The 72089-nt window shown below is 38.3% G+C and overlaps 3 protein-coding genes across 7 annotated transcripts; 1 reads left to right on the top strand and 2 right to left on the bottom strand.

Annotated features, from left to right (window-relative positions):
• Positions 1–12720: 12720 nt before the first annotated feature.
• On the bottom strand, positions 12721–16044 carry LOC103710134 (growth-regulating factor 3). The gene is made up of 5 exons (XM_039129861.3): positions 15554–16044; positions 15219–15401; positions 14022–14316; positions 13008–13462; positions 12721–12903 (listed from the first exon to the last, which is right to left on the bottom strand). The coding sequence occupies exons 1-5, from the start codon at positions 15750–15752 to the stop codon at positions 12881–12883; spliced, it is 1155 nt and encodes a 384-aa protein (XP_038985789.3). The 5' UTR covers positions 15753–16044; the 3' UTR covers positions 12721–12880.
• A 6363-nt stretch (positions 16045–22407) lies between these two features.
• LOC103710132 (Galactose oxidase/kelch repeat superfamily protein) lies at positions 22408–50421 on the bottom strand. 4 transcript variants are annotated; one of them, XR_015971847.2, is made up of 17 exons: positions 50136–50421; positions 49939–50036; positions 46528–46666; positions 46413–46441; positions 45636–45732; positions 45488–45543; positions 45259–45366; positions 44480–44536; positions 38209–38300; positions 36523–36607; positions 35198–35350; positions 34500–34600; positions 34145–34324; positions 33942–34045; positions 24031–24090; positions 23842–23926; positions 22408–22646 (listed from the first exon to the last, which is right to left on the bottom strand). XR_015971847.2 is itself a non-coding variant. In XM_008795752.5 (16 exons), the coding sequence occupies exons 1-16, from the start codon at positions 50192–50194 to the stop codon at positions 22587–22589; spliced, it is 1500 nt and encodes a 499-aa protein (XP_008793974.4). In that variant the 5' UTR covers positions 50195–50421; the 3' UTR covers positions 22408–22586. The 4 variants fall into 4 exon arrangements, 2 of the variants coding, with proteins under 2 accessions (XP_008793974.4, XP_038985788.3); XR_015971848.2 differs by having other exon boundaries at positions 23842–23923; XM_008795752.5 differs by lacking the exon at positions 24031–24090 and having other exon boundaries at positions 23842–23923.
• Positions 50422–53823: 3402 nt separating this feature from the next.
• LOC103710131 (uncharacterized) lies at positions 53824–69096 on the top strand. Of its 2 annotated transcripts, none has more exons than XM_008795750.5 (5): positions 53824–54123; positions 54854–55064; positions 55156–55604; positions 55709–56021; positions 67487–69096. In XM_008795750.5, the coding sequence occupies exons 2-5, from the start codon at positions 54957–54959 to the stop codon at positions 68765–68767; spliced, it is 2151 nt and encodes a 716-aa protein (XP_008793972.2). In that variant the 5' UTR covers positions 53824–54123; positions 54854–54956; the 3' UTR covers positions 68768–69096. The 2 variants fall into 2 exon arrangements, with proteins under 2 accessions (XP_008793972.2, XP_088564365.1); XM_088708239.2 differs by having other exon boundaries at positions 53855–54135.
• Positions 69097–72089: the final 2993 nt, after the last annotated feature.

Raw genomic sequence — 72089 nt, 5'->3', positions numbered from 1 at the left:
TGAGTCTGCCCTTCCGGAAGCCACGCTTCAGGGCTGAAAGAGCTAATTCCTGACTCAGGTTCCGGACCTCCAGCGTACCCCTGTTGAAGCGGGTAAGATAATCCCGCAGGCTTTCTCCCTCGTTTTGCCGGACATCGAAGAGGGAGTCGGAGACCAGTCGCCGCCGGCTACTGACGGCGAAATGAGTGACGAAGAGGCGAGTGAACTGGTCGAAGGACCGGATTGAGTCAGCCTCCAGCCCGGCGAACCACGCCCTCGCCGGGCCACGGAGGGTTGCCGGGAAAGCCTTGCAGAGAAGGGGATCTGATGCTCCGTGGAGGAGCATAAGGGTCCTGAAACTCTCGACGTGATCCCGCGGGTCCGCCGCCCCGTCATAGGGCTCGATCGCCGGCATTTTGAACCCCGGCGGATTCGAGGTCCGCAGGATCCTCGAGGCAAGCGCCGGCTGGGAGGAGATCTCTAAGTCGGCGAAGGGATCTTTGGAATGGCCCTTCAGGACCTGGAGTTGTCGGTGGAGATCGTCCACCCGCCGGTCCAGGGAGCGCGACCGGTGGGTGGGAGGCAAGGGGCGGCGAGAGGGGGACCGACTGGAGCGCGGGTTCCTCGAGGACTGGGGGGTCTGGGAACGCGCCCGGGCCCGCCTCTCGGACCCCGCGCAGCTCCGGCGGGAAGGTCCCGGCAGAATGGAGCGTGCTCGAGAATCCTCCTCGCGCCGGCGCTCCTCCCCATGGGAGAGGAAGGAGCGCGGGTTGAGGAGGACAGGCGAATGCTCAGGCAGCGGCGGCTCCTGAATCCGCTGCGGCGCCCGGGACATCGCACCCTGCAGATGCTGCACTGCCTCCGCGAGGGTGCGAACCTGCTGGGTTAGCTGGTCGAACTGGGCGGCTTCGACCGTCTGAACGGGCGGTGGGGAGGTGGAGTGTTGCTGAGAGTGTGTTGGAGATGCAGCGGCCCTCCGGCCAGAGGCGCGAGAGGCCCCGCGACCGGAAGCATTGGAAGCTCCACGACCACCTCGCCGTGCCATTACGATCGCTCTGAGATCCGGCCCTCCTTCTAGCACCAACTGTTGCTGGGGGTCCAAACCGAGAACGATTGGCACAGCGGTATGAACGGGGTTCCCTTGGAATTACTTCGGTTGCGCTCCACCTTCCGCCGGAAAACCTGCAAGCAAGCCTCGCACCACCACCGGGGTAGTGGGGGCCCTCCGACGATCAAGTTAGGGGAGATCGAAGGAGAAGAAGAGGTAGCAGGTAAGATAATACTCTGGAAAATCTTGCTTACCCTCCCCTTCCCCCCCAGCCGCATATATATCAGGCTGGGGGGTTTTTCTGGGGATTGGTCATCGTGTGGCACGATGGGGTTGCCACTGACATGGTCGTTACAGGGCGTCGTGGGGCAGCGCTGGGTACGGCCATGGCAGGGCGTAGTGGAGCTCCGCTTTGTACGGCTGTTACAGGGGATCGTGGGGCAGCGCCGGATACGGCCGTTGCAGGGAGTAGTGGAGCAGGGGGCCGCGGCGTGCCTCAGGGGAACAGTCTGTTGTTGTCAAGAGATTGCCGACTTGGGGTCGGATTGCTGGATCAAGGGGCACCCGACTCGGGGTCGGGCTGCGGAGCCGAAGATATCCGACCCGAGGTCGGATTGCTGGATCAAGGGGCAGCCGACCCGGGGTCGAGCTGCGGAGCCGAAGATATCCGACCCGAGGTCGGATTGCTGGACCAAGGGGCAGCCGACTTGGGGTCGGGCTGCGGAGCCGAAGATATCCGACCCGAGGTCGGATTGCTGGATCAAGGGGCAGCCGTAGTCTTCTTGGGCGCGCGTGCCGGTCACGTGGGGCATGGTGGCTAAGTTCCCCCGTAACACCTTTAAATCTATAAATAGTGTCTCAACCTCTAGACCTCTAGAACTACTACACATGGACCTATTCGGACCAACTAGAACCACAAGCCTAGGTGGAAATAAATATGGTCTAGTTTTTGTAGATGATTATTCTAGATACACTTGGGTCATGTTCTTAGCTCATAAGGATCAAGCTTTTTCAGTTTTCAAGAAATTTCATAAAGAAGTAACCAATGCTAGAGATACTTCAGTAATAGCTATTAGAAGTGACCATGGTACCGAATTCGAAAATCATTTATTTGATGAGTTTTGTAGTAAAAAGGGGATAACACACAATTTTTCTGCACCTAGGACACCACAACAAAATAGAGTTGTGGAGAGGAAAAATAGAACTCTAGAGAAAATGGCTAGAACCATGTTATGTGAAAGTAACCTCCCTAAGTACTTTTGGGGAGAAGCCATTAATACTTCTTGTCATATATTAAATAGAGTTTTATTGAGACCTATTATAAAGAAAACACCTTATGAACTTTGGAAAAACAGAAAACCAAAGGTAAACTATTTTCATATCTTTGGATGTAGGTGTTTTGTTCATAATAATGGAAAAGATAATCTAGGAAAATTTGATTCTAAATCTGATGAGGGCATATTCTTGGGGTACTCTACAACTAGTAAAGCATATAGAGTCTTTAATAAAAAAACCCTAGTTATAGAAGAATCCATACATGTTGTCTTCGATGATTCTAGTGATATCTCTTCTAGTAAGAGAGTTAATTTTGATGATGATACGGAAATTCTTGAAGAAAAGATTGACGAGATGACATTACAAGATAATAATCAAAAATTAATTGGAGATGCATCATCAAGCCAAGAGATTATAGTAGATCATGGGCTAACTAAGGCGTGGAGGTTTGCTCACGGGCATCCTAAGGAATTAATTCTAGATGATCCATCTCAACCCGTTAGGACAAGAGCATCCCTTAGGAACTTAAACACTCATCTAGCTTTCGTTTCACATTTTGAGCCCAAACACATAGAAGAAGCTGAAAAAGATGTAAATTGGATAAATGCAATGCAAGAAGAATTAAACCAATTTACTAGAAACAAGGTATGGAATCTAGTCGAAAGACCTTCAGAATATCCAATTATAGGTACCAAATGGATTTATAAAAATAAACTTGATGAAAATGAAATTGTTATAAGGAATAAGGCTAGACTAGTAGCAAAGGGCTATAATCAAGAAGAAGGTATAGATTTTGATGAAACCTTTGCTCCTGTAGCTAGACTTGAGGCTATTAGATTATTATTAGCATATGCATGCTCTAAGGACTTCAAACTATTTCAAATGGATGTAAAAAGTGCATTTTTAAATGGGTATATTAATGAGGAGGTATATGTAGAACAACCTCCTGGTTTTGAAAATCATCAATACCCTAATCATGTATATAAATTGAACAAAGCACTTTATGGTTTGAAACAAGCACCTAGAGCATGGTATGAGAAGCTTAGCAAATTCCTATTAGAACATGAGTTCTCTAGGGGTAATGTAGATACAACACTATTTCTGAAAAAGCAAAACAAAGATATGTTATTAGTGCAGATTTACGTTGATGATATTATTTTCGGTGCTACTAACAATCGCCTCTGCGAAGAATTTGCTGATTTGATGCAGAGTGAATTTGAGATGAGCATGATGGGAGAGCTGAACTACTTCCTCCGGCTTCAAATCAAACAGTCTGAAGGAGGCATCTTCATCAATCAAGCCAAATATATCAAGGAGATGCTTAAAAAGTTTGATATGGAGGGGAACAAGTCAATCAGCACCCCCATGAGCTCATCATGCAAATTAGACCAAGATGAATCAGGTAAATATGTAGATCAGAAACTATATAGAGGTATGATAGGATCTTTATTGTATCTTACTGCAAGTAGACCTGATATCATGTTTAGTGTTTGCACGTGTGCTAGATATCAGTCTAATCCTAAGGAATCACATCTAATTGCAGTTAAGAGAATCTTTAAATACCTAATAGGAACTAAGAATATAGGTTTATGGTATTCTAAAGAATCTAGCCTAAAATTAATAGGATACACAGATTCAGACTTTGCTGGATGTAAACTTGATAGAAAAAGTACCAGCGGGTCTTGTCAATTTCTAGGAGAAAACTTAATCTCATGGTTTAGCAAGAAACAAAACTCGGTTGCATTATCTACTGTTGAAGCTGAATATGTTGCAGCCGGGAGTTGTTGTGCTCAAATCTTATGGATCAAACAACAATTAGAAGATTATGGCATTAAACAAGATAAAATACCCATTAATTGTGATAATACAAGTGCCATTAATCTAACTAAGAATCCAATTCAGCATTCAAGAACTAAACATATTGAGATAAGACATCACTTCATAAGAGATCATGTACTGAATGGTGATGTGACACTACAATTTGTTTGTACTGATGATCAATTAGCTGACATTTTTACAAAACCCCTGAGTGAAGAGAGATTTAGTGTGCTTAGGAGGGGATTAGGAGGATTGATCCATGCTAGTGGTGTTTTCCACTAGTTCATTGATTTTGATGATTAGATTGTGGTTAATTTAGAGTTTCTTTACAATGATCATCAAATCAGATCATAATTTAGTGATTTTCCCTCATTCGGCACGAACATAGCATAATTTTTAGGTGCGTGCCAGAGTTCGAGACGACTCGAGCAAGTTTCAGAGTCGGCTCGTAAGGGGGAGTCGACTCGCGCATTTGCGGGAGTCGACTCGAGATCGATGGCAGCAGAGGGGGAGTCGACTCGCATACAGACGGGAGTCGACTCGAGGTTAACAGGCACATAAGGAGAGTCGACTCGAGGTCGAGTCGACTCGCGACTCAGAGGAGTCGACTCGCAGTCGGGATCCGACTTTTTAACCCTAACTCCATCGTTTAGAAAACACTTATTTTCACCGCCGCCACTGTTCAAAACCCTAGAGCCGACTCCTAGATCGTCTCCGGCCGTCCCTAAGCTTTTTCCCGTCGACCTTTCACCATCCATTAGCGTTTTACTCCATTCTAAGTCGACCATGCCTCGTAAAACCGTTGTCCCAAGCCGGAAGAGGCCCCAACCCGCAACCGGCACCGAGCGACATTCCAAGGCTCGGAACGATCCCGCGAGGCCACAACCTCCGGCTCGTTCCCCACCGAGGGCGGTTCCCTCGAGGCCGTGCGCCGGGAAGGCGGTCTCCACCGGGAGATACGTCGATTTCGACTATCTCTCCCGGGAGGGCTTTACGATAGGAGAGAGACTTAGGGCCCAGGGCTTAGAGTATTTCCTCACCTTAGATCTCCCCACATATCCTGGACTAGTTAGGGAGTTCTACGGTACCGTCCATAGGGGCGATGGGGGTATAGAGGGTACGGTAGCCGGTGTCCCATTATTCATTTCGGAGGATATCATTGCTCAGGTCCTCCATCTTCCCCAAGTTGGGGTGGCACCCGCACACCCTGAGGATAGGACTGAGGCCCTTACGGCCATTCTAGGGCATCCACCCCAGTCCCCCTTGGATGAGGTATCCGCTAGCTCACTTCCAGTTGAGGTGCGGATCCTCCTGAGCATCCTGTCTAGGTCCTTCTTCCCGAAGACTGGGCGCTTCGACTTTGTTTCTGAGAGGGACCTCGCCCTTATGTTCTATATTCTCCAGGACACCCCAGTCAACTTCCCAAAACTTATTTATAGATATCTATATGAGCCACTAGATAGACCTAGGCTCACCCTCCCCTACGGCATGATGTTCACCCTTATCTTTAGGGAGGCCGAGATCCCTATTCCTGAGGGGGAACCCTCTCGCGCATTGCGATGGACAGATCGCATGCGTCCGGGGACCCTACACAGGATGGGGTTTCGGAAGGTAGAGGGGACCTGGGTTAGGAAGTCTTCCACCTCCACACATACCACCAGACATTCCCCTAGTCCTGAGCCAGACTCAGATTATCCTGACTTTCCCTCCACTTCTGCTCCTACCACCTCAGCCGGACCCTCCTCCTCAGCTCCTCAGCCCATGGAGGTCCGGATCGCTCCTGAGCAGCTCCGGGAGTTGCGCCAGGAGATAGTTAGAGACCTGCGGGATGATCTACTTCGGGAGCTCCGGGGTTCAGTGCCTGCTCCCTCTCCTGCACCATCTTCAGCGTTGGTCCCTTCCTTGACAGCCGTGACTGAGATGACGGCCCATGTGCGGGAAGAGATCGACAATGTACGGTTCCTGGTCCAAGCCCAGTTCCATAGCATGAGCGAAGTCTCGAGCACCACTCGGAAGATGCGCGATAACGTCCGACAGGATATGGGCACCACTACCCAGGGGGCCGAGCGCTTGGCGAATGTGCTCATCGACAAGCTGGACACACTTCAGAAGTCGGTGACCGAGCTCGATACGACACATAGCAGGGCCACCTCGGCCATTATCCGACAGCTCGAGCACGTCACCAATGCAGTCACACTACTTGCAGAGCGCATGCCCCGGGGACCCGCATCCTCCTCGAGGAAGCCTTAGATCATTTTGTGTTATTTTGAATGTACTTTTTTGCTTTACTTATTGTATTCTAAAATGTATTTACATACACATCAATACAATGAGTAGACATATTCTCTTCAATTGTGTGCAATTTGATCTCTAAGTGATTGTTTGTTCTGCTTACCTCCTTTTTGATATGATGACAAAAAAGGGGAGAAATATTTAGTAGATATGTAAATGGAATCAACATAAAAGAACTCAAAATGAGAATCAAAAATTAAAACATAATTTATTCTTAGTGGATTTGGTACCTCGAGGCTCATTATCTCTCTGTTGGGGCTCCTAATGGAGTAATCTCCAGAATCTATTCAAAGGATATTCGGAGATTAGCTGAATCCTACTCAAGAACAAATTGACAGATTTTTCCTCTAAAAACCAAAAATTTTAGTTCAAAAACTGCAATGCATTAAAAGAAAATTCAGAGAATGAAAACAAAGTTGAATGCATATGTTGAGGGGGAGAATCTGAATTCTTAAGAAAGCTAAATCATTAAATATATATAAGCCAAACAATTGATTGCATGATATGAAGGCTTATATAATTCCAAATGAAAGGGAGAGCTTTAATTCCAAAATTTATTGTTTCACACCTTTCAAGCTTGGATAAATTAAATAACCAGACACTTGAAATCATTTATGGATTTTATTTTCTTGTTTATTGAGCAATTCACTTTACATATACTCAATGTTTTGTCATCATCAAAAAGGAGGAGATTGTGGAGTGATTGATCATAACCCTATTTGATTTTGATGAGCTCAAAGCATCTGAGCATATCTCTTGTTTACTAATAAATTCAATTGAGTGTTTCAGTGAAAATCTTGTCTAAAGTGTTTCTAGACTTGGTTCATAATATTTTGGATAAGTTAAGAAGTCAGTTTGAACCAAAGTCTGAGACTCGAGTCGACTCCGGAGTATTACGAGTCGACTCCAAGCGTATCAGAATCACTGGCACGGGCTCGAGTCGACTCCGGATCATTACGAGTCGACTCCGACTGAGAACAGACAGACGAGCAGAAAGCATCAACTCAAAATCTGTCAGCGAGTCGACTCCTGAAGTGCGCGAGTCGACTCCGATGTTTACCGAGTCGACTCCGGAGTAGTATGAGTCGACTCCAAGGAGTTACAGACAGAAAAGTCAGAGAGCGAATTTCGACCCTGAGATTCGAGTCGACTCCTGTGGAACGCGAGTCGACTCCGATGGTTGGTAGGTCGACTCCAAAGAAAGCGAGAGTCGACTCTCAGTGGTTCACAAGGCAAAAGTCAGAGAGCAGTTTTCGGACTCTGAGATTCGAGTCGACTCCCGCAATGCGCGAGTCGACTCCGAGACAGCACGATCCCAAAAAGACAGAAGACCGAATTATTGTCTCTGAGAGCCGAGTCGACTCCCAGACAGCTCGAGTCGACCCCAAGGCAGCGCTACACCAAAAAGGCAGAAGGCCATGTTTCGGAAACTGAGAGCCGAGTCGACTCCAGAACAGTCCGAGTCGACTCCAAGACTGGACGAGCCAAAACACAGAAGATCGGGAGTTCGGGCTCTGAGCGCCGAGTCGACTCCCAGGATTGTCGAGTCGACTCGAGTGGGCCAGGTTGAAAATTGGCTCCGTGGACTTCATGGGATGAGCCGACTCCGAAAATGCCAAGTCAGCTCCAGAAGTTGGCGAGTCGACTTCGGGTCAAGTCGAGTCGACTCCCAGTCGAAGAGGCCACTTTAATTCAAATCCGGAACAGTTGCCGAGTCGACTCCAGAAAAGCATGAGTCGACTCCCGCTACAGCCAAGTCGACTCCTGATCGCGCGAGTCGACTCCGACCCCCAACGGACATATTGTCAGGTTGTGCAGAGTGTGCAGAACGGGCAGAAAAAAGGTGTCTAACGGCTAGTTTCCGTGGGGGATGGCTTAAATAGCCACAGAGGACTGTAGCAAGGTAGAGAAGCACCATTCCATTCAAAGAAATCAAGCATTCATTCTCTGCATACTTGTCTTCAACGAAAAGAAGGAAGAGCGCCATTAACTCCATCCAACTTCCTCTTCCCAGCATTTTAAAGAAGCCTCCTCCTGCATTCAAGTCGACCAGACATTCCAGAGGAGACTCAAAGTTCAAGAAGCCCTACTCTACTCCAACTCAAAAGTGTTTGAGGGCTCTTAACTTCTCTCTAGTTTATATTGTAGCAAATCTGCTTTTTAAGAAGGTCAGTTTTTCTGTTTGTTTCTTATTCTTTCCATATTGTCTTTGCTTGGTTCAATCGGGGGATTGAATCAAGGGTGTAGAGGTTGGTTGGTGAGCCGAGTGTAAAACCAATGTGTAAGGGTTCGATTGTGATCCCGGAAAAACAATCGGGGTGGTTCTAGTCGGTGAGCCAGAGAAAACCGACCGAGTTCGTTGTGAGCTCGTAAAACAACAAGTTTGGTTGTGAGCTTGTAAAACAACCGGCTGTAATCCGAGGAGTTATAGTGAATTTCCAAGTGAGACTTGGGGAGTGGACGTAGGAGCAAGGGTTAGCTCCGAACCACTATAAAAGCCTTGTGTTTGTGATTGTGTGTCTCTTTCTTTTACTCTCATTTCATTCACAGCACATAGCAATTAATTAATCATCTTGGTAAAGCATTAATTAGTCATCCACAACGTTTTAATTGCAAAATTATTTTAAAACCCAATTCACCCCCCCTCTTGGGTTGTCTATCTGGGCAACATGTTGGGAAGTATTTCTTTAAAAATTCTCTTGTCATTTCTTGCCAGGTAGCTATGGTCCTAGGCCTTAAGGAGTGTAACCATGACTTAGCTTTTTCCTTTAAAGAAAAAGGAAATAACTTAAGCTTAACTACCTCTTCAGTGACATCATTGAAATGAAGTGTTGAACACACTTCATCAAATTCTTTCAGGTGCAAATAGGAACTTTCAGAATTAAGTCCGTGAAACTTTGGGAGTAATTGGATTATTCCTGATTTCATGTCAAAAGCTCCCGCAGCCGTAGGAATAACCATACAGGATGGGATACTGGTCCTAGTGGGTTGTAGATAATCACGAAGCGTTCTAATAGGTAAGTCATCTTGAAATTCATTATCTCCCTGATTACTACCATTATCTTCCATTTGATTATTTGAATTTTGAACAATTAAATTTTTATCTCTTGATTCAACTCGAAATAATCTATTCGTTTTATCTCTCTCCCACAACAGCATATACTGAAATATATATATATATATTATTTTATTTTATTTATTTATTTATTATTATTTTGGGTTGGTACAAGTACCACCTAAAGAGATCTAAACAAACACTCTAAAAAATTTAATTAAAATTAAACATGCATTAAAACATCACCCAATAAGTTCTAATGTTTTTCTAAAAATTCTAGACAGCTCCTAACTGGTTTGAAGAGGACACCTAAGCCTCCAATCCGGTCTAATAACCTTAGTCGACCAGGTAAGCTCCGAGGTAAGTGGAGGGGTCACGATGCATGTAGCAAAGGTCCCACTTAAAACCCACTTTCCTCAAACAGAAAATGTCTTCCTTCAATCACTTAGAGGGACAAAGCTTGCCTAGACATCGACCGGGCCATAGAGCAAAATTGGTACAACTTTCAGTGGTCTTCGTCCTATTGAGCTCGAATATCCTTAGGGGCCAACATCTAGTTGATTTTAATTAGGCTTAGGATGTTGATGCACTGGGATGATTTTTGGGCTAAGGACGAGTGATGAAATTCCGACCTTATCTTTTTAATGGGTTCAGCCCTTAGATTTTTTATGTAAATGCTTTATACTATATGCAACAATCAAGAAGATTTTTAACATTTTATATCATGACATTAAATTGCATTTGAATAGTTGATCAAACAAACTAGCTAAATTTTTATTATTTATTTATTTTTTTATTTTATTTTATTTTATTATTATTATTATTTTAACAAGAGTAAAATTTTAATCTAGGAATTACTTAAATAGGACTAGTATGAACAAAACAGGAAAATTAATTTAAACACTCACGGCCGGAGTTCGTTCACTTCGGGAATCCAAAATGGTGATCTTGATCTTCCTCGTTACTGATCCCGCTTTGTGTCGCCCTTGAATCTGAAAAGACTTGAAATATCAGTCGTGTTAAAAATAAAGAAAAATTGAAGAACTAGATATTAAAGATTGAAATTTGCAGCCTTGTTCTCGTTCGCACGTTGCAAATCTCCGGCAACGGCGCCAAAAACTTGCTACGTTTTTAATCTTGCTCTTTTTAAAAGAAAAATTAAATGTAGAATACCCCAAGTATAGGGTGTAGCAAAGTAATATTCTCGGTGAGTCCGAGATTGAATCCACAGAAATTTGACAGTGAACAAAAACTAAAAGCTAAATAATATTTGGATTGACAAAAATATAACTAAGGCATTAGGATTCAGCCTAGCACTTAATCATGCATTTCTTAAAATCACCTATTATCTCAGTTAGATCTGAGTAAAGACCTAACCGGAAAGTGGAGCGGTGAAAATACCAATTAATCGTTAATAAAATAGATTTAGTTTCATGGGCAGCATTACAGTAATTTTATTTTAAACTACAGGGATTTCTAAGCATATGTTATACCTGGGGAAAATAATAAATCAAAAGAAATATATAAGTTTGAAATAATTTCTATAGATTTACTGCACCATAAATTAAATCAAAAGGATTAAAATCCCATTGATGATTAAAAGAAATATATGAAGAAAATGCTAGATTTTTTCCTAGCCTTAGCTAAAAAAGATTTAGCTATCCATATGAGATGCAAGCATTTTTATAAAAGGGATTAGCATAGAATAAATAAAATAAAGCATAAATTCCTTTTTTTTCTTTTTCCTTTCTTCTCTTAAGAAAACAGAGGGCTCTGTTTTCTTTCTTTTTTTTCTTCTCTCTTCCGATGGTTCCCTGGCTTCCTCTCCTTCCTGAATGGCCTCCCTCCTCCTTTTCCTCCACCGGATGGGAAGATCGGAAGAGGAGATGCAAATGGTTGGTCTCCGTCCTTCCCTTCTCCCCTCCCTCGCCCGGTTAGCTTCCTTCCTCTTCCGTCGGTGCTGGCCTCCTCCTCTTCCGTCGGTGCTGGCCTCCTCCTCTTCCCGAATGGCCTCCCTGGATGCCTCCTCTCCCTTGCTCGCTCGGCTCCATCTTATAGCATGTTGAAGAAGCTGGAACGCTGCTAGGACGAACCGAACAGATGGGGAGCGTTGAACGTGGAGGCTACACGGGCTGATGGCTTGAATGCGGACGGTTTGGGACTCTTCGGCTGCTGGGATGCTTCCACTGTTGCTTGGAATGATCCGGTTGGGAGACAAGAAGCCATGCGGAAGGTTTGATGTCACAACGCTTGAGATGCCATGGACGGACGTTGGGATGCGGCTGGGAAGAAACAGGGGACACGGAAGGATGCTAATGAGATGCCACGATGCTTGGGAGATCCATGGTCGGTTGGGAAGATGAGATTGGAGGGAGTTGGATCGGCTGAATGGGAAGAAAATGTGAACCGTTGGGATGTTGAGAAGACTTCTCGGCTGGGATTTATCGCTGGGAACGTTGCTGGGATGGTTCCGCTAGGGTGTTGCTTCACGAATGAAAGAAAGAGCCAGTTGGGAGTTTGGGAGACAGGAAGCCATGCGGCTGTTTGGAAGTTGAGAAGACTTATGGAACAAGTTGAGATTTAATTTCTGGAAATGAAATGGAGGACTCGGCTTGGGGATGATCCGGTTATTGGGATGCTTTTGCTACTGGGACGGTTCTGCTGGACCACATGGATGGCCGTTGGGGTGTTGAACGTTGCAAATGAGCTTGGGAACGGACGTGGTCACGAACGTTGCTGATAGAAGCCACGTGCGGAGATGGGGAGCGTGGAACGCAGAGGCGACTCGGGCTGATGGGCGTTGGGCTCAAACTCAGCATTTTTGAGTCTCTTGAATTACTTGCACTCAAACATAAATAAAATATTAATTAATTAATTTCATTAATAAAGATTAGCTATAATATTAATTAAAATGGTATGAAGATTGTACTTTTGTGCTCTCATCATCCATCTTGGTATTGACTTTCTTCAATTAATTGTATGCTCTTATTCATCATCTTTGGAGGTGTTAAAGTCTGAATGTGTGGCTTGCTTTTTCTTCACATTTTGGTTGGCAGCTTTGGGATAAAGTGACTTGGGTTGCACTATCATTCCTTACACTATTAGCTTTAGCTCTACAGATTTTTTTTTTTTTTTTTGAAGAGAAAGACAGAAGCAGATTTGATCCATCTCTTCAGCATGAGACCACCACCTCCCCAAAATTATCAGTTGTCAGCAATCTTTCCCTAGAAGCCAACCAGAGAAAAATCAAACATTCTCCTGAATACCAATCTTCCATACAACTAAATGACAACCAACCAGCGTGCCTCCAAAGTGTAAAAGCATAAACTAAACAAACAAACGTTCCATACAGTGGACATACACTACCCGCAGACTTCCAGTCCAATAGCCCAAGACCCACTCGACAACAAATCTCATTTCCATGCAAAGCACCACCCTGAAAACAAGAAAGACCTCGTCTTAGCAGCAAACCAAGAACTACACAGCCATGGTTTGGAAACTGAGGTATAAGATTTATAGCCACTCAAGTGCTAATGCTACTTGTCTCTGATATGGATCCGTTAGGCTTTTGCAAGACGCTAGTTGGTGAAGGAGTTGAGGTTGATGAACGTAGCGCTTCGGCCAGTGGACCACCCATTGACGCCTCCCCATGGTTCCCCCATGATGACCAATTCGGCGGAGGTGGCTGCACCCGCCCATATCCATTGTCTCTGTTGCTGCCCGGTCCTGGTTTGTCATCATTTCCGGTGGACAGTTTCAGGGAGAAATCTGATGATAAATTTCCAGGATTGGAGATTGAGAGGTGAGTTGTAGAAGCTGCAGGTCTAGCATTGTTCGATGTGTCGGTAATGAGCTCTTGCTGTGATCTCGGCCAGTCATCAAAAAACCTACGAAGAACATGGCCATCCGGTTTGTCGTCATGAAACTCCGGGGAGAAGCAGCTGCCACAGTAGCTCTCTAGGAGGCTCCCATCAACTGTTTTAGCATCTGGCGGCCTACAAAACAATATGAGAAGCAAACAAAATACTGTTGGCTGCAAAAGAGCTAAGAGAATAGCTTACAGGACAATAAAATAGGATCCACTAGAGACGAAGAATACAGCAGCCTAAAATCCTTATTTGCAGGCAAAGTCATGAACATGTTCTGTTGAGTCAGTCACCAATTATATCGTTCACGCCTGAAAACTACAACCAAGGAAGAAGAATTGATGAAGGCCGCATTCAATTATTCAAAATCAAATGCTGCCCTTCTGACCTCACCTTGAATTAGTATCAAGCTGAGAAGAATAAACTACAGGTAGGATGGTACAAAAGTTGGCTTGCACATCTTAAGACGGTACAAATGGAAACAAGTAAAATCAATAGCAGAAACCTAGTTAACCCTGAAACATGATTGAAACTTGCAACATATTAAAGTCCTCAAACCACTGATAAAGAAATCAGAAGAACCACTACCAAAGAAAGTATAAGAAATCAACAGATGATAAATTTTCCCACTTATATAAAGAATACAGGAAGAAATTTCACCAGTGCCAGTGGTAGATGAAAATGGTACCTCTGGATAAGAGGGAGGATGTCAAGTGCAGTGGATGAATCAGATAAACTGAAATGGGTCTCTGTGGTCTTTGCTGAGGGCAAAGGGAGGGTGGTTTTTAAACCATTAATGGCAGTGGCTGTGGGGATTTCCACATGCTTTCTTGAACGGTTACGGCCTCGGTGCACATGGCGCTCGCAGTACTTTTGGCCCGTCACCACCTCTCTCGAGCACCTCCATTTCTTCCCATCTGTTCTCCTGCACCTCCCAGGCTCGGGGTCGACAACGTACCTTCCCCAGTACCCAGTCTGCAGCACTGTGGAGACCATATAGGCATCATATACAAGTCAAATTGATCTCATGAGTTTATTTTGAGATCTACAAAGCAAATTCCATTTTCAAATGGTATATAAATCTTGCATTGAGAAGACAAAGTAGAAAGGGAAGGAAGAAAATGTACCAAATAGAGCAGTATCTCTTGTTGCCAAACAAATAAGATCAATAATTAGCTCTGTAGAAGTGCTATGATAAGCTATTCACAACTCTGATTTTATGAACATATAACCCGCAATATACAAGCTCCTTAAGATATGGGAAGTTTCTTCCTAGGTTCTTATGATTTTTGGCTGGTGAATATTTCTCACGATTGCTTCTTTTTTCAAGAGAACTACAGATGTCCAAAAATCTCAAACAAGACCGGTCATTCTTTTGGAGTCAGATTTTTTATGTCACTTGCTTTAATAATGGTATCTGAGATCTGAAGCCAAGAGATCAGATTATGTAAACCCAACCCAGTTTATCCAGAGAAGAGAAAGGAATCAGGTAAGCAGAAACTTACATTAATCAGATGTCTGGGAAAAGAACATGAGGTGCGACCAACGTTGAACTAAGAAGAGGACACACTAAAGGGGAGACCAAGAAAGTTAGACTAACATAAGTGGCGAAAGAAGAACAGTTCATCTTAATGTCTGAGAAGAAAGTAGAAAATATGGAAAATAAAGGATACAAAGGGAGATTAATAATACCAGAAACAAGGGGACAGTAGAAGAAGAATTATCAGAAAGAGAAATTGCTTACAAAAGTAAACAACAGCAAAGTAATAAGAGTCATACAAAAAATTACTACAAGTACAGATCAACCAAGATCATACGATCGGTTTAAAAGAAATCATACAATTACAAACCCATCAGACATCAGGAGCAAGGAACAAGTACTCACTGGGTTGCTGGAAATGCTGGTAGTGATGGTGGTGGTGGTAATAGGGGGTTGCATCGAGGAGACTCCTCTTAATAGGTAGAATGAGCTCCATAGGAACAGAGGCCCCAGATATCATATATTTATATATCAGTGCCTGCAGCTCCAGCTCCTGCCACTGTGCCAGACTGAAGTATCCCCCAGCCTCTGCCCACCCACAAAAAAACACACATAAGAAAATGAAATCAGAAATGAGTTTAGAGAACCACCTCATACTGACTCAAGAGTAGAAACAACTGAAAGGAGGACAGGCAAAAACTCCACTTCTGGTGGAATCCTTTAGAAAGAAAGCGACTTACTAGGGACAGCAGTGGGTGCTGAGATTGGAGATGAAAACAGGGGAGACGTGTGGGTGGTGGTCTTGCGTTCAGCTGCAAACAGATGTAGAGCTGAGGCAGGTGGCTGCTGCTGATCCCCGAGCTGGAGCTTTGGGATTTTGGCAGAGTGCTCATCCTGCCGGTCTGACTGCTGTTGAGTTCTCCATTGATGGGATTCCATGAAGGCGCACTAGGGAGCTGAAAGGATGTGGCTCTGTTTCTATATTGGTTTGGTGGTCAGGCTTTATATAGTTCTCAGATGTTTGATGGGATGGGGACTCTTGGAGATTTTAGACGAGATTGCTGCAAGTATGGAGAAGAGAAGGATCTGTCCCTTCTGAAGGGGGCCTATGAAAGATCTGTTTCCTCTTTCTTGGATTGCAAAGCTGCCAATCTCTCTCTCTCTCTTTCTCTAAAACATACACTTGTGCAGTGGGAAAAGAGCATGGACGCTTAAGAAAGGGACACCCAGGCAGACAAATACACATGGAGTGAGAAAGGGAGTTACTCCTACCACCTGCTGCTTTTGCTGGGAAGTGACAACTGTTAATTATACTAATGAGAGAGAGAATAATCGGACGTGGGGGGGGGGGGGGGGGGGGGGGCGGTCTTTTCCCAGAGGGAGAGTGAGAGAGAAGTGGTCGGCCTCGTTGCCAGAGCCTTTTTTTCAGAGAAAAATCCAAGAGTCCAGCTAGTGGCAAAGGGCAATTGTGGCAAAGCCTCCATGGTAGCCATTTAGTTCCGACTTAAATTATCTACTAATGGTTCAAATTTTTATCATGTAGTTTTGTAATGGCTCTGCCTTTTTAATGACAAAAACTTCCCCTTTGGTCTGCAGCGACATACTTGTTATAAGTTCAAAAAAAAAAAAAAGAACCAATATGTTGTAGATAGATGAGAGGTATCAATTGCTTAAGCTCAAATTGTTGATAGTCTATGATGTATCTTGAATATCCTGGAAAATCATACTTTTTGAGCACTAAAAAACATGCTGAAAAATACTAATGTAAAAAGAATACTAGAGTAAGTTCGAAATGAAATTGGATCTATATCTTTTTTTTAATTGAAAAACAGAAAAAGAGGAGTAGTTGTCATAATTCTTTTATACTATAGCATAAATAATTTCAAGTGGCATGTATATCTCTATCTAGGTTTGAATGTTCTTACATGTAAGCTCATCTTCTCATGTTTGGCAGATAAAATGTGTCATGTAGATTGCCAAATCTTTTTCTTAATACCAAGTATTTTATATAAGAGGGAGCAGCTTGCTATAAGATATGCTAATGCTGTCTAATTTTATTACCAATCTAGCAGTAATCTCTGACCAAGAACTTTTATTCTATTTATAAAATTATCATATACCATTTTTTTTTCATGCAGGCCGATCTTCATTTAGTCTATGTTAGCTTAGTTGCCCCTTTCTCCGCTCCAGGGCTTGTTCATATATTTTATGATATTAATTGTACCTTAACCTTTATTAATTAAGTTTTGGATGGTCAACAAAAAGGCTGCTGACTCTCATAATGACTTGGATCTGGCATTTAGATATTTGGATTGAGATGTGCTGCAGCCAAAAGCCTCTCTTGGATAAACTTGCTTGCTGATACTCGCATTAATTTAAGATAACAAAACAAACCATAACAAGCAGTAAACTTTCTGCTATTCCCGCAAGAAGACACGTCAGATTAGTATTATATTTTGTGGCAGTCGGCAACAGAAAAGTTCTTTTTTTTTTTTTTTTGGTAAAAGAACAGAAAAGTTCTTCGTAAATGGAATCTTAAGCCTTCTCAGTAGCCGAGCCGAGCGGAACCGCGGCGCGGGCTCAAAAAAGCATAGAAAACGTGGATTCCACGGACCGCGTCGTACGCCCGCTTCCTCATTCAATTATAGGTGAGCTTCGCTGACTGGGGTGCCCACGTCTTGGCTGGTTATTTACTCCCACGCCCACCGAATTTTTTTCCTTGCGCACAGATCATTTCTTCTCTTGCTATCATGCGTCCCACTTTCCTTCCTCTATACTTTTGCTTGTCTCTACTTACCTATTGTATTCTATTTTTAATATAATATTCTTAAAATTATGTATCTACACCTGCTTTTGTGATGATTTATGGAAATACCGTCCATTTCTAAGAATTGGGATCTTAATAGTACATATTTTGTGCTATATAAAAGTTGTACAACTTCGAATTGCCACTTTATCATCAAACTATGGAGACGAAGGACTATCAAACTAAGATTGATGAATCACGTCGTGTTATATACCATACACAGTGTATTGTCTTTGGATATTTGACAGCTGTCCATGAGCTGATGGCCATCCAAAGCTGTACATCTCTATATGGTATAAAACATACACCATGGAAGATCTCAAAAAAAAAAAAAAAAAAAAAAAACACCAATCAAACAGCTAAAAGAGAATTCTTAATGAAATTTTGTTTTCATTTGAAATCAACAACTCAAGTGAATACTCCCTTTCTTGGCAGCGCTATCTCCTATTTTGTTTATTCTTTGCTCTGTCTAATTAAACTACATCTTGCTAAGGAAGTATCAGTTAAGGTCAATGCTGCTCAACTGGCCAACTTGAAGTCGATACCAATCTCCAATGAAAGTGTCAGCGAATGTTGATTAAACGGTTGACTCTAAAAGTTTAGGTTAGTGTCAATAATGTATATTACTCCCTCAAATGCGTCCTAGATTATATAAGTGGAGAGATTTGGAGGATGCGGGTTTATCCTCGGGTGGCCTTGTTTTTATAGAAAGTGGCATGGGGATGTCTACCAACCAGGAGCATGTTGACGGAAAGGGGTATCAGGATCACTCTGAGTTGTGGTTGGTGTCAGAATGAGGAGAAATTCATCAGTCATATTTTGCTTGTATGCCTGTGGGCAGCATAGATCTGGAGTAGGGTAGCTTTTCCATGGCCCCAGGCCATCCGATCTATAGACGACCTCCTACGCTAGCTAAGGGAGGCTTGGCAGAGCCCAAGGATGATAGAGAGGGGGTCACATGTGCCTACCTGACATATCATGTATGGTTGGACAATAACGCTCGGGAGTCATCGAGGAGCATTGTGGAGAGAGCCTTTCTTCAAGCTGCTGAGATTACCAGAGCCACTGCGATGGCTTCATCTGAGATGGCTAGAAATATCTGAGACCCCCGCTCTACTGATTTAGCGCCCACATACGTCCTTGTTTCTTGAGAGCCCCCACCCCTCGATCATCTTAAGGTGAACATTGATGGTAGTGCTACCAGTGATGGACACGGATTAGATGTGGGTTTTGTGATCAGGAGTTATGACTCACATATTATTGTTGCGGGCGGGTGAAGCACCGATAGGCTAACAGCTATAGGGGCAAAGTTTAGGGAGGCATGAAAAGGCATCTCCTACGCGAGATGGAGACTGAGGATGGAGCGCATCATCTCCGAGGGATACTTGGCCACGGTGATTGACTAGATACGAGAGGAGACACGGAGAGGGATGGGAGTCCTCTACTTTGCAACATTCGTCGAATAATGGGAGCCTGCAGCGCCTTTCAAGTAATGCATGTGTATCAGAAGGTGAACAGAATGTCAATTGGGTCGTCTCCTATGCTGCACAACATTCAGGAGAGATCTTCTGGACACACCAGAGGGTCCCTTCTTCACAGTTGTGCCAGATTATCACTCTTGATTCTGGTGGCTACACCTATACAAGAATAAGATGAACGCCGTTGTACCCAAAAAAATATCTTATATTAAAAATAGTCTAAATTAACATACTATTTTTGTTCCTCGCAAAAATATTGTTTTTAGAAAAATATTTTTTTTGTAACAGCCGGTCCAATGAGGACCTGGGCCTGATCCGTTTGACCGGGCCGGAAGAGAGAGAGTTCGAAGACCCGAGGAGACGTCCACGACCGTCCGCTCCCTCCATTTAATGCGCTTCCACTTCCCACTTCGGCTCCCCCAAAATCTCTTTTTAAATAATCCTTCGCCGCAAGCTCCTTGACCCCTAATTCATTGTTTCCGGCCGGATTGTCACCAGTTTTGGGTTGGGAAGAAGGCCCTGTTCCGGTTTTCAGTTTCCCCTATTCTTTTTTAGATTTGATAACCGACCTTATTCTCTTCTCTCTGGCCACCATCGTCACTGCCGTGTGTTGATGGAGCTCCGAGCTGGTACCTTGAGACGGAATGCCGGATCTCCTGCTGCCGGCAAGCAATGGAGACGCGATTCAATGGTAAAGAGCTGCTATTCCCCATTTTGGTGATTTTTCATTGCCGGACACCCATCGTCGTCAGTGGTTCCCTTGCACGACCACTGCCGAACCACCGGTTGTGCCGCCGCGCCTCACCAAACCATCGTCCTCTCCCTTCTACCTTTTCCTTTGCTTTAGAAACGGGGCACAGGTATTTTTCCCCTGTTTTGCCCAGAGAAAAGAAGAAGCCGAAGAAAAGAAATAAAAAAAAGAGAAAAAAAGAGAAATTTAGTTTCTCTCGCTTCGCTTCCTCTCTCTTTCGACCTCTACTGAGGCTAGTCTGTCACATGAATATTCTTGGGCCGGATCGACTGGAATATTGAGCCCTCCTACTTGGCCGACCCTAGATGGGTGGGACTAAGAATTTTTTATTCCTAAATTAAACATGATTAAATTCTAATAAAAATGTAATTTGAGATATTAGGTTTTTAAGGAGAAACTTATGATTAGTTGGATTTGTTTGCTCATTGTTTATATAAGATAACATAAGGAATGTTCAATCTTCTCAAGATTTTTATTTATGTAATATTATTTTTTAGTATCAAATAAATTATTAATCAATTTATATGAGATTTTAGTTGATGTAGGTGCTCTTTTTTGCGTCCATGTGATTCACATATGGAGCCCAATCTCTCACTATTTTCAAACACCAGCCCTATTTTTTCTGAACCTTCTCATTATCGGAGACTTGTGGACTCTTACTTTATCTTACCATTACTAGATCAGACCATTTTATCTTTTCAATATTCTCAGCTAGTCAATGCATGCCCCACATTAGTCCCAATTGGGAAGCTGCATTTTAAGTGGTTTACTTTATCAAATGATCACCAGGAATAGATCTTTTCTTCTCTTCTTCCAACCCATTATTTCTTTTTACTTATTCGAATTCAGATCGGGCTCGTTGTCCTACTTCTTAAATCTAGCTATGGCATCGGCTGCATATGAAATTCAATGGTTAAACTTGTTGCTTCAAGATTTGCATGTCCCGCGACATATAACCACTCTGTGACAACCAATCAACTCTAAATATTGCACACAATCCTACCTTCATGAGCATACCAAGCATATCGAACTTGATTGCCACTTTATCTACGAGAAGATCCAACTTTATCTCATCAAGACAACTCATATCTAGTCCAATCAGTAGATTACAAATCTATTCACCAAGCCTCTTGGCCGAGAGCAATTCAAAAGTTTCGTTATCAAGTTGGTTTGTGATCTCCATTCTCCACTAGACCATCATCTAGCCGTTCATCAAGTATTAGATAAGAACAATATATCCTTTGGTTATAACTATTGAATCAAAACAAAAAACTCATCATTTCTTATATGGTTGTAACTAATATAATTATAACACTTTCTTATCTTAGAAATTTAATGATTCTACAGGTGTAACTATCAAACAAAAGAATCCTATGATTGTAACCATGTGCCATTGTATACCCTATATATATTTTTCATTGAAAATGATAATCTAAGCAGTCGGACAATTTGTCTTATTTCTTTACAAAACTCCCTTTTAGAAGGGCAAACATATACCACATTTCTTAAAAAATATAATCACACCTTTAACCTCCACCCTTTCCTTAGATCTATATCACATGTGCAATACTAGAATTAAATATAATAAGGTTCATGAAGATTGAGGCTTAAGGGCTTTTTCCACAACGCACGAGTCCAATTATAGCCGATCAAAAAAGAAATTGAAGTCGAACCGGTTAGTCTTTGTACCTTGCCACCATGCACCCCCATAAAACCCTCCTTGAAAGTTGAAAGTGGTATATCGTATAAAAACCTTGTTGGCGGCTCTTAAATCGAAATAAAATTGAATAACTCCCACCAATTGTTTGATTAGGTAAAATCCTATTTCCATTCCAAGTCCAAAAGAGAATAGAAATACCCCAAATCCCCCAAAACCCAATCCCGATTTTCCTTAAGTATTCAAATCCCATTCCGATTTGATTCCCGTCGCAAATCAAATACACCTTAAATGTTGTTTAATATGAGCTTCATAAATTTTAAGCATTTTACCAATAATATAAGAATTTTCATCATGAACCTAACTTCAATATCTAGATGCTATATTTGTATATAATTCTCTTCTTTTTCCTTTTAGTTTGGGGGTTATAGCCCTTTTCTGAATCTTTATGTAACCAATGACAATGACCCGTCCATGGTTTGGTTTTGTTGGGGGCTACGTATTACGTCAAGAGGGACAACAAACCCTTTCATTTCTTCTGGTGAGGGGCATCACAATTTACTGCATGACCTCCATTAAGAAAGTAGCACTCTGGGCTTCTTTTGCAAGCTGCGTTGATCATGCTGCTTCCAGCTACTTGTAAGAGTTTCACATTTGAAGCCTTTGTAGGTTAAAATAGCACGCATTCTTCACGTCTCCTTGCCTTGTCTCCTTGCCTTGTCCCATATATATTGATATACAGCAAACATTATAGAAAAATATTCTGTAGGATATCTAAAGTAAACAACCTTACACACGGATGAATAGTACTGCTGACTGTGTCAGTGCATGCCCACTGACATTGCATAACACTGGGTAATGTATAAATAACATGCCTCCAGAGAACTCCAAGCAGCAGTACATACAGGAAGAGGATTTTTTTCTTTTATAAAAATAAGAGCATCATAACTCTTACATAAAAAAAAAAAATAGATTGTTTCACAAAGCAAAACAAATAGGTTACAATTATAATACAAAAGCTGCTAATCAAAAAGGAAATATTTCTAGTTACTTTCACAACTCCATAGTGATGGTCTATACTTCAATTTGAGATTAGTTGTTTGTACTCATTCAGCAGCTTGGGAATGTCATCCATGCGCAACTGAATTGGAGCAATGCAAGTATAGCGAAGAAACATTAAATCTTGCTTTCAATCAATAAGATAGATTATGAAAATATGTTAATACATACTGAAACTTTCATGAATTAGGTAAAAGAAAATAACATATGCGACCAAGGTTTACCGAACCAGTAACAATGATAGGTTCAGCATGATACAAGTCCGTACTATACCGTTTCGGGGCGTATTGACAGAGAGAGGGCCAGAGAGAGGGAGGAGAGAGAGGAAAAGAGAGAGAGAGAGAGAGATAAAGAAGGTTGCTCCTGTTTCATTTTGAAATAAAGGAGGCCCTATAATTTTTTTAAACTTTTAAATTGAATTCGGCAAATGGCAAAGCCTCTCTCTCTCCCTCAGCCTCCCTCCCTCCACCTCTAACCTCTCTCTCTTTCTATTCCTCTCTCCTCTTGTTCCTCTCCCTCCATTTTGTTCCGATGGACCAAACCATGCCGGTAATCGACCGGTTCAATTTGGTACACCGGCCAGTTCAACATAATTCAGAAAACCTGGAATGCAACTGTTGAAGTATTGAACAAGAAAACTTGACCATAACACAGCACCAACCGTTTTATCACATACCAGATTTGTAAATCACATGTTTCAATCTATTCAAATCCATTTCCATAAATATTTATCATTATGAAGTCCAACTAAAAGCTTTCTACTTTTATCGAGATTGTTGTCAATAATTATATCCACTCCTTTGACCTTTTGACACAAACCAGCCAGTAAGTTCTCGAACAATTGGTCACTTTATCCTTGTGATGCTACTTCTATTACGCTAGGAGCTGAAAGTGGTAGATACCCAGGCTGTGAGGCTGCCATAGGTGCCCAGGCGGGGCCTCCTAGGTGGCGACCTTTGACAACACTATTCTTTGCTAAACCAAAGGATCTTTGGCATATGCCAGAGTAAGTCATAGAAAGTAATAGATGACTGCCACTATGTCAAGTGATTATTCAGCATCTTGTACCATCCAGCAGCGGCCAAGAACAGATTTTAGGAATATCAGTTTTTATTTCTTTTGCCATTATTAGCTCCGACAGAAGCATATTTTCAGAATGTATAGTAGTAATGACAAATTGAGGATTCAGGTCAACACCTGAAGGACAGAGATATGATGTCTTATGGAAAAAAAATGAATGTAAATGGCAGTAATATATAAGATATATGGACACATACCTGAGATGCACTTTTCAAATGGAAAAAGCGGTAGTCTTCTCTGGGGAGATTGGATGTGGTAAATTGTGAATCAGAGACAATTCTTCTGCCACAGTTGCCAATGCAAAGAATAAGCGGAAACATAATAACTTACACCTAGTTATGAAGCAAACAACATGAAGCATGAAAACTGTAATGCCATACGCTAACCATGATATTGGAAGAAGAAACATCAGCCTTTAAATAGGAGAAGAGATCAACAGTTGAACACTGGTGATGATCACAAACTAAATTTAGTTTAACTTGAAATAAAAATAGATTGCATGTTTATGTCTAAGAGTCGAACTTCTTCCTCAGCAACTCAAAACTGTACACATAAAGCCTGATTATGAACTAAAGCACCTTTCATAAAAGACTAATCAAATATATTTAGTCTGCTATGAAACTGTATAATCAATCCATTACAAATCCGAAATCAACCAAAAATATAATTGCACATAGAATGATGCAGCAGGAATAGAAAAAGAAAAGCTGCTCTGTCTGTGCTGCGGAGTATAGTCAGATCTGGTCACAATGTTTTTTTTGTTCTCCATTTTCAACCGAGGATGGTCTCAAAATAGCAGCAAAGCGTAAAAAATAAGAAGAGGAAACATATGGAGAGAGAAAGAACAATCAATGGATAAAAGAAGCTGAGAGAGAACAGAGGAAAAGAGAAAGGAAAGGTGTTAACCAAACTTCATATAGAGATTCCCACTTCATATTCATGATTGCTAAACTCTCCTTTTTATATGATAAGTGTAATATAGCACTTATAGTAAAGACACCTAAAACAAAGAAGAAAAATATAAAAAGATTATAATCCAGCACCAAAAGCCTCCTAAATCATAGTAAAATAAATGAAAGATAATAGAGTACTGTTACTTTGAGAGTTACCCAAATTTAAAGTATCTAAGCTTTAAATTTTCAGCTATCAGTTTAGGGTCTTTTCTAACTGCTGCTTTAACCATCTAAGATAGCCCAAAGTACTCCTGTTGCTGGTGATAGAACTGCATTGGAATTTTTAGATCGAGTCAGAAGCTTTGGGTCCCCGATCATGATCATCTGGCTTATCTGGAATAACTGTTGTATTTTGTGCTTTGACATTAAATAGTTTAGCTGTTATCCTGAGCATTATGTCCAAATATGGTCTTCATAATATAAGATGACTGGCTGTCATTGCAATGACATTATAAGGCATTTAATATTCAAATTGTCCCATAGAAAAATAGGCCCACTCACAGGTTGTTCACGATGAGGCAATTATGTAACCGTGCCCCTTAGTATAGGCTTCTTTTATTTCATTTTCAAATTTAATTTTCCAATATACCTAAAAAGGCCATTCTAGTGCACGAGGCTCCTACGGGGTTTGGGGAGGGTTAGATGTACGCAGCCCTACCCTCGCATGCAAATTAATTGTCCATGTCTCGAACTTGTGAAACCCAGGTCATAATGAAGCAACGTTAACTTTTCACCAAGGCCCATCCTCTAAGTTTCCATTTTTCTATTGAAACAAAATCATGCATACTCCCACCATCAGGATTAGTTAAGTCCAATTTTTGCTGAAAGTCATTGTCAATGTAAAGGCATTTGTGCACTCCAAAACTCCATTATTCATCATCCGTTCAATAGCCTTAGTCCCTCTTGTGAATACATCATTTCCATCCCACACACCAATTTGTGTTCATGGCTTTTATCTATGACTTGTATAAAAAGCGGAAGGTCAAATAGTCAAATGGTGCTCGCCTCAATCAGGTTCAGAGAGTGGGCCTGACCAAACTGTATTTGGGCTCAATTATTTCATGCATTAGTTGTAGGTGAACTAGTTAGGTTACTCGAAGATGGCTATGCTATGAAATCAAATCATTTTTTAGTTCCTCCACTCCCTTCTCCAATCCATTTTGTCGTCCTCTGCTCCCTTCTTGAGATGATGGGTCGTCCCACCCTTGCTCCATTCTAGACTTCTCACTGATGGCTCCAACAACTTGTTCACAAACACAGTATTGCGGACTATACTATCATGTACCAGTAAGTAGAGTTGATCATGCGCCAGGCCTCAAGCCTAAACCATGTTCATTTTTAGTCGAGCTTTGGGCCGGGCCTATTTAAAATTTGACATTTTCTGTGCCCAAGCTCAACCCATGATCAGCTTTATCGATAAGGTATGGTACCAAGTGGAACCAACCGACACTCAATAGACAAAAGCATACCAGTTGTATACCTGATTCAATGTTTTTTGTCATTTTCTATTTTTTTTAATTTTCAAAATTTTAATGCTATCCCAAGGTTTATAGAACTTCAAATTATGATTTTAAGGATATTTTAATGTTATTTTATTTTCTGTTGGCGTAAATTTGCTTAATGGATGAATTTGTAATAATTAAATATATATTAGTTCTAATTAAACATATGTTTCTAATAATTAAGTATAGATAATGTAAAGGCAAAACTTCATAGAAAACCCTAAACTTTATGACCCAATTTACCTTAAACCCTAAAATTCAATTTCTAACAGTATGGCTCCTGAACTTATAACCCGTTAACAGTGTGACCCCTTCATCACTCAAGCGTTAAATAGTTAACGGAAAAAGGCACGTGCGCCTCGCACGTGCCCTCTCAGTTTACTTACATGGCACTTCCAAAAGGAAGTCCATGTTGTTTTATGAAATCACGGGGAAAGGTTAGGGTTTTTATTAGACATTTTGGAGCAAGCGACAGAAAATCTAACGAAGAAAGGCCAACATTAAAAGAAGATAGCACCAAAAAGTAGAAAGCAGGGGAGCGAGCATTTGAAGCTAAATTATGGTATGTGCTTCAACTCATCAAGGCTTTCGATTGAAATTTCTTCCATTTATGTTTGATGGTTTGCGGGTTTTTTATCTTTGTGATGTCAATGTATAAATTACTCTATTTAACCCTATTCGATTCCACAAAGTGCTGTTGTGATGTTCCCTTTTTTTATTTGTGTGGCCCATAATCGCTCTGATTATTTAACTCTATATGGCCTGTCATTGCTCTGATTATTTAACTCTGTGTGGCCTGTCATTGCTCTGATTATTTAACTCTTTGTGGCTTGTCATTGCTCTGATTATTTAACTCTGTAAGATCTATAATTGCTACAGTTTACTATAGTTTCAGTATGTGTGCTGTTGTGATGTTTCGGTTTTTTTTATTGAACTCTGTGGGGCCTATGTGTTAATTGTGTGATGTGTTATTGGGTTTAAGATTACTATATTTTGTGTCCTGTGTATAAATGAGTTTTGAAGTATAAATTTGTGATATTGTACTACTTACTTTGTCACTGACTGAGCTTATTATGTTTCTGTTATTATATAGACATGTATCCTGGCTATGACTACTTTACAATATAGTTCCATCACGGTGGCTATTTTGTGGATGAACCAAGAAAAAAGTATCCAGATGCTATATTGATTGCTGGGATGATAACAACCCTGATGAATTATCTTTACTAGATATAGATGACATGGTGGAACAGTTAGGAGAGCAAGGGTCAATGACTTATTGGTTTAGAATTCCTAGTAAGGATTTAGACAATGGTTTAGTGGCTTTGAAGAAAGATAGAGATGTAGTTAATATGTGCTCCCAAGTTCCCTCTAGTGAGGTGGAAATCTTTATTGAACATCAGTCTTGTATTCCTTCAAAAAAAAAGCTAGAATTATTGACGAAGGTGAAAAGAAAATCCCTAACCCTCCAACCAATGATCAAGTAAAATACACACCCCTATTGCTTATGAGATAGATGAATATGGAAGTGGATGTGAATCTTATTAACCGCAACTATAGACAGCCTATGACCTATACGGATACGGATATGGATATGGTACGTCTGAGGTATCTTTTGGTGGCTACTACTTTACGCAGCACGAAGCATCTTACATGTCGGATTTTGCTGCCGGCATATTCGAATGGGCCCCTCCACAACCGTATTATCAGCCAAAGAATACCTCTCAGAGTCAGAGCTTCAACAAAAGATCCGAGAGTACTTAGAACCCGGTGCGTGTTCCTTATAAAAGGAACGTACAAGACTACGCCGCTTTATTAGAGAAGTGGGCTGATGTGCCTCCTAATTATGCTAATGATCTGAATATCTACGAAAGGCATCGCCACTCGACCCGATTTTAGATATCGGTATGTATGTTGGACTTTAAATATATGTAATTGCTTGTATTATTTTTTAATTTTTACGTCACTACTTGATTTGAGGTATTTTATGTTGTTCGTTACAAAATGCAATATCTCACTAATCATTTTATAATTTGTATCATTTTAAAACAATAAGATGCATCATCTAAGTTAAACTGGGATCATAGAAACATCAAAAATATCAAGAAAACATAAAAAAAATCAAATTAGACTTAAGATCGTTGAAAAAGTTCAAAAAGAATGATTACAATTAACTATTCTTAAAAAGTCTATAAAAAAAAAGGCATGTCGGTTCGTTAACCGACACGCCCTACCTATACCGGTTCAGAACGAACCGACACGCCCTACCTATACCAGTTCAGTACGGTGCCAAACCGGTACCAAACCGTCCTAGGCGCCGACCGGTATGGGTGTCGGTACCGGTTTGGTGGACCTTGCTCATAACATATGGGTTTGGATTTAGACCTTGTTATTTATATACATATTTAAATAATTTTGGGATGCTCTTCAGGTTGAGCATTAAATTCTAGATACTGACAAAACAATCTGCATGGGCAATCCAAGTGCACATCAACTAATTTCTACATATCACCAGCTTCCTTATTGATTTGAGGATCAATACATGAAAAAGTAGAGGCTTCAAAAAAGACAGTTCCTAAAATGAATGTGCTGTGATCATGGCAGAGAAAGGATTGGAACATTTTACATAGAAGGTCACTCAATAATTCATAAATCTTAACATTTTTCATAACAACCTCTAATTTTATGTTGATTTCCTTGAAAAGCTTCCTCAGCGCCACATAAACATTGGGCCATGATCTAGTTGCTTTACTCCCAACTGACGCAATCAAAAAGAAGGAAAATTGCTCAAATTTTGTTGCCAAAAGTAAAATCAGCTAAGGTATCTTTATTCTCTACTTCCAGCTGGGAAATGTGAATAGCAACAAAATATTAGTAGAAATTAGAACTATGAAGAGGATGTAGGACAAATGAAAGGAAAAGAAGAGTAATTGAAGGGGCAGAATTAGTTGAGCATGAAGAAATGAGAAATCAGGAAGAGATGTTCGATTGCTAGCTTCTCCTCTTTAAAGCTTGAAGGAGTAGAACAAGGGAGGCTGAACCAGACCGAACTGCCCGGTTCGGCCCGTACCGAACTGACCCAATGGGAAACCGGCTCGGTTCACCTATTGGAATCGGTTTCGGCTGGTTCGAGTCGGCTCCGGCCGTTTCTAAGCGAAACCAGCCAGAAAAGGCCCGAACCATTCGAAACCAGCTCGAACCGGACAGTTCGCATCGAGTCGATCCGGTTCTGAATCGAACCTCCTCCCCTTTTTTTTTGTTTGCTGATTAAAAGATGTTGGAAAGGCCCATTTCTAAGCTCTAGTTTTCTCCCTTTCCCTCACGGCGAAAATCATACCGATTCAGCACAATTGAAGGAAAATTCAAGCCTAAATAAGGTGTACTTCCTTTTTCCTATCTCATTCCCTCATTTTTTGGGGGCTTAAAAAAATAACTCGAAATTTACAAAATAAGAAGAGATCATGCCAAAACTTTTAATTTGGGCTTGATTTTATTATATGTTTAGATCTATGGATGATCTACACGATGGCTTAAAAATTTTTAATTTTTGCATTATATATAATTTTTAAAAATTAAAAATATATTTTTGAATTAAAAAAAGAAACAATATATCAAAAAATAAAATTTAAAAAAATGTAAAATGATAAGCGTAATTTCTGAAGTAGAAAACAGATTTTCTGAATTTATGATATTTAAAATATTTTTAAATTTAAAAATTATTAAAAATATATAAATAAATAAATAATATAAGTATTATGTATTAGATAAATCATATGTATTTTCTGATGTAAAAAAATTTATCTTCATCATCACAAAATTTTGCTATTTTTAAATAATTGATAAACTGATGTAGTTAATAAACCTGTAGGAATAGAGCCATCAAGAAAAAAGGAGCCAGAATGTAACATTGGTTGGGATTATGTGCAAATGCTCTCGGATTGGCACCATTAGAAGTGCAAGTGGTGCAACACAAAGTTCAAGAAAGAAGAGGTAACCAGATGCCGAAAATGCCTAGAGAAGGTTCGGTAATTGATGAATAAGCGCTTCGCTGATTTCAAAGCAGTGAATAAGAGGATTTCCAAGAAGCTGAAGGTGGACTGCCGAGCGGCAGAGCTACCTTTCTATCACTTTAGAGAGTCAAAGAAGGCGTCCGCTTCAAATGATGAGGCATAGATACAAGCTGTCATGCAAACGAGCTTGAATGATCAGTGGCAGTAGGATGAGGTAGTCAGGCATAAGGCTCGATTTGGGCTCTCATACTACGAGTCAGGCCTCAACGACCTTGTATATGTTTACTACAATCTAAGGTTGAGATTGAAGTGCATTCAAAAGAAAGTGAAACTAAAGTACATAAATTCGATCAATAGTGTTTTCGTTGATGATGAGAATGATCCTATGATTGGATAGCTTGTTAGCAAGCAGCAAGAGCCGGAGTTTGATGAACGAAGATCGCCTCCACGACCGACTAGTTTCGTAGCTAGCGAGGCTAGGGTCAATGCAGTGCAATGGGTAGAGAGCAATATTTCACGCATCTTTCTAGCTGATCAGCCATCCCCATAAGAGAGCTTGTCATCACATGACTCCTTGTCTGAAATATCCTCTCAGAGATATGATCGAGAAATACATAGACGATGCCACTACGCTATCCGGTCGACTTGGTCAGGAGGACGACATATATCCTCCTAATATAGCCAGGCAGATAGGAAAACGAATGGTAAACATACAACGAGTGGCACGAAGGATAAAAAGACAATTGTCTAGCCCACCAAAAAAATAAGAGACACTTGCAGCCTCAATAGAGAGTGCCGAAGAACTAGTTCACTCAGATTCAAAGACCAGGAGCAGCAGTTCTAGTGGTCATGGATCTACTGGCCAGGAGTTGAGGACATAAGACCACCATTTATGAGACAGCTATAGGATGGTCTTCGATTCACCGGTGAGTCCCAATTTATGCATGCTAGATAGGATAAGGACTACGGTGCATAATTTGGTAGAGCCTGCAAGAATCCAATTGCATATAAAAGATGGACTCCTCGAGGTCATTCAGGAGGGCATGATATAGATGCAGATGACCTCGCACGTAGAGTAGAATCTATTTATCAAGTTTCGAGTCGTATATTAGATCCTATTATCTACAACTATAGGCATCCTATGATCCATACGAGTATGGATATGAACATAGTACGTATGAGGCATCTTTCGGTGGCTACTACCCTACGCAGCCCGGAGCATCTTACGGATCGAATTTTACTACCGGCATATTCAGATGGGTCCTCTTCACGTTGTTTTATTAGCTAGTTTATCAGTCAGAGAATACCTCTCAGAAACAGTGCTTCAGCAAGAGATCCGAGGGTACTTATAATCCAAAGCGTGTTCCTTATGGGATGAGCATATAAGACTACAATGCCACTTGGTTAGACGAGTGGGTTGATGTGGCTCCTGACTATACTAATGATTCAGAAATCTACAAGAGGCATCACTACTCAAAATTTTAAATATCGATATGTATGTTGTACTTTAAATATATGTAATTAATTGCATTAGTTTATATTTTTTAGCTCACTACTTGATTTGAGAATATTTCATATTGCTTCTTGTAGTATGCAATATCTCACTAATTATTTTATGATTTGTATCATTTTAAAACAATAAGATGCATCATTTAGGTTAAACTGAAATAATAGAAACATCAAAAAACATCAAAAAAAACATCAAACTAGACTTAAAATCATTGAAAAAGTTCCAAAATATTGATTATTAATTCAATCAACTTGAAAAACTTCACAAAAAAATGAAGCCGAAGCGTACTGTGTCGGTGCAGTACCAAACCGGTACCGTAATTGGCACGCCCAAGCATATTGTGCCAGTATGGTACCAGTTCGGTAACGTATTGACCCATCCACCGACCAGTACAGGTTCCGATACCGGTTCAGCAGACCTTGGAATAGAATGATTAGTAGGAAAAAGTAAACTAAGCAATGTACTCTAGATCTCAAGTCTCCCAAATATTACTAAAAAGGGAAAGTAAACTAATGTATCTTTTAAATATCACCTAAATATAGAGAATCTAAATGGAAATCTCAGAAAAAGAAACTCAATTTGATGTTCAGATTTTTCCTTTAAAATCTACTGACATTCGAGGTCAATGTCATCAATGCTCAGGTGAAGCCCAAAGATCTCCAAATAGCCAACTTTAGAAAAGAGTTAGGAGCATGAATAGAAGTTGAATCCAGCAAGAATTTTTTCTATAGTTGGCAATTGTGGAACTGACCTGCCAGTTTGACTATATCTAACCTCCTTTTCACACACATAACCTGACAACTTATGTTCATGCATCAGGTACAGAATACAGAAGCCTAAACCCCTATTAGTTTGGGCTGAATTCAGATTTGAGAATACAAACTCATTCAGCATAAACCTAACTCACAACATATACTGTTAAAAATTAATAAACTAAACTCATGCCTAAGCCCCCATCTCTGTGCCACCTCTCCTGTCTACCTTTGATATCCTCTCCTCGACCTCCCTCTCCTTTCTTCCTTGCTCAACCCTGCTCTATCATGCTGTGCTTTCCCACCATGCCACCACCCATCACCCTGAACTCCTCCTTCCTCCACTTTCCCCTATTTTCTCTTAACCTCTCCTATGTTTCAATTTCCTCGCCTCCTCAAGACTACTTTCTTCCATGGTAACTAGGTGGAGTGAGCTTGATCAAGCATGTCTTGAAACTTGTTTCAATCCTCAAACTCAGGATCAAGCTTGGCATTTTTCCTATTTGATCAAGTTGATCAAGCCTAGTTTTGACCCAAGCTGAACAAGAGCCTGTTTCCAATAGCATGATACCATCAAACAAAGTAAGATTTAATCCAAGCCTAAAACTTAAGACCTCGCTTAAACAAACACATGATGGCATGGTTCACTAAACATCAAAATATGAAAGTCTACACCTATGTTACCCATCACATCATGAACATAAAAATGTGACAAAACCATGATATTATTTTTAGCCATTGGACTGATTTCAATGACCGGTTATTAGTATACATAATTTTGATAACTATATTTGGGGTCCTAATTAAGCCAGCCTGAACAAGCTGTGGTCTTGGCTTGGAATTAACTTTGAGCCCGAAAACCAGAATCAAGTCGGCTCAGTTACATCCATTTTGAGCTTGATTGGGTTCAAAATCAAGCTGAATACGAGCCATTCATCGGCAGATTGAATTGATTGCCAAATTGAATAGAAACCTCCTCTCTGGGCCCAGCCACTGTCACATCATCTCACCCTGATGCCACACCACTTCACCACACCCATCACCAACCATTAGCACAACTCCAACTACTCCTTTTCCTCTTACTCTTTCCCCATTTCTTATCTTAACCTCCCCTCTGAGTCAAGGTCAGCTCAACTGACCTACTAACAAATTCAGTGCAAGTTGGGCTGGCCTCTAGCGGTCATCCAAGACCAACCCTTTTCTATACAATGAGTTGCTACATTAAAGTGAGGTGAGCATTTTTAATAACAAAGTACATAATTTTAGGTGCCCATCGTTCCCTCTTATCATAAGCTCAAAGGGCTGAAGACAGTTGATGTGCAGTATTATTTCACCGTCACGACTCACGACAAAATAAACAATCTTATATAACTAGATAAGTTATGTTTACTTTATCCACTTGAAAGTCAAGGTTTAGAGCAAGGTGACCATGTAAAGTCATACCAAGCATTAATCATCAAGCTTGTTTGAACTACAATCAAAGTAATCTGAAACAATAATCTCAGTTGATCTAACATATTCAATAAAGAGGAAAAGAAAAAAAATGCAGAAGTGAATTAAAAGAGCTTACAAGTGTTTATGAATTATGAGACGTTGATAGTCTCGCAGCAATGGTCCTAGCTCCTGTAGTTGTATTGAACGTTCTGAAGATTTTCTCCAGTGGTCACGAAGTGCCTGCACTTCAGCTTTAATAATTAAAAGAGAAAAAAAAAACTTTATTCTAAAATGAAGAAAAGAAAGATAACAAGTAACCACAAGTCAAAAAAAAAATACCTGAATGCATGCAACCTGGTCTCTAGTAGGTAGTGTTTCTCCAGCCAACCTTGATGATAACTCATGAAGTTCTTTGTCCTCCATTTCATCAACAAGATTTACTTGAGCTTTAGAAGAAGAAATTGAAATTCCTAATCTTTTTTGTAACTCTAAAATTGGAGATTGTTCAGTTTGGCTTTCCTGCAAAAAAAAATATGGCAGCAAAATACTTCTGCCACAATTAGCAATGCACCATCCCGCTTGATCATAGTCACTAATATAAGTGCTTATAAATGTTAAAAACCACACTATCTGAAGTATGCAGACAGAATGGATACTTATTATAGACCCTGAGTTTTACATCATCCTTCATTACCTTTGGTAAAGACTGTGGTGAACCACTTAATGTTGTGACAGATTTGCTTTCTGGAAGAATATCTGGAGGAGCTGAGAGTAATCTTTTTGCAATAGAATCATCTGCAAAAGCATCATATTGGAAGAGAACTCAGACGTACATAATGTTCTTAGATCTTCTGTGAGAATTACAAATAACTATTGACACCAGACAGAGCAGATGATGATTAACATGGAAAAGATCTAAGTTACAGGACTAATTAGGAAGATAATTGGGATAGCCACTGGAAAGATGGAATGCTAGAGTCAGATAAAAACTTAGGAAAGAAGCTTGGAACTACTTTTTCAACAGTTTTTGTTTTCAAGCATGAACTGCCTATGATTCTTCATTTGGAAGCAGGACATAAAGACAGCCATCCGATCAAAGCTGAAAAAGATTGCAAATTTACAAATCTGTGACCATGTCCTGAGAGGACAACATGCAACAATGCTGCATACAGTCACAGGTATATCATCATCAAGTCAGATACAGTTGTAATCTGCATCATCAAAAAGAACTGCTTCTCTTACCCAAAAATAGGAACTGCTTCTAAGCAGTTCAGTAAATATAATATGGAACTGTTTTTTGAAATGGCTAGATTAAATTGGTCCAGTGGCTTTCTTTGTAGAAAAAAGTCGCACAAGGACCATTCATCTCACCACATTAAGAAAAGTTAATACCTTCTGGAACTAGCCACCATAAATCACCAAATGTAGACTTTCCATCAAAGCCCCCAAATAAAAGATAGCGAGCACCAATGCAAGCCATGGAATGATATGCTCGAGGCGGAGGAAGTTCATTACTTGTAGTCAAGAGCTTCCACTGCACAGAGACTGGAAGACATGTAGTAAGACAACTGCAATGTAGCTTTGAAGGCAAAAAAGGAAAAACAAAAGTATGATGTTGGACACTCTTTGCACGCAAGAAATGTTTTCTATCTAAATGATCCCATGTATGGAAGGAAGTGAGATGTTTTCCTATCCAGATGACCAGAAGCATGGCTACAGGTGAAGCAAAATGCAGGACAAAGAACCAAACAATATACACAAGAAAATCAAACAGTTAGGAATATAAGGAATATATATATATATATATATATATATATATATAGATATATAGATATATCAAAATAAATGAAGACAGCGACGAGTTTATCAAAATAAACACTACAAGTCTACTGTCTGGTGCCCAAAATATAATTTTCTATAACCAATAACAGAGTCACATTTATTTTAAAACACCTAGGTTAGAATAAAAGACAAAGTAAGATCCTATTGTATGTTGACATTCCAAAAATCAGCGAAACAAATAAAAAAAATATTTTCCATTAGGTCTTTTAGATGAGTCATTGATTGTAAACCAGAATACAGACAAAACTTGTGCACCGTCCAGGTTTTTTGATCTTATAACAAAAGTCTACACAAAACAGCTAAAATATCTAATCCATGAAATCTTATGTCACTCGGGATTAGCACTAAAAAAAGAGAGAGGAAAGAGAGATACTACAGAGACAGAGAGAGAGATTGTTCTCATTCCAAAAGGATTAAGGCTTCACTCATACTGATGAAAAATCAATAAACAACAATCTGAAATGCAATCTACACCATTGATCATGATCTCTGCAGAATAAAATGTATAAAACAATATCCAATAGATTTGGATGCTTCCATACAATAAATCATGCAAAATATCATTACCAGGTCATGTAAATGGTTAATTTTTGGATGACTTGACCCCTAGAATATTTAGTTTTTCTTTCTAGGTAGTTTTTGTGATGTAAATCAAGATGCACAGTGTGGATCCTCCATTTAAAAACTCTATGTAAATTTATGTACATGTAAACATATATAACACACATGAAAACAAGTGTGTGCCTGCACATCTTTATGCATTCACATGCACACAGACACAGACATGCACTCTCATGAGTCAAATCATGAATAAGGTCCCTTGGCTGCCAATGCTACTCCCCAACTATCTAGCCATTCTGTTGTTTAACACTTACCCCGGTCCAAAATAATGCAGTCATTGTGATAGATATCATACCGACTGAGCCAACCTCCAGTTCCATGCCCACCAAATAACAACAGCTGCATAAAGAATAAATTTAGAAAAATCAATCAAGCAAAAGAGGAGGGGAGGTGTAACCTGTGACGCTTAAGACGATCACAAGAAACTCATTAACAAGTCAAACTGAAACATAAAAAATGATTAATGAAACAGTAAGCAATCATAAACTCCACGGGCCTGAAACATCCGCCTAATTGCTCAGTGCAATTGAAATTATCTGCTTGCAAGAAAATCATAGAACAGTAGATAGAGGTAAAAGGCCAACAGATCTCAACTAACCCACTTTCTTCATGAAATTCTTCTTATTTGCCTTTCATGCTTTCACGAAGTTTTATATCTTATCGGGTTATATGCAAAGCTCAAGACATAATCATTTGATTGCTTAAGAATGTTCATGATACTGAAAAGTTGTCATCTATCAATTATTCAATGGTCATTTCAAATTCACTTACAGTTGAATATCAAGACAACCTAAAATATGTTTTGCAAGTCAAAAAAGGGCATACAATAGCCAAAAAAAAAAAGATGAATAAAGACAAACCAATAAGCAGATGCACGAAAATGTGATAAGCGATACAGATAAATATGATGAATGAAGGCTGTCCCTTTATACGAAAGGGACAACAAGAACAGAAAGAATAGAACAATAAGATTTCAACTTGAGGAACGATGGGTTTTCATCAGTTTGTCTTCCCAAACCAACTAGTCACCCTGGTATTAGTATCAGATACTTCATTCTTCAGTTGTTCACTCTGTAATATTCAAATATATATTATGCAGTCAATTCTTCCTTATGTCGGTCCTTCAAGTTTTGTTGCAAATACTTATTCATCCAGTTTTTGATATTTATCCATCCCTACCAAAAGAAAGACATTAATGAGCCTTAGAACTTTAGGTAACAGATGAAGTAGCATGAAACTTCCCGTGGAAAACAAATCCTGCATCTTACTGACAAGCCCATTAACTTCCTGGGTGTTTCGGCCATAACATATAATTCCGATGACAATCTGCAAGGGGCATGTGCATATTTAGGTACTTGGTGTCCTTTCTGTCACCATCCCCCAAGCTAAAGGAAATTCGTTAATATATCTGATAATTGTTTTGGGACATTGAGAATATTTATGTACTAACTTCCCAAACACTTTTTCTAAAAAGGTTTATGATCATGAAACACTGCATCACCAAGCAATTATGTTACAGATCCTAGTTTCAGATGAGTAACTAAAGGTCAATCCAAAATAAAGTCCAAGGAAATATTAAAGATAAATTTAATGAGTTATTTTGATATGGAATGGATATAGGCTATAAACCTGTTTAATTACGTGAAGATATTAAGGCTCAATATGAAGCATCTTGTTTTGCAAGAAAAATCAAGCAATCAGCTCCATGCACTTGAAAGGAATATGAGTATTCTAAGTTTCAGACTTAAAGATTTGCAGCACCTGACAGCTCAGATTACAAAACCTTAGTTCTCATTTAAAGTACTCAGGTTCTATGTTTGCAATATATTTAACTAATATACAACTCACATCTTATAACTAAAGCAGCAATGAAGAAAAAAATGATGCATGCACAAGAAACCAAACAAAACATCTAAAATGACAAATAAAAATGACTTTACATAGTGTCCTCCAGAAGTTACTGTATGGCCACAGCGAGGAGATGGGGCTTGTCCAGGAAGCTTTAACTGAGTCCACCCTGGTGTCTCGTTCTCTTTCTCATTGAAGATGGAAATGATCCCAATTCAAGTAATTCAAAAGGTGATCAGTAAAAAATGATTAAACAAGTAAATTTAATACATCCAAAATTGAGTTACTGACATAATAATACTTGAGCAACATTGTCAAACTGCACTTACACCAAATTACGGAAATATGTACTTAAACAATCAACAAGAATTGCCAAAAAACCGTATATGCCTTTGGATGTGGAGAATTTAGTATATCACGCTTTCATAATGCTTGAAATAAAAGAAAAGGGCAGGTTGCAGACAACTACTATAAAGGAAAGCCAAAGCACTATCAAGTAAAATACTCAAGAGAACATAGAATATATTCACTTAAAAAGTCAACAACTAGTTTAAATCAAAGTTTTGTGTTTTGAATGAGACTAAGATGAAACTAACTCCTATTTTGGTGTTCCAGCTAGTTCTTATTAGTTTCAACCGAAATTGAGTTTTGCCCTAGTTTCAGCCAAAATTGACCAAAACAATCATGGATAACACTTTTTATAAATTGTTTTTCCTTTAAGTGTCATTTTAGGGCATGTTACCATTTATTTAAATATGTGTGTGCAATTAGTATCAATCAAGGTTTAACTCTAGGAATTGGTACAATATACTCATGGTTTAACTCTAGGAATTGGTACAATATACTGACAAACACACAATAGTCATGGTTTGAAATACCGCTGCTAGCATTCCAGCACCAAGGCGCCTAGTCGCCGAATCCAACCCCAAGAGGGTCATCCCAGTCAGGAGTGATATGATCGGCATTGACCTATATTAATACCGGTATTATCAATACAAGGTCGTCTTGTCCGAGGCACCTCATGACACCTTTTTAAAAGAAAAAGGGGAGCTGGGTTCAACTATGCCGTTAAGCATCTTGTAAGGCCCTTCTAACCTCATAATGTGAGAAAGAGAGTAAAGAGAGAGACGAAGAGAGAGAGGGAGAGAGGAAGCAAGAAAAGAGCAAGAAGAGGATAAGGACCTTTTTTCCTCTCATCAGGGAGGGGATGCCAACTCGACAACCGAGGAGGGTACTCCATTTGGCTGAGGCTCACCGATCTCCCTTTTTTGACCCAAAGTTAGCAAAAATTGAAAAAAAAGGGAGAAAACCCATATCATTTTTTTTTTAATTTGAATTTTGGATATGTTATAGGGTGGAGAGAATCCTACAATATGGTGATTTTTCCAACCAATATATAATTTTTTAGTTTGAAAAAATTGATACATACTTGCATTTGTAGGATCCACAATTGCACATGCTACAATTTTTATGGCTGGATATCTTCTTGAAAATATTTGTAAACATAACTAATATTTTAATCAAGAAAATAATTAAAAATTTACAATGTCCTTACAAATCTGAAAAGAAATCAACAGATGTCCTAAAGTATAAATGAAATTTTTAAATTTTATTGTCATGCATTTGAGTAGTTAATTATTTTCCTAATTTTTAGATTATTTTTAATCAAAAAATAAATAAAAAATTTAAAAATGTTAGCTAAATGTAATAAATATGGAACATATGAATTCTAAAATTGTCATCTTGTATTTTATTATTATGTAATTTTCTAATTTTCCAGCTATTTTTAGGAAAATTACTAAAAAATTGTAAAAAATGATTTAATGTTAAAAACACGGAACATGTGTTTGAAAATTACTGAGAACAATTCTACACTAATTATCTTGCATTTTGTTTATCGATAAAAATATGGAACATGCATTTGATAATTACTGAGGTCAAGCATGACTCAGTTTGCACGCATTATATAGCTTTGGAGAGCCACCTTGATAATAAAGTCGGTCCTGTAACTATGTTTACATGTAATGAACGGATGACAAGTATGTCGAGTCAGTGAAGACATGAGAATCGGGGTAATCATTTTGAATAATACATTCTTGGAGCAATATGCAGATTTGGTCAATGCAGTAGAGACAGTTAACCATGAGAAGTTTCCGTAGATGGGTTTTCTTTACCCAAAGATGAGGAACACCAAGAAGCTGATTATTAACGCAATGGGTGACAGGAAGGCATCCAACTCTGCACATTATCTCTTATGTGGATCTGTCTATATTTAAGGATCGGAGTACAATGTTACTTCCTACCACCCTAAGCAGGGCTTCGATGAGTAGCAGATGTACACACATCCACAACATCAGGAGCCATGGCCAAGTCATTATCCAACATCTTATGACTAGCAGGGATGAGGACAATTTCCAAGCTGGAATAATATTCCGTGTTCAAATTACTAGCAAGACTCGAATGAGACATTGACATTCTACATAGGATTAGAGTATTAAAGTGAGTTATTCTAACTTTTTTATTTCAAAACTATATTATATTTGCTATTCTTGACTCATAAATGTTATTAATTGATTGATAATTAAGTGTCAATATCAATATAGACACTCAATTATCACATAGCCTTTAAAAATATTTTTTTAATATTAAAAAAAAGCTAGCCTAAATATCTTCATCATGCATAAAAATCTAAAAAGTAAGGAAAAGCAAAAAAAAATGATTTCTAGCCATCCTGATATGGTAGTGCTAGAAAGCCCTGTACCTTGTGTCAGTACAGGACAGCTCAATGCCATATCTGTCCGACCAAAAATCAGTACTAGGCCCAATACCTATGCTTAAAACCTTGCATAATATACTACTAGAGTCAACATAGCACCTATACCATATGTCGTTGCAAGGGCATACTCAACCTCCATATCATATTGATATTGGGATCAGTATGGTATGTCCCACGTGGCTTAATACAAGTTGGTACTGAAAACCTTGGCTTCATGATCAACTTTGGTCGTTCTTTTTTTAAGGCAGTTTGATTCTTAATGGTAACATTTGCATTGTAAATTATTCGTTGAAGTGGTTTTTCAAACAATCCAAATTTTATCAATTGTTCATAGCTAGTGTATCCAAAGAATAATAGATATATCCTCCTAAGTTTTAACAAAATACGAAGCAAGGTTCGTTGTATCCTCCTAAGTTTTAACAAAATATGAAGCACCGCCTTTTACTGGTACCGAACCGAGATATATTAAGTATGGAATGGAAATCTATCCTATCTTATGCAATATTTGAACATTTAGTCTCTTAGGACTACTATCATTAACTTATGACTGATAAATCTAGCCTTCAAGAACTATTTTTTGATATTTGAAAATTTTAAGAACATTTTCAACTCCAATAAATAAAGAAAAGTTTACTTTTTGAGCTATAAGTTTTATTTGGTGTTTATAGGAGTCTTTATCAAGAGAAAAAAGACAAAAGAATCTCGGCCCATCCACCTCCCCAACACTAGGGAGACCATTCACAAGTCTTAAGTTCCAGCTCATATCCAAGTGTAGTTTTACACTTTTGTATCACTTTTATTGACATTTACATAGTTATGTATTAGATAGATATACCATATAATTGAGAGACAATTTGTCCTTTAGAGTGATGCCTAACAAGATTCTTTAGAATTTCGAAGGATTTTAATATAATTTAAATTCAGATGTTTATTCAAAAAAAATTAACATATATCCAATGATTTCCAAACGATGCAAAATACTCTAAAATTTTGTGAAATATTTTTCTTGATTTTCTTTTTTTTTAGTTTTTAGAACTATTTAAGCTTTTGCATATATACCATCCAAAATACGTGTATTTCCACATATGCCCATGTCTTTGATGCCAGAATTGGAAGTGGACGCAAGAGCGGGCATTTCAAGTGGACATCTTAAAAAGTCTTGAAAGTAAGAAAGTCCTCAAGAGGTGGTTTAGATTAAAGGTTCCAAGGGTTTATGAAAAGGGTACCTCAACCTACTACAATTAAGACCCACCTAGAAGTGCTACTTGAGTGTATGCCCTTGAAAACCTAATTACTTTGCATATGTGCCCTTGTCGTCAATCTCCATTCAGCGCCACATTAGTTTACCACCTTCTTGCTAATTTAAAAGTCAACTCAGGTTATGAATAATAGTGATATCAAGGATTAACTCATTTTTGCTGGAGGGAGATCAACTTCCTCTTCTCCTCAACACCCCCTTATATTCAAGCCATTGATATTCCTCAACACTTCAGGACCAAGCCTCACGTAACTTCCTAATCACCACAATCTTCTTCCAAATCACCCATAACACTCATGGCCCAAGATTTAAGTAAGACCCCTGCCCCCAAAACCCAAGCCTAGCCCCCCTCTGTGAAACTTGTTACATCCACTCCCACCCCACTCTTGTATCAACCGTATCTTCTTTGCCCATGAGAACCACTAACCCTCAGCAATTTCATCCACCATGAACCAATGTTCCAGTTCCCTCCCATCCCCATCGGTCTCCACTTCTATTGCTCCATCAACACAATTTATAAGCTGTCGCCCTACTTATAGTGGAACATCAACTCCATCACCAATAAGGAACCCTACCTCAATCAATGTCGAGCAATGCTAAAATCAACTATCCTTGTCAAATTTCTTCTGCTTACTCTCAATTAACTATGATTCTTTGATATTTGAATCCCCATGTTGCATGGGTTGAGTTGGAAAAGAAGGGAAGAGGAAAGGGGGAGATAAAGAGACCTAATGCTGCATGGGTTGAGCTTCAAGGGTAAGGGATGGCAATGGAGATGAGGATCAGCGAGGCCTAGCAATCACAAATCCACAAACCTCTCCACAAGTTACTATGCTTTATGAACTTCCCTATTCACCTAAGGCAAAAATCTTTGGAAATTATTCCTTCTCTATGTACATGGATCTGGGAGCATGTTTTGATCATAATGAATTTAATGAAAATCAAATAATGTCAAGGTATACTCAATACAATATAATGACGAACAATAGAGTGCTCATGGGGAATATAACCTTCAACTAATAATCAGATCAAACACAGACCACATGAGAGAAGCTTTAAAATAATACATTTTCTAGATCCTTTTTGGTTTTAGATTTCTACATGAAGGTTTGGGGTTAACTTAAATGGCACTAAAGTCATTTTGAAAGAAAAAAAAAATTAACACCTTAAATGACATTTCAACAATGGGGATATAATTGCAGAATAAAGACAAAATCGAACCATTCGTGCAAAAGATAAAGAATTTACAATGACATTCAATTATTGATTTAAATGAATAAAATGATAACTGATAGATGGCCAAACAAAATGGAACAAACTACAAAGGCAAATAAATTTGCTTAGCAAAATGGGGATATTGACATTTTTATTAATGAGCTTGGAAGAATGGATACTTCAAATTATATTCCATTCCATATCGAATATTGATAACCATATGATACTTCTCGAATACGTGTCTAATACTTCTCGAATACATGTCTGAAACAAAGCAAATTGTTCAACTTAATAAATCTTATAACATAAACATTGCAAATGATTGCCTTCTTGCCCGGTTATTTTAATTAAATTAAATAATTTTATGCATGTATTACAAATATGCTTTCATGGAGTAATTTACTCAAAACTGTAGCACCACTGAAAAAAAACATACTAGGACCATAACCCCAATCATGGACCATAAAACCTCATCTAACCATAATATCAAGCATAAACAAACCATAAACAAGAGTAAACAACCGAAAACAATCAAGACAAAGGAAAAAAAGAAAAGAAGAAAAGAAAAATCATGGATCTTGATACAATAACAAGATGCCACAACATGCAGTATGTTAGTACACCAGCATCCTATTAACATACCAACCTTGTCAGCAATTGATATCGGCATTGGAACCAGGTCTTTAAACCTTGGTGGACATCAATTATAGAATTATAATATCACATATTAGTTACTTCAAGTGCAAAAATATTCTCACAAGATGACAGGATATTTTAATGACCAAAAAATGAAAGAGAAACCCATGAAGTTATATACATGCTAATGGTATTTACATATCAACATGAGTAAAAGAAATAGGATTTGCTAGCTTATAGATGAGCATGCAGCAAATTAATATGATAAGTGTATGTTATGTATATATTCAAATATTAAATAAATACACATTAGAAAGTTGGGTTTGCTAGATATGGAGATGCTTTTTTTCAATTGAATTGTCTTGGGATAATATTCTGTGATTTGCATGGAGAGTTTGTGTGTGCATACAATTTTGTGTTTTACAATGTAAAAATGCAATCAATTAGTGATTTAAATTATAAATGTCAAAACCATTACCTTCTTCAATAAGACCCTTCAAAGCCCACAGATCACCCATTATAGGTCCACCACCACCTACCAACAGTGAGATGCAACCAAGTAAGCCTAATATGCAAGGTTCCTCTAGCATGTAAGCACTTTCTTGTGAAGACCTCCAACACTAATAGAAAATAATTTTATATTGCATAACTTCCAATCTTGCTTTTAAATAAATTCAATAAGCACAATATGTATATATCTACAAGCAAAACAAAAGAAATTTTAGAATTGTTTAACTAATAATGCTCTGAGTAATAAATCCAGTAGAGAAATTAGTAATGCCAGAATCTTCAAGAAAGTGCCAGGTCAGTCAAGTCAATGTTTTTTTTTTTTTTTTCAAATTTAACATGCAACAAGTTGAAGAAAAAAAAATCAGCCAAACAATTTCTCACATATGTTGCATCTATTGGTGTTCCTACATCGAGGGAAGACTGGACAGACATTCGAGAGCAATTTTACGGAATTATAAACAAAAGCAAATTTTGAGTAGTGAAGAGTAAACTGTAACTAATTCTCATTATAATCTTTGAGATCGTTGGTAATATATCTTGGAGGTAAAAATATACTACATCTACAGAAAGACAGATGGTAAGAAATTCCCATTAAGGGATACTTAAAAAATAATTTCTGAACCAGAGAAATTATTTATAAAAGCAAACAGAAAATCTGATTAAAATGCAACTACCATAATTGAGAAAAATTTAGGATTATCAGATCTCAAATCAACAAGCTAATTAGAGCATGACGTAACAGTCTACCTCTTCCACCAAAAATGAGCAAGCGCTTCTCAACCATGGTGGCAGAATGTCCACACCTAGGTGGTGGAGCTGACCCAGAAACTGACAATTCCATCCACTCAAGTGATACTGTTCAGGATAATAAGCAGCGAAATGGTTGTTAAAACACCTCTTCTAGATTCTATATTATATACTATAAGATCTGGCACTGATACAGTAGAAATTTAGGAGGAAAGACAAGTTGAATAACTTGTATCTAAGATGTACACATCTGAGAGCCATTTTTTACCATCCCAACCACCATGCCTGCATTTCATTTGAACTTTAATGAATTTATGGGTGCAAAAACTTGCAACAATCTTAACAGACATGTCTAGAATCACTTCACAGATATATACATGACAATTTTACGGTTTCCGATAGCTGAAGCAGCCGCAAACTCCCGTGGTGATGGCAAATCACCATAGCTGGTTAGTTCAGACCACTGCCATATATCTGGAAATAAAACATCATGGTTGTAGTTAATCATAGAAGAAGAAATTGAATGGGATAAAAGATGGATAATTGGATTTCTAAAATAGAAGCATCAAGATGGAATGATTTTGCAATGTAGCTAAGGAGCAAATAATGTATCCAAAATAGAGGAAACGTAAAATGCATATATTTTAGAGCATAAGATCAAACCATGTGTGCTAGTTTCAACGTGTAAGCATATTCCAGGTCACATGACTAAGTGTACAATTGTAGAACATGTACAAGTCAGAGAAACAAAAATGCCATAGACAAATACTACATGTTTATGGAATGAATTATGTAGATGACTGAAAAATAGATAAAAGCTAAAAAAGAAAGGGTTGGGTGGGGAACTAACAGCCGGCAATGACATGAAATTACAAGAACAAGCTATCGGCAGACTTATAGGATACCACAAACGAAAGAGAACTCAATAAGGGGCTGCAAGGAGTGACAACAAGCATAGAATATAGGCAATCACAAGATTTGCAAAGTATATGGAGAAAGATGTTGGTTGTGAAGCACATTGGTTATATTCTACCCGTAGGCCAGAAGACAATAACTTTTTAGTGCATTAACCAATTAAATTTTAGTTTCAAAGGGATATAATAAACCTACACAATGAGATTGCAAGTTATCCAAAAAAGTTAAGATAGGTTTACCTGTATCGAGCATCCAAAAGTCACCCAACCTGAAAAGCAAATATTGCTTGGTAAAAAGCTAGTGAAGACATGTTATTTGGTCACAGTTACAAAAATATAAGGACAGTGCATCAACCTCTTACTACCAGAACGCCCCCCAAAGATAAACATGTTGCAGTCAATTGCAACAGCGACATGGAATGCTCTAGGACTTGGACCAGCTTGCCCATCAGACCCACTGCCAGTACAATCAGGAGTGAACCATAATTTATTTTCTGCAACATAAAAATAAACAACAGTCATTTGGGAAAGTCCCAGTCACAGATAAGTGCCTGTAAATAAGATACAAGCTATACTATATATTCAGAGCTATACACGTATTTAATTGCACCAAGCACACAGAAATCTAGAAAAGAAAATATCAATGCAAGTCAGGCCAGGGATCACACACGTGTAATGGATAGAACATGTCAAATACATGCATGAAGCTGCATAATATCAAAGTCTAAAAAGAAGCATAAAATGTTCCCCAGGTCTACTAAAGAAATTTATAAAATGTATGAAAATATTATGTTATTCTGCAGAGACATAAATAAAATAAATCATAAGAAAATTAATGTTAGATCTATATTGATTATTCTATATGCTCAAATAATTTTGGCTGGTGGTTGTTAAGAAGTTAGAATAACATTGATGTCATCCCCACTAATCTGTTGAGCATACATATCATGTCACCATAAAATGGTACTTGAAATGATAAAATTAAAAAGGAAAAAAAGGAGTAAAGAGATGTCAAAAAGGGGAAGAATCAGAGGGAGGAGAGAGAGAGAGGAGAAGAATGGAAAAAACTGAGCCACAATATTGAATGTCAGAAAATCCACCAAATTCTCAAAATTGATTCATTTTAGACTAAGATCCATCCAAAAAGCAATCAATAGATATTCCTAATGACATTCTGCATCCCATAGTCCACATCTCCTTTGGATTGGTGCTTGCCTCATTTGCTGAACTGCAGGTGCATTTTCCCATCTCTGCAAATGAGAAATTCCTATCCCATTAAATTGTGCCGGACAGCAGCATGGCTCATGCATTAAAGGCTCAATTATACCGATTATTCATGCTCATCAATAAGGAACCCACTGTAAATTATGCTTTTTGCTCACATTTGCTTAACTCACTAAAGTCAACTTCTCAAAGGCTTGTTTTTAATGTCTTTATATCAGATCACTATAACGGTTCAGCCTCTACATGAATGTACACAGCTGATGCTGCAAATGAAACCTATTTCAGCCCCAACTCTTGAAAAGGGCTCATTTGATCAATACTTTGTTCCTCTGTTTTCCCCGAACTCTAATACATGCAGTCTTCAAAAACACCCATGTTTGTGTAAATATTCTTGATGCAATATTTTGAATATAGACATGCTTCTGCCAAAATAACCATTCCTTTAATTTGGAATGTTCATTCCATAGTCTTGATCTATGCTAATTTTCATGCATAAACACTTGGGTGCATCTATAACAACCATTTCTGCATAATTACAAACTTAGGTTGCTGAAACATACATTAAAAAGGACAGATATTGCTGTCATGCAACATTGGTACAGGGACAAAAACATGTGCTAATTAAATAACAGTTCACTGCTGTTCTGACCATCAGTATAATGATACTATACTAGTTCTCACCACTAGCAGGGGCGGCCCAATACATCTGGGGGCCTAAGGCGAATTCAGTAAATGAGGCCTCTTTTTTTAAAATAATAATTTTTTTAATAAATATAAAATACCTAAAAAAATGTTATGGAAATAGATTGCTGTCAAGTACACTATTTCAACAAAGATGCATGAATCTAATAAAGGTAGACAAAAAATCTCTTCAGTTTAATATAATTTTTGAATGAAAATATTAAAAAAAAATATTTAAAAAAAAGGCCCATAAAACTGTTCTTGGCAATACTGTTTATCCTGTGAAGCAAGAGCAGAATAGGAAAAGGTCATCCCATGGCGCTTCACGGTCAAAGAATTTGTCCACAAAGGAACCTCTCTGTAAGAGAAAGTAGGGTCATTGTGAAAAATTCACTCTATCTAATTAGTAAAAGTCCCATCCCACCATCTCCCCTTCAAGTGAGTACCCAAGCAGCCACTGCAACATCACGGCACAGCAGCCATTCAACCCCCCCTCCCTCCTCTTTCTCTACCCTCCTTTTCTTTTGCTAAGGACCATCTCCCCCTTCAAGTGAGCACCGAAGCTGCAACTGCAACATCACGGCACAGCAGCCATTCAACCCCCTCCCTCCTTTTCTCTCTCTACCACCCAAGAGGGGAGAAGAAACCGAGAGGAGAAAATTAAAAGAATCTCCACCCTCCAAGAAGTCCATCTCCAATCCCCCTATCTTTCTTCCTGATGGCCCAGCTGGATCAGGAGTAATGACTTGTGAGGGAAGGAAAACCAAGACCAAAACCAAAAAAGAGAAGGGATGAAAGATAAGAGTGGCTTCAGGCGTGTATCAAGCCAACCAAATCCCTCCTCTCTCTCTCTCTCCACCCAAAACAAAACTACCGTCCCCAACTTCCCCAGTTGCCCCTCTGCAGGCCAGGAAACCCTCCACCTCCCTTCCATCAAGGGGGAAGACTCGTAGCCAGCTTCTGCTCCCGGAGGCCTTCCATTGGCCCGAGGCCTTAGGCGACCGCCTCAGTCGCCTAGGGCTCGGGCCGGCCCTGACCACTAGTAATGGTTTAATTTCTCCACTAGACAACTACATAGTTATATACCCCAAATTAAAGATTTTGGCTTATGGGGCATTGTGGTTTTTTTTTTTTCAGGAAAGCTTATAAGGTTTTGTTATATTTATCTAGATGCACATTGCTTTACTTAGAGAAAACTAGATATAACATACTAAGTTTTCTTTTCTTCGCAACATCCAACATATCCAATTCCTCATCTATTAAATTCTTCGAATTACACATCAGTAAGCATTTCAGTAGACTATTCAATAGGAGTTTGTCCGTGCTATTAAGAGCAAAAATAACACCACCTTTCTATCCTTCCATTTTTATCATGTGATGAAGTTTTTAGAATGAACATAGTCCTGCACAGAGACCAAATCAATAGTCAATTTCTTTTTCAGCTTAACAGTACCCAAGATGATGTTTTTCTGGCAAAAAATATACAAAACACCAAAATGAGTTTGCTTCCTTTAGCTGAAACAGTATCGAGTTTCCCTTTCTTTTCCTTTGAATATTTAGATAAAATTTTCAAAATGGCTACTCTGTTGTCTGATAAGTCAAAGAATGAACAACCTATCTTATTTTGAACCTCAAACATATATGCGACACTTACAAATGCTCAAACGCAAGGAAAAGAAGATAGCGAGTTAGTTTGCCAATGGTACTACTACTATCATTATTCAAGTCAGAGAGGAAAAAAAATCCCAAACTGAAACCACCATCAATCAAATGCCAACTAAGCATGCAATTCGACAAACAGATTGATGACAGGCCATAAGATCGATGTGGAACTAGGAGAGGGGATGAAAGGCAAAGATACCGATGTCGTAGACGGAGATATCGTCGAGGAATCGTCGGTCCGCGAAGCCTCCGAAAAAAATCACTTTCGATTTACCAACATTCACGGCTGTGTGGCCACTGCAATTTCGAAAATTTTCAGGAAATTCGTATAAATTTATAAAACTACAACAGGAGAGAGAAAGTGGCAAACAGGAACGGAGAGGGAGAGGTGATTACCTGCGAGGGAGGGGGAGATTTCCGCTGAAATCCGAGGATTCGGCTTTAACCCAATGCATCTCTCTCCCCCGCTCGCTCGCTCGCTCGGCCTCACCTCTCGAGCGCAGTTCGCTAAAATAGCGTGGAAGAATGGGAGTGGTTGACGATGGCGCAGATCGGGTCCGACTTGAACACAAGGTCGCTATTATATCAGGCACTGCAACATAACTACTAGCGGGACCCTGGCCTGCTCGGATGGCATCAATTTTGAGTTCCAGTCTTTTTTTGGACAGCAAAATCTCTCGCAAGAAAAGAAATCTCTGATGTAATTTGGAAGATTTTAAAGCCCCTGGCAGGCCGACATTATTGCCAGATAGCAGCAACATTGTGGCATTATTGCCACCCAGTTGCTGTGGCAGCGGCAATAATTACCAATAATGTCTGAGCATTGTGGCATTGCACTGTAGCAATAATGTTGAGTGCTATTTAATTTGATACGGATCCATTCGTATCAAGTTATCATCGAATTGGTTGGAACCGTCCGTTTCAGCTGGTTACAGCAAAAAAAGGACTGGATTTGGCTTGTCCTACTACGATCAGGTCGGAACCATTTTCTGTAAGCAAACTGATCCAATTTTTGGTACTGTCTGAACCGGATGATTCAGTCTAATTCGGCAGGCCTTGCTTGTAAGCAAAGCATGTATTATATTTTTTTATTATTTCTTTCTCCTTTAATTCATGCGCAAATTTAAAGAACAAAAGAGGCCAACCACATATCTACATCTTTTTAATTTTTTTGATAATTTTTAATTCTAAATCTCTTTATCTTTAAATATGCTAGTTTGTACAATTCATCCCAGCCTTGCAAAGAGAATGGGTATGGTTAGTACTTATATGGCACTTTTAATCTAGTAATTGGTTAAGTACTGCAAGTATTTAAAAAATAATATTTACATATTTTATTTTTACTAGTGTCATAGAAAATCGCATGTCCTTGCTCTCAAACATTCAAAAAAGCTACTTGCGTTCTTTAATATTTTTATATAGAGTAGGTTGGATGTACCTAAATGCATTTATGATTTTACAATTTTTTTTAAAAAAAATTTATTCTTTTTATCCAAAAATATAATTTTAATTTTAAAAATTATATAAAATTTAAAAATAAAAATTTTTATGTCGGCATGTACAATGTCTAGAGATCTACAGCATATAAAAAATCAAACCCAAATTCAAAAATTTAGCATGATCTCCTCTTAATTTATAATATTTGAACTATTTTTTTAAGTTCTCCAAAAAAAATAAAATAAGAAGATAAACGAGAGGAAGTATACCTTATTTAGCCTTAGCTAGCTTGAATCCGTGTTGTTTGTGGATTTTTTAGACAGAAAAATATTTTAAAAAAAATCTCTGCTAAAATTTGGAAAAGCCTACTCGAGCATTTCCAATACCACTGAAGGGGCTTTTAAAGCCACCAACAGGCCACTGTGGCATTATTGCCACATAGATAGTACTGTTGTGGTAATTATTGCCACACTACTGCCATGACAATAATGCTTATGCACTGTGGCATTATCTACTTGACTTGGTGTTCGCACCGAGTCATCATCGAACCGGTTGGAATCGGCCAGAATCGATTGGTTCCGACACAAAAAAAGATCGAATTTGGCCAATCCTACTGTGATTCCGGGAGGAAAGGACCGGAACCGTTTCTTGGACGCGAACCAACCACGATACTGTCTGAACCGGATGATGCGATCCGATTCGGTAGACCTTGCTAGTAAGCGAAGTATACATTATGTATTTTTTTTGTTTTTTCTTTCTCCTTTGAATCATGTGCACATTTAAAGAAGAAAAGAGGCCAACTTCATATCTACATCTCTTTCAGTTTTCCTGTAATTTTTAACTCTAAATCTTATCTTTAAATATGTTAGTTCGTACCATTCATTCTAGCCTTGTAAAGAGGATGGATATGGTTAGGAGAATACTTATATGCCACTTTTAATCTAGTAATTGGTTAAACACTATAAGTATTTAAAAAGAAATATTTACATCTTTTACTTTTACTAGTATCATAGAAAATCGCATGTCATTGCTCTCAAACTTTCAAAAAAGCTACTTGTGTTCTTTTAAATGCATCCAAAATGGCTTGGAAGAACCATAAGTGCATCAATGCTTATTACGAGTTCTTGGACTTTATAATGTTTTTTTTGTAATACAGAAAATTAATTATTCTTTTTTCTTTTTCCTTTTTTTTGAGATGAACATTTTTAACATTAGTTAATTGCTATCATAGTTTGATTTGGAAAGTTATATTGAATTACTCACAGAAATCTATCTATTAAAATGGCTTGCAAAAACCTGATCAAACAATTGAAGCAATTAGTAAAGATTGATGGCAGGCACAAAATTCAAAGGAAGAGATCTTTTCATATATTTGCAGGACAACTTTTCAAGAAATACTATTTTGGCATGCAATAGTTTTTTGTTTTTTGAAATCACATATAGATGATTTTATAACTAATAAGAGATCAACAATATACTAGTGATGCAACTAAAAGTACAACAAAGAGCAGAGGTGGCAATTGCTAGCACTTAACATCAATAAACCTAAACAAGCTTTGGATCGATAGATAGGGAAGAATTAGCCGGAGCGGGCCTTCAAAAAGCAACCAAGTGGGATCACCTTTGAAGAAAAAGCCAAAGCAATAGTCCTAGAAGGGTATGCAGTCACCACCAATTCTTTATGGTCAGAAAAGCTAGAAAACCATGAAAAAAGAGAGGAGATGAAGCAAATATCCTGGACAAAGCTTGAGGGTATTATTGGGGAATGCTTGAAGAGTCAGTAACCCTGCTAGCTCTAGATACTAAGGCCCAAGCCAATACTTGTGGCCTAGGGTGAACCCATCATGATAGGCGCATGATGGATTAGGGCTTTGGTGATGCTATTGATTAGGGCTTTGGTGATGGAAAGGACCTTCCAATGGGTAAGATCATAGGGTCTTAAATTCTATCTATCGATCCAGATGCCAAAAAATGAAGCAAAAATAAAAAATCTATAAGCTACTAACCAAGCATATAAAGATTAAACTGAAACAAGTACAAGAATAAGAGAGAAAGCTAATAGATCTTTAAGGAACAGAAATTTTCATTGATCTTAGTGAAGTTACAAAATTAGCATCATCACTCATAGATTTGAATATAATGAGGGAAGTGCTTCTCGAGTGTTAATCGACATAGATCCAACACACTTCTCGTCCTTGGAGCAGGTCTCTTGGAGGATCCCCCAACTAGAATTTCTCCTTGCTTTTGACCTTCTTTGGATCTCTAATGAGGTACTTTTTGGGTTGGGAGTCTATGTCTAAGGGAATTGATGTAGAATAAGAGGAAAGAAAAAAAGAGAGAGCTAAAGCTGCAAGAAAAGTAAGCTAAAATTAGGAACTCCGATTCTCCAAATAGGAGAAAAGAACTTGAAGCTAAGAAAGACAAAAGGTTCAGTTATCCCAAAAATTTTCAATTAGTCCTCGAAATTATTATCCTGTGACAATATGGTTCGAGCATATATCTAGCTCCTAAGAATTTTTCATTCATAAAATTTTGTGATAAGTAGCATTTTACTGATTAATTACTTTACAAGCGAAGATTCTAAATTGAAGTTACGTTTCATTCCCAAATATTGTTAAATATATACAATCGCATAACAATTTATGATTGACCATTTTCGTGGTCTTTATAAAAGCTAGAGGACCGGAACATTGTCGAACACCATGCTTCACAGACTCGTAACGGATTTGCTCGCGAAGTCGGCTCTTACCAAATGGGATCTACCATTAAAATTCTCCCACTCTTTTAAGTGTCACAGAGAGAGTTCTCAAACAGATGGCTGTGAGAATCGAGAGGTCTCCTCCGCGTAGTTCCCACGCCATCGACTGAAGCTCCCGCTCTCCTCTAATCCTCCAATGGGCCGTGGTGGAGAAGAAGGAAGAGAGAGGATCTGGAATCCCTCGTACAGGTGTGGAGATCGGTAACTCATAGCATGCGCTACTCTTTCTTGTTCTTCATAATGGCTTCTTGGATATGTTTTGGGGTTCCATTCGTTGACGGAATCAGGGTTTTCATATGGATGATGCCTTACTCCGTTTCTTGAATGGTTTTCTCTGTTAGCTAATTATCGACTCTGCTGATCTGTGAGTTTTTTGTAGATGGTTCGCAGAATTTTGGGCACTTTGATACTTTGATCTTGGTTCACTGGTTGTGGATTTACGTGTTTTCTGGGGATGAGAGCTTCTTTGAACATTTTTATCGTTGATTTGTCTATCTTCTCCGTTGTTGGGTTTGTATGTCTTTCATTTCATTGAACTCAAACAAATCTGGTTACTGCAAACTCTGCTGCTTGATCATTAAAGGTGGTTTTAATTATTCGTTGTTATCATGTGGACATATCAAGAGAGATGCGATTGTGTGATCTACTAGGAGATAATTGATCTTCCATGAATTAGGTTATCTATATTAAACGGCCGAAGAATTCGGGGACCGGAGATTGATTATTGTCTTTCAGTTTTCTTTCCTATTTGCATTCTGAATGTTTTGGTATTCAGTCTGTTTAGCTTGTTTTTGGAGATCAAAAAATTTTGGTGTATTTGAAATCTATTGGTTACTTTATGCTTTTCTTTCTTTTCTTTTCTTTTTCCCCCACCTTCTAGTTGTACATGTGCCCTGACTGTTTTGCGTTGATCGTGCAGGAAACTAAGTTTCTTTTGTGTTTGAGGAGAAGGGTGGTTGGAAGACCGGGTTAGGATTTTGAAGGAAAGGTGAAATTTGGGTGATATTCTCCTGGAGACCATTATGGGTGACTCGACAGCAATGACCATCGAGTTTCTTCGTGCTAGGTTACTTTCTGAAAGGTCCATATCAAGAACTGCAAAGGAGAGAGCTGACCAATTAGCTAAAAGGGTTAGGCATCATATTGTTTTCTTAATTACTATTTTCTTTTCTCTGGGTTGTTTCTTCAGATGAAATGGATTTGATGTTGTTGGTTGTTTAGGTCATGGAGTTGGAGGAACAGCTTAGGATTATTATGATCCAGAGGAAGAAAGCTGAGAAGGCTTCTGAAGAAGTTCTTGCCATCCTAGAAGCTCAGGGGATTGGTGATTTCTCTGAGGTAACTGATTCGAGCTCTGACCAAGATGAAGTTCCTGGTGGTTTGAAAGTGCCTGATGATACTTTTAAAGAAGATGATACTTCCACAGCCTCCAAAATGGAGAAGAGTGAAGTTGAGGATGTACTGTCAGGTTTGGAGCTCGAAGTTATTCCCTCTCAAGTTGGTGGCATATCATGGAAAGGCCGAAGCAATAGCCCAGATTCTCATGAGAAGCAGAAGGCAAAGCAAATCAGGCAAAGACAGAGATGGCGCAGTTTTATGTCAACTGCTGGATCTTCTCCAAAATATCACTTAGGCAAGTCGTGCCGCAAGATAAAACGGAAGGAGATCGGGTATTTTTCTATAACCTCCCTGCTCCCACTCCATTTGTTCATTCAGTCACATCTATTCCCTGCCCCAATTTAGTTTCTATTATATTATGCTTTTGTTTCACCAGATTAGCAGCAAGGGATGATAAAGACAAGCATATCCTTAATGACACTCATGAAAAGACAGTGGTTACATGGTCATACATTAGTCATGACCAGCCTCATTCTAGAAATGAGATGGAAAACATGTTTCCAGATTCTTCAATTCCATTTCTTCTTAATGATAAAAATGAAGATACTGATGCTGTTGGAAGTGGAGGAGGTGAAGAGATGGAAAGAGCCCTAGAACAGCAGGCCCAGCTCATTGGTCAGTATCAGGCAGAGGAAAATGCTCAGACAGAATGGGAAAGAACATACAATGAGAACAAATATGTAGCCCTGGTATGCATCCTTCAATTTAAGTGCTCTATACATAATAAATTTTATGTAATACCAAAATCTTTCAATTTCAAAAGAACTGGAAGAAGCTGGTGAAATCACTACTGATATATTGCCAATGCATGAAGCAGTTTTGGGATATGTCATGGAAGTGAGTCCCTCTGGCATAAGTACTAACATGTTTACTACATTGAAGCTTGCATGCGTAGGCTTTTCTTCAAGCTGAAGACCTGCCTGGTCGGTGGTTTGTGCGCTGCCTTCAGGATATCCTTGCACCAACTAGTTGGTACTTTATGCACCAATAAATCACACTTCCCTGCCAAAACTGAATTCGTATTTAAGCAGATAGTTAACAGTTAAGCTATTCTTTCCTTGAAAACTTATCTGTGTAAGATGAGCCCATCATATATACTCTATTAAAAGGATAAAGCTTTGAATTTGACAATTATCCTAGAAGAAGCTTGGATCTGACACTTTTTCTCCCCAAATGGTCCTCGCATACCACAAAGAGTTACATTTTATCAAAAAATATTTCCAAAACATTTGGGATCCAAATCATAGAAGGAACCTGTTATTCAACCAAAAAGGGGAAAACAAAGAGAACAGGAAAGGTATCTGCAGGAGGTTTAATGAAAGTATTCAAATAATTCATAAACAAGGCCTCTAATAACATATGAAGAAGAAGAAATGAAAAAAAAGGCCTCTGATTTTCTTGTATAATATTGATTTTAAATTATTTTTTAATTTGCACATCCGGGTTGTTTAGTAACGTGCATTGCTTATGCCTGCTTTGCCATTGAATATAAAGACATCAGTTGGCTTTATGAGAGCTGCTTTATAGTTGATTCCAATTAAAGTTCAGTTTGTCCAATATAGAAGGTTTTTTCATTCTGTTCAAGCTAAATCAGTTCTCATTTTTATTTGATGTACAAAAGATATCATGTACATTTTATTTATGATCACTTGAGTGTGAAACTTTACAATATGGTAAAATTTTGGTCATAAAATGAAAGTGCTAATGATTCAGAAATAGGAGACAGACATGTTTGGGTATTATATGATCTAGTATGGAATGTGAATGGTTAAAAAATTTGAGACATAAACTAATAGGACTATATTCATAAACACAAATATGATGTGTGTGTATATAAGAATACTTATGTATCCACGCCTCATATACACATATGCAAGGAGGCCATTATGCAGTTATGGTCCCAGCAATCTGGGGTCCTAGGAGGGGCTGACTAGGGACAAACCGAACCTTTGGCATTTTTTTCTATATGAAGTGGTTGCCCCAAGATAGGAACACACGCCATTGCGCTTGTCAGCCCAAGCCTCTTATCTTTGCATCAATCAATCGCCCCTATCATCTACACATGTATTCACATGTTAAATTGTATATGTATGTATGATGTATGCATATACACATGGATGGCCTTTATTTGTTTATGATATGCATGTGTATTTGTATTTTACTTTAACTAGAAATTTCTTCTTGATGCTTTTTGAAAATGCAGTGTCTAATTTTGTGAACTTTTGATAACATGAATAGTCTTGTATAATCCAGAGAGAAAGACTATGAAAAGCGAGCCTTATTGCTTGAGTTTTGAAAGTATGTGAAATTAATTTCTTAAAATTTGCCCAATACACGTGCAGCACTAGTTTCATACACAGATTAACTATGATTTGTCTAGTTCCTTCATGATGTCTCCATTGTTGTTTCTTGACCTTCAAATTGAAACCCATGATCTTCTGTTGAAGGTTATTTCTATCCAGGCCACTCTAGTGGTGCCACTTCAGTTTCCTTTTTATGTATCGGTCTGTATTGTTTTTAGCCATTCACCTTTCTGAAATTATTTCTCTTTATCATACAATTACCCTAACATCTCTCTTTTCTGCATCATAGGCTTATGTATTTGCGAGCAAACATTCTGATCCATCCAAAAATGTTGTATTTATAAGTGTATTAAGTACACAACTTACAATGTTGCATTTCCACCCTGTATTCCCTAATTAGATTACAGAACACCATTTCTCTTCATCCTTTATATTATTTTTGATGGATGCAAGATGGCAAAACAATCTGTTTAAATGAATACAGCTGAATTTCATATGTTACTGTATTTTTATCATACTGAGTTTTGACATCCATGTTCTAGGAGTGCACTTTTAAAGTTCCTGTTAGTATCTGCTGTTCTTTATTCTCTCCAGTAATGACTATATTATGCTTAGATGAGTTTTGCAATGGGATTATCTCCATACATTTTAGAATAATTTAGAACTGAATCACCACCAAAAATGGTTCAGTTGTATAGCAACCACAGTAAGATATTGTGGCCAAAAGCCCTTTATTGAACCATAGGGGGCCCATAGAGAAGGATTATCATTGTTTTGCTTCAGTTTCAGTATTATTAGAAAATAGTTGATGCTTCTATATGTAGATGACCCATCAATTCCAATATAACTATCTGATGTGTCACTTGTCTTTCTGGATTATAGAGAATCTGGAGGAAAAGTTTTGATGCTCTCTGCTATCAACGGACATCTTCTTTCATTGAAGAAAGCCTCATATACAATATGGGGGCATGTGACAATTAGATGTGATATTGATTTGTTCTTGAAACTTACAAATCTTCTTAGGTAACTGAGATATTGTGTTATCTTGTTAGGTCGTGCTTTAAAGAATTCCAAAATGGAATATGACAAAATTTTTGAACTGGCCGGCCAGCTGTTTGCTGGTGGGAAGCAGCAAGAAAATCTACAGCATAAGCATTTATAGTTGACAGCATTATCCTATTCAATTGAAAGTGAGTTAAGATGGTGTTTTAATAGGAGAGATCAGATCAGTGCTAGATAGAAGCAATCAGTTTGTTTGTCAATTTATTGAGTGCAGGTTAACTTTAGTTGCTATTGTTAGAATTTCTCATAAAGGTGGGCTTCCATTAATTATGGACTGATTTTAATTTGATTTATAACGTGATACGGGCTAAGTTGTCGTCTGAATGAATATTAAGATGCCCATAATTAATTTGTGATCATATGGTTATTTTGGGCTTTGTTATCTTAGTCATGTGGTGCAGCGAGTATTAGTGTAAGCCTAATTTGGTTAATGGGCTTTGTAATGGGTGGACCTATTAGCTACTAATTGGGCTAGGTCCCCACTCCACTCCTATATATATATCTGCTTGTAGAGAAACCTTAGGGCACTAAGATCTCTATGTTCCTAGGTGCACCTATCCCATTGAGGAGACAGACATCAAGGAGGAGATGAAGAGGAAGATCTATCCCGTCTGTGTGCTTCTTGCACAGGTATTGCTGCAGCGATCATCAATGGCTGCTCAGGGCTTGTAAGGTATGTTTCGATCCTTTATAGATTGATTTATGTTCTTTTGTGTTCTAATCAACTGCATGGTGTCCATTAAATCCTACATCTAGTATCAGAGCCTGAATTTTGTAAGAGGTTAGAATCAAAATAATGAATCAAATCAAGAAGAAATCAGATTAAAAGGAAAAAATAGAAAAGGGGCATTAGGAAGAAATTAAATAAAAAAAAAGGAAAAAAAGGAAGAAGAAGGACAGTGGTGCTCTAGGTTCCCCGCCGTTGTGCCCTCCTCCCATCTGGTGGCCGGAGTGGCCACCGATGGCTGCTTGGGCCATGCCGTCTGTGAGTCGGCTAGAGGCCTCGTCGCCATGCGGGGGTTCTTCCTGTCAGCTTTCAAGGAGAGGGACAGGTATTTCCGTCGTCGTTTCCCCTCTTCTCATCGGCGTGGAGGGATCGCCCTCGGCAGCCGCTAGGACGGGCCATCCCTCTGAGCCGCCGCGCCGGATGGTCGTGCTTTTCAGTCCCTATTTGGAACTGTCGGATCTCGTTGTACCAGTGGTTTTGCAGCTCAATTGCTAGAAAACTGGCGGCGGGTAGATGGGAAGAAGGTGGCGGTCCACCGATTGAAGTTTTTCGGTGGCCCTCGGGCCAGGTTTAGGCGACAGGGGTCGCCAATTTTGGCCTTCTCCGCTGGGTCATGAGGAGGAAGAAGGGATTAACAGGTTTCGAATTTTGGAATTTTGGTTTTTGACTTGAAATCTAAAACCCGAAATCCGAAATCCGAATCCGGTTGGCCAATAAAAGGAAAATTTTTAATTGAGCCCTTGGAAAATATATTATTTCACAGAGGTCCTTAGGAAATTTCATTGATTCCCTATGGTGAAATTTTATAACAAAAAGGTCCTTGAATATTTATTTTGTCCTTTTACTAACTTTTATTACGAAATGGTACTCTGATAATTATGCCGTGGTCCCTGCAATATATTTTTTATTGCACAAAGGTTCTTAAATATTGCTATTGCAAATTTTATGTAGTCTTATATTTGGACTGAATGAGGATATGTTTTGTGTAGATCCCTAATTTTGAGGGTTGTAGGTTTGAGTGGATGGTGACTACCAAAGTGGCCTATTCATTGAGATTGGCAGGATCCCTCTATTTTCCCTCTATTTGGTGTTTCAAGGGATTGAAAGTCATGTTAATTTTTATAAATTGCATTGTATTGGCACATTAAGGTTAATGAATGGATTTATGGGCATGGCTTGTTAATTCCTATTTTTTTTTGGAGGGTTGTGAATTTCAATGGACGGTGACCACCAAAGTGGCCCATTCACTAAAATTTGTAGGATTCTTCTGTTTGATATTTTGAAAAGGATTGAGAAGCGTGGTGGAATTATTGCATGCAATCATCTCCCCAAAGGGAGTTTGTTGCGTGTTATAATTCCGAAGTGGAATATTTTTTTGACTAGTTAGTGTGCATGGTCTAGAGATTCATTCTACCAAAGTAGATGGACATCTGAAAACTGATGATACCTTTCTAGTCGATTCTACTATGCATTGGAGGGGTACCTTTTGTGGGTCTCTTTCTTCCCAAAGAAAGTTTGTGGCATTGCACCAAGGGTTCTCATTGAAGCAATGCTTATAAATATTTTCAAGCATGCTGGTTACCCATATCTATCCATTAATTAACTGCATAAAGGTTGTCTATCAACTAGCACCTTTGCTGATTACACTATGGCTCTCATTGAAACTCTGGCCAGAACAAACTACAAAATATGAAAAATTGATATTTAGCTAGCGCTGTGTTTGATGGATTTGGATATTGCACTCAGGGATGATCCTCCATCTAAAGTTACTAGTAGTACTTTAGAACAGAAGGCTGCCTATAAAAAGTGGGAGAGAGCTAATCATTTTAGCCTAATGATCATGGAGAGGTCCATATCAGATTTCATTCTAGATGCTATATCTGACAATGATAATGCTAGGCAATTTTTTGATGCTATAAGTAAGAGGTATGTAGAATATGATAAGACTGAGGGTAGAAAGCTAATGGATAAATTAATCAATATGAGGTATGATGGTATTGATGGTGTTAGGGCTTGCAACATAAAATTAGAAAGTATTGCATCCAAGCTTAGTAGTCTTGGCATCTCTATTCCTACTATTTTTCTTGTGCATGAACCTTTTAATTCTCTCCTTGTGCAATTTAGTCAGCTTAAAACCACATATAATATGCAGAAGGATAAATAGAATGTGAATAAATTCATTTCTGTTTATGTTCAAAAGAAAGAAAAATATCTTAGGGAAAAGGGTGAGAGTCATAATGTGGTGTATGGTAACGCCATAAGGGTCCCAAATATAATAAGAAAAAGGTAATGGTTTCAAAAGGGATGGTCATACTCACAATTTTGGAGTAAAAGTCAGAATCCTGGGGGCCTACAAGCTGCTATTAAGAAAGCTCTTAAGTGCTTCTTTAGTAAAAGAAAGGGTCATAAAAAAAAGGAAAATAATAATAATAAAAAAAACTATGTATGTAGATGGTATTGTCTCTAAAAAGCGATTGGCTAAGGATAAATTCTCTATATTGTGGCATAAGCGATTGGGTCATATTTTATTTTAAAGAGAAGTTTCAAAGGTTAATTGATGATGAAATTCTGCCTTCACTTAACTTTGGTAATTTTCATACTTATGTTGATCGTCTTTGGAGAAAATTTACCAAAGATAAAAGAAAGGAATCCACACGTAGTAATAAACTTTTAGAACTCATTCATACAAATATGAGTGGACCCTAGATCCTGCTATTTGTGGTAGTAGGTACTTTATTACCTTTATTGATGATTTTTTCTCATTATGGATATGTGACATACCTTCTCAAGAAGAAAAAACATCCGAAGCACTTGATAAGTTTAAAATCTTTAAAATCTGAGGTTGAAAAGCAGTGTGGAAAGATAATTAAGGTGGTGAGATCTGATTGTGGTCGTGAATATTATGGTCGACATGATAAATTTAGCCAATAAATGGGATCCTTTGCCAAGTACTTGCACGAGTGTGGGATAGTTGCTCCATACATTATGCTTGAAACCCCTAAGCAAAAGGTGTGGTTGAGAGACATAATCACGCTCTTAAGGATATAGTTAAAAGCATGATAAGCTGCTACAATTTACCAGGATATCTCTGGGGTAGGGTCTTAAAGACCACCATCTATATCTTAAATAGGGTTCCTAATGAGATAGTTCCCCGGACATCTTTTGAGTTTATGGGTTGAAAGGAAGCCTAGTATTAATCACTTTCATATTTTGGGTTGCCCTACAGAAGTCAAAATTTATAAGCTATTAGAGAATAAGTTTGGACCTATAACCACTTATTGTTTCATTGGCTATCCAGATAATTTTAAAAGATATAGATTCCACTACCCTGACAGAGGCATGAAGATTGCTGAGTCTATCCATGCTATGTTTCTAGAGTCTAATATGGACGATTGTAGATGTTCTCATATTGGAGATGTGACATTAGAGGAAAGATAAGTTATTGTTCCTATTCCTGTCATCCATAAAAGGTCACATTTCATCCTGTTGAAGGGATAGTAGAAGAACGACAACAGATAACTAAATCGATAATAGCACCTCCATAGCTAGTTAACGAAATACTATTAAGATCACTTAGAGAAAGGAGAATTTCATTCCTAATGATTATGTGGTCTATTTAGGTGAGAATAACTATGATATTGGTCATATGGTTGATACTTGATACAGTCTTATATGATCAAGCTATTGCAAGTTTTCAGTCAAACTAGTGGCTTGAAGCCATGTGTGATGAGATGCAGTCCATGGCTAGCAATGAAGTATAGGATTTTGTGGAATTACCTGAGGGGTTTAAGCCTATAAAGTGTAAATGGGTTTTTTAAAACCAAAAAGGACTTTAATGGTAATATTGAATGCTACAAGGCATGGTTGCAAAAGGATCCACTCAAAAGGAGGGCATATATTACAATGAGACTTTTTCTTTGGTATCTTGTAAGGATTCTTTCATAGTAATTATGGCACTAGTAGCCCATTTTGACTTAGAGCTTCATCAGATGGATGTTAAGACAACTTTTCTGAATGGTGATCTTCATGAAGAACTCTACATGAATCAACCAGAAGGTTTTGTTGAAAGTGGAAAGGTGCATATAGTATGCAAACTTAAGAAATCCATTTATAGTCTTGAGCAGGCATCGCGACAATGGTATCTTAAGTTTGATGACATTGTGAGTTCTCTTAAATTTGTGGAAAATAAAGTGGATCACTGCATATACCTTAAGGTCAATGGAAGTAGATCTATCTTTCTTGTCTTGTACGTGGATGATGTTTTGTTTGCTAGTAACAACTCTAGGTTATTGAAGGATAAATTCAGTAGATGAGACTAAATATATGCTATCTAAGGTTTTTGATATGAAGGATCTTGAAGAAGCTTCATTTGTACTTGGTGTTGAGATTCACAAGGATAGAACATGTGGTGTATTGGGGTTGTCTCAGAGAGCTTACATTGATCATGTATTGAGTAGATTTGGTATGCATAATTACAAAGCTAAAGATGTACTTATGGTCAAGGGAGATAAATTCAGTAGAAGCCAATGTCTTAAGAATGATGTAGAAAGAGAATCCATGAAGAGTGTGCCTTATTCTAGTGTTATGGGTAGTTTTGATGTATGCACAAGTCTACCCCAGATTGGATATAGCATATGCTGTTAGTGTACTTGACAGATATATGACAAATTTGGGCATGGAGCATTAGAAGGCAGCTAAAAAGGTTATGAGATACTTACAAAAAACTAAAAAAAATTTATGCTGGCTTATAGTAGGTATGATCATCTTAAGGTAACAGTTATTGTGATTTTGATTTTGTTGGTTGCGTGGATGATATGAAATTTACTTTGGGTTATATTTTTTATGATGGCTAGAGGGATCGTTTCTTGAAAAAGAACAAAACACTTTTTGTGGCATCTTCTACTATGCAGGTAGAGTTTGTGGCATGTTAGGAGCTACAACTCATGTTGTTTGGTTGAGGAACTTTATCTCAAGATTTGTGATTATTGATTGCATCTCAAAACCATTTGAGATTTATTGTGATAATAGTGTTGCCGTGTTCATTTCAAAGAATAGTGAGAGTTCTAGTGCCCTTTTTCCAGTGCTTCTAAACATAGAAAGATAAAGTATCTCACAGTCAGAGATTTGGTTAAAAATGGAGATGTTATTAAGCATATAGAGATTGATGCAATGCTGACATATCCATTAACCAAAGTACTTAGATCCAATGTGTTTGTTAAATATGTTGAAAACATGGGTCTATTGCGGTCTTTTGATGTACTTGGTTAGTAGGAGCATTATTTTGTTAAATATTATTTGGATGCCATAAAGTATCTTTTCTATTATTTTCATATTGGAATATCACGTTTACATTTGTGCACATATGGTTGTTTGTAAATGTTGTTTAAATGAAAGTCTTAAGCATAAAGGTGTTGCTTATGCATAAAGGTATTGCTTATGTTATAATTGATATCATGGTTTGTCTTGATATATAAAGGTGAAATTGTGACATAAGCTTAACGTTGTTATGGCAACTTTCATTTGAAAGCACATAAGAGGTTTCGCTATGAGACTATAGTGGGCTGATGATGAACTATGTATGTTTGATCACATAAGGGTACAAAGTTCATCCTACACACACTACATCACTGAGATCCATGTCAAGAAGATTACTAACATTTGTAATCATAGAAGAGTCTTGTATCAGTAAATGATATAAAGACTGCTATAATTCAATGTTAATGGTTTTGTTGGACCGTATTTTTGACTTAAAATGTTATTTATTTAGGACATTCATACATGTGGTCACATGAGGTGAACTTAGTTCGGGAGTCATTTTCAAACTACATATATGTATATAATAAAATATATATATTTTTAAAATTTAAGTTTTAATTAATGTCGCCCAAGTGGGAGAATATTGGAATTTTTATAAAGGTGGGCTTCCTTTGATTATGGACTGATTTTCATTTGATTTGTTATGTGATACAGGCTAAGTTGCCATCTGAATGAATATTAAGAAGCTCATAATTAATTTGTGATCATATGGTTATTTTGGGCTCTGTTGTCTTAGTCATGTGGTGTAGCGAGTGTTGGTGTAGGCCTGATTTGGTTAATGGGCTTTGTAATGGGTGGACCCATTAGCATAACTAATTGGGCTAGGTCCCCGCTCCACTCCTATGTGTATTTGCCCGTAGAGAAATCCTAGGGCACCAAGGTCTCTATGTTCCTAGGGGCACCTATCTTATTGAAGAAATAGGCATCAAGGAGGAGATGAAGATGAAGATCTACCCTGTCTCTGCTGCGATGATTAATGGTTGCTTAGGGCTTGTAAGGTATGCTTCGATCCTTTATGGATTGATCTATGTTTTTTGTGTTCTAATCTCCTGCGTGGTTTCTGTTAAGTCCTACAGCTATAACACGTCCCTATGCATTTAAGACTTGCTATAACACATCCCTATGCATTTAATAGTTACTGGACCTACTTATGAAACTGATTTTATTTGGTTTTCCTGACAGCTGATATGGGAAATATATGGAGATTTGCATAGAAAACCTTGGGAAGTTATCAGGAAATATTTTTAACTTTAAGAGAAACATCTAGAAGACCACTTTTGAAATTACCGGGGGGTTTACTGAGAGTTTTTCATGTGTTCTGTAGTCATTTTCCTTAATGAAATGAAAAACTCCATTCATTTCCATTTGCCTTATCAATGTCCAGTCCATTTCTTGAAGTTGTAGCAATAGATAAGAGTCAAAAACTAAAACGTTCAAGTCCCCGCTATGGTATATAGTAGTGATAACAAAATAGTTTTTTGTCTTTTTCCTTCACCAGTTTTTGTATGAATAAAAGCTGTATAAGGTTGATGTCCTTGAGCTTGACTGATAATGGTTCAAGATGTAATTCTCTCTATATTTCCTGATGTTTTATTTGCTTTTCCTGAACAATTCATGGGAGCCACATGTTGACCGGCTGTAGGATGAATTGTTTTAATCAAGTTTGCTGGTCCTTTAGTATATACTTGAAAAGTTAAATTGCATATAGACACTATACATCTAGAGAATTGTTTGCTTTGTTATTCTATATGTTATGATGGTTGACTTTGTATCGAAATTTGTGAAATTCAGAATGGACTGAAACGAGATCTTTCCGAACTCAAAATCGAAAGAAGGCAACTCATGAACTAGTTGGGAAAGAATTCTCTAGAGGAAAAGAGTGAGCCCTTCCACCTGGAAAAGAAACTTTGGCTTGATACTATTTTGAGGGGAAAAGAAAAGCGATTCCAACTTTTAGTACCTGCGAGGGGCTCTAGGGACCCTAAAAAGAAAAAGAGGGATACTACAAGAATATCATGTATTGGTCCAGGTAAATCCATTATGAAAATGAGAAATTAATAAATAAGTCGAAATATTTCATGACCTTACTGAATGGTCCAGGAAAGGAAAAGGGGTTACCCCTTTTTTTTCTTGTATATGATACATTCCTAATTGAATTCAAACTTTTTTTTTATATGGATTAATGTAGCAGGGAGCTTTCATGGATCTCACTTTTTGGCATTGACAGACTATGTTCATACATATTGGCTATTTAAGGTGGTGACATGGTATTAAACTGTTTGAATTAAGTAATTGAGCTGTTTTGCATTGGCCTATTTTGTTGTGGTTGGCACTTAATGTTTGCAAGAGTGATATGTTGAGTGTGCTGCTTACATGGTGTTGGACGAATGGTATGTTGGGCATACTGCTTATATGGTGTTTCGTAGAGAGAATATTTCAACAGTTCTAGTTTTTGGCATTTGCCATATGGGAACCATGTCACTGTCGTGCTCCGTTTTTATCTTTTTCTGCTCGAGACCTTTGGTGGGATGTAGTTTTATTTGATCGAGTTGCATAACTTGCTGGATAATTTAGTTTTCTTAATTTTGCTCCCTTGCTGTTGCTTATGTTACTGAAGCACCTGTTTTTTTTTTTTTTTTTTTGGTACCAAAAAAAGTACCTGTTTTCTGGTAATTTGCAGTTTTCTTTAATTACATTTTATTTGTTGATTTGCAATAGATTTATAACATTTGATCTCCAAATTCAGGGCTTTTGTGAATCTGGGAACCAGCTTCAAGTAACTGAACATAGTGTAGAACCAAAAGATAAAGACACTGAGCATGTTGATGAAAAACCATATTATAATGAAGAGGCAAAACCAGGAGTCGAAAATTTTTCCACCATAAAGGAACTGAAAGCTGAAATTCTCTCCAATGTCCACATTCTTCAAATCTCTCATTATACGGATTTGGAAAAGACTTGTGGAAGCCAAGAAGCAACCACTGCAGCATTCTCTGATGGCTTTGTGAACACTGATGTAATAAGAGCTCCCAATGGAAGTAATACTCATATTTGCAGGGATGACTTCTTGCATCAACAATGTGATGAAGTGGCCTTGGGGGAAACTGCACGTCCTTCCAAAGGAAGCACTTTTACTAGCGCAAGGGAGAAGCAGAAACAAGAACTGAAATATGAGAACTCTAACAGTGGTGCTTCTAGCAATCCAAATCTATTTCCACCTGGGCATGTAATTCTTGACATACCATCAAGTGGGAGCCCTTCCTCTGCAAGTTCTAGTAGCAAAATCTCCAAATGGGGATCATTGGATATTCAAAACGCATCTGACATGCAGTTGTCTCTGGCACCCAGCAGCAACTTTGGGGGTGTGTTGGAAGCTCTTAGGCATGCTAAGGCATTACTACACCAAGAATTCAAGAAGTCATCTCTGTCAAGTCAAGGCACCCTGGTTACTGCAGCACCAACAGATTCAAATTCTTGGGGAGATATATCAGGTGATGCTTTGAAAATTCCAATTGGTTCTGCTGGTCTGTTCAGATTACCGACAGACTCATATCCCCATGCTCACTTTGGAGGGCATGAGATTCATGGTTCAAGATTAAGGCTGGCTGCTACTAGTCCTTATGTTAGATATGCCAGCAATACGAATAGTGACCAATACCCATTTACTTCCTTTAGAGAAGCCAGATCTGGGGTTTCAGTGAACAATCAGACTATTGATCCATACCATTTGGTTGCAGGAGTTCCTGCTTACAGTGTTTTTGGCCTTCCTTACACAGATGTGAAAACTGAAATGCCTGTTGATTGCCGACACCCAACAGAGAGAGAAACCTGGTCCAACACGATTTCAGTAACCCAGACAGATGTGAGATATGGAATACCTGCTGATTATCAAAGATCTACAGGGAGACAGCCTTTGCCCAACAAGATATCAGAACCTCATACAGATGCGAGAATTAGAATGCCACCTGAGGATCAATATTTGATGCGCGGTCTGGACATTACTCGCCGCAATATGCAAATGTTGTAGCTATTGCTGTACAATGGTGTGCTATCTGTCAGTAGGGAGATTTCTTGGCCTCCCTTATTCCCTCATTTGTTATAATTTGGTTCTCTGATATTTAATCATTGTTTTACATATTGTAACATATATAGAAGGCGCTTCTACATTAGAAAATGTTGATGCCTCTTCCTTATGCTCTGATGCACTTGTGCATTGGAATAGGAATCAGGTATGGGCTTTCAAGTGGTTATTGTTTGCTTTGCACCCTGAATTGGTCACTAGTTAAAAGTCCTCACATTTGATGGGTGGTCTATCTGGTATAAGATTTGCTGCAGTCTGAGCTCGTTATGATGTAACTCTTTCATTTTCTGTAGAAGAATGGCTATCCAGATTTCTCAGATCATTCACTTTTGTTTCTTGTCACATTCTTGCCCTGCCATTCCTGCAAATCTTTGTTTCTGTGGATTTATAATTAGCTCGATCTCCTTGTAGGTGTAGCATCTGTTTTCTTGATGATATCTGCCATAGTCTGCTTGGTGTTCTTCAGTTTTCGTATCCGAGATAGCTGAGTCGTATTGAATTAATTGGAATATTTGGTGAAATTCCATTCAGCTGTCAGTTACCATGTTTTCATTCCATGGGATTGAATTCGTCAGTTTTCAAATATTAGGAGATTCACTTCTTGGTTAAGGTTTAGCAACTATATTCTTTGTTCTCATAAATCAAATTCTATGTATTTAATATGCATAACAAAATGTTTTTCACGATTTCTAGCACGGAAACATCTAATTCGGACCTACCTACTACCTTCAGCTGATAAATAGACCTAGTTCACTTTGCAGCAATCTCTCTATTGAAGGAACTCCTCAATGAATGTTCCATGCAAGCCCTGCTTGATTTTATGAGGTAACATGATGGGCCTTGCTTGTCCAGCCCAGCAGATATTATGGGACTATCTCGTAAACGCATAAATGTTTTTCTCTTTCTCATTCGATCCATTCATATTATCTCTTTCCCCCTAGTCTGTTCATTCTCATTCCAAAATAGTTGAATGGCAATAATTTTTTTTTTAAAAAAATATGAATCATTTTGTTTGAGCAAAATTTTTTGGCACACTATCTTCATGCATATATGAAGGACTTGAGGACCAAATCCTGTGAAAATTCATGATAGCCCATAAATCCTTGCAAACCCTTTGAAACTCTTCTTTAATTTGGTTTTCTGAGAATAGGAGGGATTCCCACCCACTTATTTAAATTTTTGAGAATAAGAGGGAGTCCCACCCATTATAGAAACCCAGGGATAGTCCCCCATCCAAAGGAAGAGTCAGATTTTTGAGTAGGATGAATGACAAAGCATAACTCGAAATTTTAGGGTCAAAACAAGTTTGGTTAGAAGTTGCTCAACCTAGATATAGATTTGACACATTATTACCAAAAACATATAGAGAATAAAAAGAAGTTCCAAGTGAGTTTTTTCACTTTCCAAAGATATAATAAATATTTAGTTTGATCTAATTGTGTCATGTTAATTTTGATTCTTTTGATTAAAATATATTTTATTAGCACTACAGGTAGTACATGTTTTAGTATAAATAAAACCCATATGTAGCTGATATTGAATAAGACTATGCTTAAGCCATTAGTAGTGCTTCCTCTCCAATGTAAAATTTTCTAAAATAGAATATATTGGTCACAATTAGATTAATTGGCGGTTAGAGAAAACATTGTTATAAAATCTATTAGACGTTTTGTGAATTTTTACTTGGTAATTTGCAATGCTATCACATTATCATATTAGTTTTTGGATTAGCTAAAATTGTACTTGATATAGTTTGTAATGATTGCATCTTTTTGGACTTGAAGATGACCAAATTTTAATAAATTTTCGTTCAGTTCTATGCTTTTTCTTTTTCTTATTTTTTTGACTACTAGTTTTTGACTCTGTTCATTTGTGAGTTTGCATGCTTTTGAACTCTTTCTTCTTGTATTCACCTCTCAGTCCACTTCTGAATGCTCCTTAGCTAAAAGGATTTTGTCTGTACATCCATGTTTGCTGAGGAGTTCACAAAAGATTAAGCTACAGGATGTAATTCTAGTTCAGTATATTGGTAGGTTTATCCACTAGTTTAGCCCCTCGTACTCATGGCAGGCCATTATTTATTGCATTCAGATAAGTGGTCTATGGCTTGCTGGATGTCATGGGGAAGACTTCGATGGAGCTCTTTAGGCAGTAGATTACCAAACTCCTTAAAGAGTGGCTTCATGTTATCGGGCAATGGATTACATTGGTCTCTTCCTAATGGATGGCTACGTAGATGTGCCCTGAGCCTTTTCAACGAGAAAGCTTTTGATGGTAAAGAGACTATCCTCTTTTTTTTCCTTCTTTGGTGGGGATTCTCTCTGTCGGTCAGAGCATGATCAATACTCCATCGAAGGAGCATGTGTTATATTTTCCATCATGGATCATCCACCAGTCATTTGCCTAAAAGACCCAATAAGATATGGCCAGCATCTATCGGTGTTACATCACACCATGCATCGTCCATATAAGTGCTATTAATTAACAAATTGACAATGCAACGTTTGGAGTCAGTTACCTAATTATCATTTTTGAACCAAGTGATTTTTTTATGGTTAGAGATACTTCTCTACCTTTAGATTAAACTTGTTTATAAATTCAAGAGATAAAATATTTTTGCACAATCCATTATCGATGATATCACTATAAAAATTCAGGTTTTTAGCAACAAAAAAATTGGTCCCACAATGTTTTACTTTCGTCACTAAAAGCTTTTAGTGTCCAAAAATATTTCGTTACTAGGTGGCCACTAAAGGCCTTATGGCTAAAAGTTTTAGTGACCAAAATATAAAATCATCAAAAAAAAGGGCTTACATTTGGTGACAAAACACAAATGACTATTAAAAGCAAATATCAATAATGATTTTTTTTTGTGGCAAAAGATTAAAAAATTATCATTAAAGAGCCAAAAAATGACAACTTGACAAGAAATTAATGATAAAAAATGAGTTTTAATGATGATTTAATGTTGTCGCTAAAAATGTTCTTTTGTGATGAATTTTTGTTGGTTATAAAAAAATGATACAATTAGTGATGAAATGGTCATTAAAGACAAATATTTGCAGCGATTTTTTTGGTGACAAAAGATTGAAAAATTATCGGTAAATGGATTAGAGTTGAAAATGAACTGGATGTTATCCCCTATATTCGGTATCAAATCGGATGAAAAATATATGCTTACAATTTTAAATGTGAAGAAAATTAATTTTTATATATACACTTGTATAGGGAATTGAATATAAAATCTTTTGGACATTTGCCTACTACT

This window comes from Phoenix dactylifera, chromosome 12 (genome assembly GCF_051530095.1).
Source record: "Phoenix dactylifera cultivar Ajwa chromosome 12, Ajwa_hap1_PhDact_Kaust_v1.1, whole genome shotgun sequence".
NCBI lineage: Eukaryota > Viridiplantae > Streptophyta > Magnoliopsida > Arecales > Arecaceae > Phoenix > Phoenix dactylifera.
This window is presented reverse-complemented; position numbering and strand designations above follow the sequence as displayed.

Bases quoted from the DNA above. Each gene is read 5' to 3' on its own strand.
- LOC103710134 (XM_039129861.3), bottom strand. From the start codon at position 15,752: ATGGAATCCCATCAATGGAGAACTCAACAGCAGTCAGACCGGCAGGAT. The intron at 13,463-14,021 runs GTACCATTTTCA...ATTGTTTTGTAG, and splicing joins ATCCTCCCTCTTATCCAGAG to GCCGCCAGATGCTAAAACAG. The intron at 12,904-13,007 runs GTAGCATTAGCA...TCTTGTTTTCAG, and splicing joins CGGATCCATATCAGAGACAA to GGTGGTGCTTTGCATGGAAA.
- LOC103710132 (XM_039129860.3), bottom strand. From the start codon at position 50,194: ATGCATTGGGTTAAAGCCGAATCCTCGGATTTCAGCGGAAATCTCCCC. The intron at 36,608-38,208 runs GTAAAGTCATTT...TTCTTTATGCAG, and splicing joins TAACTTCTGGAGGACACTAT to CTGTTGTTATTTGGTGGGCA. The intron at 34,601-35,197 runs GTATTAACTTTT...ATGCTTTTGCAG, and splicing joins ATGGTGGCTAGTTCCAGAAG to ATGATTCTATTGCAAAAAGA.
- LOC103710131 (XM_008795750.5), top strand. From the start codon at position 54,957: ATGGGTGACTCGACAGCAATGACCATCGAGTTTCTTCGTGCTAGGTTA. The intron at 55,065-55,155 runs GTTAGGCATCAT...TTGGTTGTTTAG, and splicing joins CTGACCAATTAGCTAAAAGG to GTCATGGAGTTGGAGGAACA. The intron at 56,022-67,486 runs GTATGCATCCTT...CTCCAAATTCAG, and splicing joins AGAACAAATATGTAGCCCTG to GGCTTTTGTGAATCTGGGAA.